This window comes from Ambystoma mexicanum, chromosome 4p (assembly GCF_040938575.1).
Source record: "Ambystoma mexicanum isolate Mex_15411 chromosome 4p, UKY_AmexF1_1, whole genome shotgun sequence".
In the NCBI taxonomy this organism is placed as follows: Eukaryota; Metazoa; Chordata; class Amphibia; order Caudata; family Ambystomatidae; genus Ambystoma; species Ambystoma mexicanum.
This window is the reverse complement of record NC_090927.1, coordinates 428,262,566-428,334,654: the sequence shown is the minus strand read 5'-3', so window position 1 is coordinate 428,334,654 and position 72,089 is coordinate 428,262,566.

Here is a 72,089-nt window from a genome sequence, read left to right as displayed (position 1 = left end):
TGGGAGTGACACCTCCCGCCTCCAGGACTCTTAATCAGCCGGTCTGGAAACAACGGTGGCAGCGGTTTTACCACCACTGTTGTTTCCAGACTGGCAGGGTCGTAATGAGGCCCATTATCTTCTCGGAGCTAGACATACAGTCACTGTCATCACGGATCACCGCAACCTACAATACTTAAAGTCCACTAAGGCGCAATCTTCACGCAAACTTCGTTGGGCCCTCTTCTTTGCAGAATACAACTTTCTCATTCCTTATAGACTAGGAGTTTGTAACGGGAAAGCGGACACCCTCTCCCGCATGAGCGAGGAAAAGGAAGCTTTCACTACACTGGACCCTGTGGCTATCATTCCTGAAGAGTGGATCCAAAATATAATTGTTGCATTACCTGTCTGGATGATCTACATTCCGACTTGCAATGCCAGATGAGTCAATTTGCCCAACAGAGTGGCTTCAAAAAGGAGTCAATACACCATTAAAGATGATCTACCCTACTTGCAAGGGCGACTACATTCCGGATAAGAAACTGCAAAACCAAATCATCGCCAACTATCATGATTCCTTGGTGGAAGGACATCCAGGAATAGCAAAAATTCAGGCTAAACTAAAGAAACACTATTGATGGCCCACTTGGAGAAAGGACATTCCCCACTTCATTGCGACCTGTGGTGTCTGCGCTCAACAGAAATCCCAAAAGCAAAATCCTGCTGGTCTACTAGGTCCATTGATGGTACCGCAGGCCTTGGTATACTCTGTCCATGGATTTTATTGCAGATCTCCATCCCTGCAATGGTTACCACACCATCTTAGTTATTGTGGATTTGTTCTCCAAAATGGCCCACTTCATTCCTTTGAAAGGACTCCCCACCGCTTCTGCTCACGCAACAGTGTTTCTGGAATAGATTGTGTGACTGCATGGGTTCCCATCGGTATTAATATCAGATCGTGGAACTCAATTTGTTTCAGCATTCTAGAGAAGGTGTTGTAAAATTTCCAAAATCGACCTTCAGCTATCCACAAGTCATCACCCTCAAACAGATGGCCAGACCGAACAAACCAACCAGACCCTAGAGCAGTATTTAAGATGCATGTTACAACAATCCAAAGACTCCTGGAAAGACATCCTCTGGTTGGCGGAGTACGCATATAACAATTACATTCACACCAGTACAGGGCAACGTCTGTTTGATACTGTTTATGGACAGCATCCACGAACATCTGTTTTCGATCCATTTGACACATTAGAAATGACAGCAATAGCAAACCTGCACAAAACCATCAGCCAGGTTTTCAAAGAAGCAGCAGAGCATCTGGCAAGAGCCAAGGAGAGACAGAAAAGGTTTACTGATCAACATCGAAGAAAATCTCCCAGTTACCAAATCAGAGATAAGCTCTGGTTGGCATCAAAAAACATCCCTCTGAAAGGTCCAACAGCTTTCCGCCCAGATACTTGGGACCCTTGTAGGTGAGGATAGGTCATTAGGACCCCCTCACATACATCGCCGACCCAGGTGGAGACTCATGACTCATCGACGGCCCCCTCGCCCTAAGGGCCCAGGAGGCGGGGTGCTGCGGATCGACACGTGAGGCTGCACGACTACAGGATAAGACATAACATAGACTCCATTTTGTATTAAGACAACTCCATTTTGTGTAAAAAGGCGCTAAAATCCAGTCCATGCAAAGTTGCTCACAAACTCGCACACAGAAAGATGCAGCCTGACCCCTGCTTGACTGCGCTCACAGGAGCATACAATTCCCCCCAGCCTCCACCTCATGGTAGATCCGCTGAAGGCCTGTTCTCACGAGCAACCAGACATGAATAAACAACAAAATAAACACTGTATCACATGGCCTTCCGTGGTACATCATTTGCCCCAGCCGTGACCGGGCTTGTTAGAAGGTAACTGAAACCAGCCCAATCCTGCATGCCCGGACCCTGTACCAAGCCCTCTAAATTGGACTGTGTGGCGCCCCTCACCCCCACCAACCCCTGAGGCATCTTGCATAATGAAATAAGCATTTGTGTAATATATGTCATGTTGACTAACGTTTGCTGCTATTCTGGAGACATGTGATTTAAGAGTAATATGTGATCACTCTGTACATGATGTAACAAAGCGCATTTGTAATGCACGATGATCAGCCGAGGCAGTAGAGCCAGATTGTACTGTGATGTAAGTATGCAGTGCTCTTTCTTACACACAACCCAACCTAATGCTACCTCATGTTCGTATGTCAACTACTGATGCAAAATACTGTGTTAAATGGCAAAACCCTCTCGAGCCTGTGTTCCCATATTAATGTAAACATATGTGTATAATACCAAAAGCTCCAAGTGTTGTCACCCACCCTTGCCAATAGTTGGGAAGCTGCCCTGTACAGGGAAACAGGCCCAGAGCTGCAAGGTCGTCTTCCCCCTGCCACCCTCCCAGGCCCGCCAGGGATAGCTGGTGTTCGAACAGCACAGCCTCGCCTCCCCTCCCAATCTTGCAGGACCCGCTTCAAGCATTCACCTCCGCCATGCCAAAAGGCCGCCACAAGCCTGACTCTATGAATTATGAGCTACCTGGTCCTAAATCCCACCATCTCCCGGGCACCGGTTACATGGCCCCCACGGCACATTGGTATCCCTGTTCACGCCAAGTTAATGGCCCTCGAAGGAGGGTGCCCACCCTTGTACTAACAGATCATAATACTGTCCTTCATTATAGCCACCAGGACAGGGCAATCGAATAACCCTTCCCCTCTGTACCCCCGACCCTGCACATGGACTCATGGGACTACCATACCTGAACCCAAATGTCACTACAACAGATGGATAGGGATACCCCCTATCACATATCCATGTCCCTGTCTCCTCCTTGAGCTAAGGTTAATGTGTCACAGAATGTATCAGATACCTGACATTGTAGAATGTGACAAATGATTGCGAATGTGTGGCCACAAGGGCAAGTGTTAGAGCAGCCACCAATCATCGATACAAGTTATCTCCGGCCAGCAGCTCCACCCCGAAGAGCCCAGCTGACCCGTCTCCCCCGCGTGGCACCGCACAGACGTCCGCCAATCCTGGAACAGCAACAGTATACATTGTATACCACCTAGCCCTCACCTAGCCCTCACCACCCAATCCCTAAGACTATGTACCCCCTATAGCTTGTGTCATGCGTGGCGTTAGTTCTGTAATAAATAGGACTGTCATTGCTATTGTCAGACAGAGCGCTCTCGGAGTTTGCAGAGTCCTTTGCATGCCCTATATTGATTATATAAAACCCTTTTGATCTCACCCGCACTTGGTCCTGGTCTCATTCCCCTCCTGGGGTGTGTCCTTTATTGCCTCTCACTAAGGGGAGGTGTATTTTTGGGGGACGCTCACATTCAGTGGTGACTCCATAGACGTGATATATTTTAATAATTGTCCACTTGGCACGAGACGGCCCTGGTCGCAGTGGAGACGCACGGTGTGCCCGCTCAACAGAGCCGGCCACCTACGGCAACTGGTACGCAGAGACGTGCGCATGCAGTTAGGGCGAGAGGGTACAGATCCCGTTTGAAAAAACCCTTAGTACCTCTCGCCAGAGCCGGGTGGGGCCATTGAGTGCGAGGCCGCACCACTTGGACGGACCAAGTCCGGAGAGTCTCGGATCAAGGCAGGCACGTGAGTATTAAGTGCGAATGATACTAAAAGGGAAAAAAATCGAGAGGACAAGGGGAAATAAGTTGGGGATTTTTAACTTCTAATACTTTCTCTTTCTTTGCATATGGCCATTAGGATATAAAAGTGAAAGAGGGAGAAGAGGACGCAATCCGAACTCTGCAAGGGGGTAGAAGGCGGCACCGCGTAGTGCTATCTCGACTAGTGCTGGGAATAAGTAAAACAGTCGAAAAATAAATTGAGGGTGTCTTAGTGAAGAGACATGGCAAATACATTAGAACTAGCTTTTCTTTCTCTTATTTTTCTTATATATAAACAAAAGAAGCTGTGTGAGGGTTAGAGGGGGTCACCGTAGAAGGCAAAGGGCCAGGCAGGGAGGGTAAATGCTATGTGTGTATGCTGAGGTATGATGAATGTCTGTTGTGTGTTGTGCGCATCGTGTGTTTATGGTTTTTTGCAATCAATTGTCTCTATATAATAATACTGATTTAAGTGATTTCCAGGTGGTATGGTCGATGTAAGTGTGACCTGGTAAGATTTGACAAAGCAATGTCTTTTGTTGAGTAAAAGTATAAGTTGATCATTAGAAACTGAAAGTGATTAGAGCCCCACGCACACAGCTACACACGCATAGTGATAGAAGAGGTTGACACAAAAGAATAGAATAACACCGGTCTAAAGATGGGGGCGGAGGCACCCTTAGCACACATTTGTAAAAGTTTACCGGGACATGCAGAAAGAATAACTAAGTACCATAACCAGTGGGTCACGGAACTGAAGGGGGAGGGTCTCCCCCAGGTTTGGCCACAAGGTGGGTCCTTTGATAGGAGCGTTCTGGACATGGTAGCCACCGGCATATTTCTAAAATACAAAGGAAAACATTTTCCTAACAGGTGAGAGATACTGGATCTGTGGTGATTATTCGAGGAAATACCCCCACCAAAGAAAATAGACACCACACTCGAACAAACTGCCCTCACTGCTACCTCATCAGCAAGAGCAGAAGGTGGTAAGGAGGACGGGGGAAAGAGGGAGTGGTGGAGGTGACCCGATTGTACCCACTCTTGAATAAGCCCCCACCCGCTGAAGGGTATAGTGCTCCCACATACATGCCCACCAGCACCCGTCCCCCACCGCACGACCAACAGCACCACCACCATATGATTGCCCTCGAACAAGTGGGGAGGCGAGTACGCCATCAGTAAATATATGTAAACTAACAGAAGAGTTAGATACACGACTCACAATAGCTAGAGAAGAGCTATCAAAGATACAAAGCATATGTGAACAAAGTGAGCCAGGCACGACAAGATCAGAGCGATTGTCCCAATCACACCCCCTAGATAAGTCAAATGAGGAGGGGTGGAAAAAGGAGAAATACTATTCAGGATACAGGAGGAGCCCACAAGGATAGCAGAACTGGGAGCACACAACCTTGGAGGGAGTGCAGGGGAGGAAGGAGTGGCAGACGAGGGGAGAGAAGAGTTATGGTGTGATATAGAAGAGGATGAGCAAGAAGCTGGGAGGTTAGGGATGGCCACAGGAGGTGATTCAGTGGAGTTTGGGGAGACACCATTATGAAGAACAATGGAACAATGGACAGGGAGATTAAGGAACAGGATGGGAAGGATGGCCCCGGTCTGAAAGAAAGGGACAAAGGTGAGTATTGGGAAAGGAAGCAAGGGACGCCTACAACTCCCACTGATAGACCGGGGGCGGGAAGACCAAATTACATACCCTGGACACAAACGGATAAGATTAATTTACTAAAATCATTGCCCCCGTTATCAGGAGGAGCCAGTGAGTGGATATATGCCTTCAAGAAGCAAACCGCGGGAGTACCACTAGCCATAGGAGATGTCAAGAGTTTACTTGTGTCAGCAGTAGGTGACCAATCAGACTGGGTGTGAGCAAAAGCAGGCTTCCCGGGAATAACATTGGACAGTGACAGACATGATGGCGCTGCTTTCAATACAGTGCGAGCGCGAGTTTGGGATGCGTTGAGGGAAACCTTCCCGGACACGCCAGATTTACAGTCAGTGATGCAATGCACCATGAATGATGGGGAAGAGGCTATGGATTACATTTTCAGAGTGCAGGAGATGTGGAGAGCTGAAACGGGTACGTCGTATGACCAATCAACATCCTTATTTTACTTCATAATAAAAAGGGGGCTCCCGAAAGAAGTCCAAAAAAGTGCTTGATAAAATAGCGGGAATCGAGGCGACGGGATGGCCAGAAATACAGAGCATAATAGTTCACCATTGCAAAAGAATCAAAGAAAGGGAGAAGGAGGTGATACAAAAAAGGCTGGCAGATGAAGCTAAACTAATACAAACAAAACTAGTGAAGTTTGCTGCAGCTGTAGCAGCACTCCCCCACGATAGGGATGCAGAGGAGGAGGAGGGACTGGTAGCGATACAGGGGAGGATGGCTGCAAATATGGGCAGACAAAATGCAAAGGCAGTGGAATGGACAGGAGGAATACGGAGGGCAGCAGTGGCAAGCGTGGCACCCCAGCAACAGGAGAGGTGGGTACAGGGGGCGTTGGGGAGGTGGACAGGGATATGGAGGTAATGGTGGAAATGGGGGACCAGGTCCCAGAGGAGGCCAAGGAAACTGTTGGAATTGTGGGAGGTGGGGACATTTCTCATGTGAGTGTAGAAGCAGACCGAACACAGTTTACCAAGATGATCAGTATTGCAGGCACCCCCATCCAGGGAGCCCCTACGGATTGCCCCAGGATGGAGGAAGAGAACAGCCAGAACACAGAGGGCAAGAGAAAAATAGGGAATGACCACATAATGCTCAACAACACCCACAAAGTAGCGAACACCTCCACTACACATAAAATAAACCCTTCACCACAACACCAAATGGCGCACCTGGCCCACATGGAGGAGTAGTGGTGGTGTCAGGTAATGTTTTCAGTCAAGGGGGAACGACGAGACACCCAGCATAGGACAGCCCACAGGGAGCTCTTGCGTGTCCAATCCTATCGACACCCTTCAATGCAAATGAGGAACCATTGATAGGGGTAGAGATAGGGAATAAGCAGTTCATCTTTATGGTAGATTCCAGACCCGAGAAATCATGTATACGTGAAGGTCGGTTACTGCTATCTAATCGTAAATTAGAGATGCAAGGGTTCTCTGGGGCGGTGGTCAAAGTTCCTTACACAGAAGATTTGGATGTGACAGTGGGGGGAAAAACAGTAAGAGGACCCCTATTGTATTATGAGCAATCCCCTGTCAACCTGCTGGGGAGGGATCTCCTCAGCAAGCTTAACATGACTATTTCTTTTACCAGGAAGGAGGGATTGTTTGCTCAACCCCAGGGATGTGCTCTATGCGTGTGATGTTAGTGATATATTCACGAGCAAAATGCCCAGAGGTGCGCGGCATACCGATGGACCCAGATATGTTCATCCATGGGTTAAAAACATTGGCACGGGTGGTTTCAGAGTTGAAAAAACTGGAGTGGAGGGTGCCAGCAGAATTTGTTTTTCGTCCAATAGCCCACCCAGAAATAGTGCCAGGGACAGTCATGTCGCTGGACATACATGCAGTACAAATCTCAGCCAAAAGTGTAGCTGTAATTGCAATGGACATACATGGTTGTGAGTGGAGTACAGTGTTATGCATAAACGCCTACTGTCAGATGAGGAACTTTTTCAGATTCAGAGAGTGATGGAGAAATCATAATGGAGATAGCGATCGCTTGTGAAATAATGATACAGCAAAGACAAGTGCCAGTACAGCTCATGGCAGTAGTGGGGGCCCCACCGACATTTTTTAATGACGACATGCAATCAGTACCCTGGCAGTTATGGACATCAGGACCCCATGACGTAGGGCTACTGCACGGGTTCACTCCAGTGAAAATTAACCTCAAGCCTGGAGCCATACTGCCCCGAGTAAAACAATACCCTCTGTCCCAGGAAGCGGAAGAAGGGATAAGAGAAACGATCAACGCACTATTGGCACAGGGGATAATAGTACCTTCAAACTCCCCATGTAACACATGCATTTACCCCATCAAAAAAGCAAAAGGAGGGACATGGAGGATGATCCAAGATCTACGCCCACTTAATGACATCATTCAGAAAGAGTTCCCTTTGGTCCCAAATCCTGCATCTATTTTATGCAGTATCCCAAAAGATGCATCTCACTTCACCGTGGTGGATTTGAAGAATGCATTCTTTTCCATACCACTCGCAGAAGAGTGTAGATACCTGACAACATTCACCCTAGGGGGGAGGAGGTACGAACACTGCAGATTGCATCAGGGTTACTGTGAGAGCCCCAGCATATTCAACAGAATATTGCATGAAGACCTCGGAAACATGACAGCAGACAGCACGATAATTCAGTACGTGGATGATCTACTGATCTGCAGTAAAACGTAGCCAAATGTAGAAAAGACTCCATTGCCCTCTTGACATTGCTGGCTCAAAAGGGGTACAAGGTAGACAGAGAAGAAATTGCAATACGGTCAATGTGAAGTACTGTACCTGGGGAAACTGATTTCGAAAGATGGCAAGAAAATAATACCAGATCGGGTGGCAGCCATTTCAGCTGTAGGAAGACCAAAAACAGTGAAGGATATGCAAAGCAAAAATTCCTAGGCATGTGCAACTACTGTTGTGCATGGATATTAGACTATGCTGCATACACACAGCCATTGCTTCAGGCACTCAAAGAAGCCCAGAAGGAAAATACAGAGATACAGTGGGACTCAGAATTATGTGATGCATTCACCTCACTCAAAGAACTCATTTCAAGTGCACCAGTGCTCGCGAACCCAGACCCAGAGGCGAGTTCTACCTGTTCTCGCACTGCAAGGGAACACTCATGACAGCAGTCCTAACACAAAAAACATCACTAGGTCACAAGCCTCTGGCATACTAAAGCGGGACACTAGACACAGTAATGCAGGGACACTTTGTGTGCGAACAGGCCCTTGCAGCCGCCACGTTCGCCATTGAGAAAAGCGCCACCATAGTGATGGGATGTGAAGTGACGCTATACGTGGAACATTCTTTGTTCGCCATACTAGAACGATCGAAAAGCACACTGACCACACAGAGAGCCACTGCATATGAGGTAATTCTATCAAGCGCCAACATACATATAGTAAGGTGTTAGGTAGTAAACCCCGCAGGATTCATTTCAGAACCATGCACTTTGGAGGATGTACAAGCACTTGACTGTGCAACATATCAAATAGAGGAACAGGGAGCAGCAATAGTGAGTGAAAACGCACTAGCTGAAGGTGAAATATTTTTCATAGACGGGTCAGCTTCCATAAACTCAGAAACAGGAGAAAAACATGTAGGGGTGGCTGTCGTGCGATTGGAAGAAGGTGAGTACGAAGTGCTAATACAGCAGCGCCTGCCCGCCCATTTCTCAGCACAATCAGCAGAGTTTATAGCATTGATTGAAGCGCTGCGTGCTGCAAGGGGGTGTGCAGTCACAATCTACACTGACTCAGCATACATGACCACAACAGTACATGGTGGACTTGCAAGGTGGGGGAGAAGGAGATTTAACAGGGCTGATGGGTCCCCGGTGCAACATGCAGAACTCTTGAAAGAGCTTATAGAAGCCTTGAAATACCCCACTGCAGTAGCAATAGTAAAATGCCAGGCCCATACTACCAACACTGATTTCGTCTCTTTGGGAAACACGGCAGCGGACGCTGCCGCAAAAGAAGCATCCTATTTTGTAAAAGAAAGGACAGGTCAGTACTTACTGAGGAAGGAAACAGTGGAGGACCTCCCAGATGGTTACAACACTATGCCCATATCACAAATTGTAGAGCTACAAGACGGAACAACAGAAGAAGAAAAAGAACTGTGGGAAAAGAGGGGATGCAGCCAGTCAACAACTGATTTATTGTGGTGACAAAACAACACAGGGAAGGTGGTCATGCCCACTTATTAGAAGTGGCCTTCCAGCAATTGCTTTTTCCCGCACACAATGCAAAGCAACACATTGCTGCAGAAATACAAGAACACTGGTTCGTACCTGGGTTGCAAGAACAACTTTCAAAATTGGCAATGGAATGTACAATGTGCCAGATATACAATTCAGGCATGACTCTAAGAACATTAAGAGGGACCATACCCAAGCCAGTAAGCCCATTCAGAGAGCTGCATATTGACTATGCAGACATGCAGACATGGGGGAAAGGTGCAATGGAGCTAGGTACGTGATAGTGGTAGTGTGCCCATTCTCAAGGTGGATGGAGGCTGGACCACGTGCACGTCCTGATGCCAAGTGCGCTGCAAAGTTTCTGGTGAGAGAGGTATTCCCCCACTGAGGAATTTGCGACGTAATTCGCTCAGACAACGGCACCCACTTTGTTAATGACCTCTTTAAGGAAGTGACATATATGTTGGGCATTAAGCACAAACTGTGCTCGATTTATCACCCTCCAAGCAACGGTGTGGTAGAAAGCTTTGCTTCACTCTTAAAAATAATTGGGTGCACTGTCTCCCCTTGGCCCTATTTGAGCTGAGAAATCAGCCCAGCAAGGACCACCATCTGTCACCCCATGAGATTGTGGCAGGAAGACGAATGCACACAGCAAACTCACCCCTTCGCAGACACTCCAACGCCCACAGGAGTGCAACCGTGCTGGGAGAGGAATTCAATGAGTATCTGACAAAACTCACTAAAGTAGCCTGCATGTTAGCAAGGCAGCTTGCACCACCATTCACAGGCGAGGGAGAAGGAGACACATCAAATACAGAAAAAGAAACCCCAACAGGGCAGCTAGAGCCCGGAGAAACGGTGTATGTCAGAAGTTTTGTACGTAGGTGGAATGCCCCAAGATTTCATGACCCATATGAGGTAATTTATTGTACGCCAACGGTGGTAAAAGTGAAGGGCCTGAGATATTGGATACATTTAACAGACATAAGGAAAGCTTATGACAGTGTGAACACAACTAACAGCACTGAAACAGATCAGATTCATGACCCAAAGGAGGGCAAAGGTGTGCACATGAAACTAAATGCTGATATACGATGACCAAAATTACCAGTAAAAAAAAAGAAAAAACAATTGTTGAAAAGAAAATCATAAATAAATGTAATATATATAGTTATTGTATGTGTGCCAATCATTAAGAAAAAACGTGTAAATAAGTGAAATAATGCTCTCTCCCTCTCTCTCTCTCTCTCTTTCTCTCTCTCTCTCTCTCTCTCTCGCTCTAGAAATGTAAGTTTTTTTTTTATGACAAAATGCTTAATACCCCTTTATGTTTCAATATGTAGGAGAATCCATGGCAATGAACAGGCAGCCTGCAACGACTAGAGATAGGTAACTTAGGAATGGACATGTACAATTCAATCTGTGTACTTATTCATACGAGTGTGGCTTGACTGTTTGTGCAATTATATTTTTCACACTAATGTTCGGGCTTGTCATTTACTGAGCCGTTGCATTTATCTCCATAGAGATAAATGAGGGGGAAGGTAATGGAACCATTATGGAGAATGCAACAAAACCATTTAAGGAGGGTAATTATTTGATATGGGATGGTTTCCAGCTGGTATGGGGGTACGGCCCTCACCCCGACCAGGCTAAGAATCAAAATGTTACCAGTAACAGCCCAACTATGCTCCCAAAACCCCAACTCAATGCAATTTCTTTTATTGTATATGATTTAAATGATCGCAATCCCTCTGCTATATCATGGCTATATGACACCACTGCTACCTTGCTCACTCCAGCAACCAATCAACCAACAGAAAATGTTTACATCACAGATAGAATGAAAGAAAATGCAGAAATGACTAATACCTTCATAACCCTTTATGTTGAGTTGGAAAAGTGGGGGGCGGGGGAAAGGGATACACTACTACGAGCAGCCAGGAATGTGAAAAAATTCCTTAAAAGCACTAGAAGAAGGAGAGAAGCGGGGAGGAAAAGGTATGATGAAAACTCCGGCCAAGGGCTGGATACAATAGAGGACCCCAGACACCCACACCAGTCTAATAAATGGTATGCAGACATGAGCTCCACAGCAAAGCAAACAACAAATGAGAGTTGTTATGTGTGCTCATTGATCCCCCATGCCTCAGGTACTCCTAAAGTTTTGCTGCCAGAAGAATTGCCTATCACAGATGCCCAATGTCTCCTTCATCTTAACCTGTGCAGAATTAATAACACCTTCCAGGCACACATGGTATCTTTTGAAATGATGCAAAATGAGAAAATATGCTACTCCAGAGCGAAAGGAGTGGTGTGCATGAAAGAACCTTTTTTCGTAGTACAAGGAACATTGTTTTCTGAAAACAAATGGAAGGATGACGTAATAACATGCAAGGTAGAAGCGCTGCGAGGATTGCCAAAATAAAAATTACAGTGGATCGAGAAAACATGCACCCCGGTCTGGGCCGAACATATCTCTAAGCTAACATGGGTGAGCGCAATCGAAAAACCATTCAAACTGCAAAAAGAACTAGACTATGAACTGTGCTTCCAAGGGGAAGGATAAATGGACATGGGAAGAAACAAAAACTGCAGTAAAACGCTCACGATTCCTGATATGAGGAAGGGAACGGCAGCACTCATGGACACTTACTGGGTGTGCGGCAAAAGAGCATACCTGCACCTCCCGTCCTCTTGGAGGGGCAAATGCTCTCTTGCAATGCTGCACTCTGCCCTAATGGTAATACCAGAGAGCCATATCGGAGAAGGGCGAACACCAGCAGCTCGAGACACGGAGAGTGCACGACCAACTGAAGAGCCACCACTGTATGCCCTGTCGAAGGACAACATCCAAGGGGTCTTATCCAGGAAACGAAGGTCGTCTAACTACATGTCCAAGGCTTCATCCGAGCTACTGGCACAAATCCCAGACCGGTACAGACTGTTCAGCTCTGCCAAAACTTTCTTTGCATCCCTTGTCCCAAGCATCCAGGCACGAGCAAATGCAAAGTGGCTCCAAATCACACGTTGGGAGCTGATCCAACTAGCCAACGACACTGAAGAAGGGTTCAACGTGATGAAGGTGGAATTAAGGGCTCTGAGGCTAATGACGATGCAGAACAGGTATGTCCTAGACATGTTGACGGCGATGGATGTAGGTGTTTGCCGAAAAATCGGGAGCGCCGCAGGCGCAGTCCCCAATGGAGCAATGATGATGGTGAAAGTGGGCAAAACGAGAGAAGTGGCACAACCGCAACAGGAGGCACACGTGCACACTGGAGCGGACTCCGAGCCAAAGTATAGAATGGTCCCAATGTACTATGATGGGGATATAGTGGATAGGTTATATCACACTACGATAAAAGAGCCTTTGGAACTAGAATGGTACACGGAGGTATGGGTAGACCTAGAAGGAACGGGGGACTGTATATATATGACCTGCACGCCAGATGAGTACGCTAGAAGGGGGAAAGCCTCCGGGGAGTCTGCAGAGCCTGGATGCCTATAAAAGGAACACCAGCATGGGAGGAAGCAGTGTTAGATGAGAAGGAACGTGAACGGTTGGGGGAGCTGCATTATTTGTTACTTAAGTAATGAACGGGGGGAGATGTAGGGGAGGATAGGTCATTAGGACCCCCCTCACATGCATCTCCGACCCAAGTGGAGACTCATGACTCGCTGGCGCCCCCTCGCCCTAAGGGCCCAGGAGGCGGGGGGGCTGCGGATCGACATGTGAGGATGCACGACTACAGGATAAGACATAACATAGACTCCATTTTGTATTAAGACAACTCCATTTTGTGTAAAAAGGTGTTAAAATCCAGTCCATGTGAAGTTGCTCACACACTCGCACAAACAGAAAAATGCAGCCTGACCCCTGCTTGACTGCGCTCACAGGAGCATACACTTCCCCCCAGCCTCTACCTCATGATAGTTCCACTGAAGACCTGTTCTCACGAGCAACCAGACACGAACAAACAACAAAATAAACACTGTATCACTTGGCCTTCCGTGGTACATCATTTGCCCCAGCTGTGACCGGGCTTGTTAGAAGGTAACTGAAACCAGCCCAATCCTGCATGCCCTGACCCTGTACCAGGCCCTCTAAGTTGGACTGTGTGGCGCCCCTCACCCCCACCAACCCCCGAGGCACCTTGCATAACAAAGTAAGCATTTGTGTAATATATGTCGTGTTGACTAATGTTTGCTGTTATTCTGGAGACATGTGATTTAAGAGTAATATGTGATCACTCCTGTACATGATGTAACAAAGCACATTTGTAATGCACGATGATCAGCCGAGGCAGTAGAGCCAGATTGTACTGTGATGTAAATATGCAGCGCTCTTTCTTACACACAACCCAACCTAATGCTATCTCATGTTCGTATGTTAACTACTGATGCGAAATACTGTGTAAAATGGCAAAACCCTCTCCTGCCTGTGTTCCCATATTAATGTAAACATATGTGTATAATACCAAAAGCTCCAAGTTTTGTCACCCACCCTGGCCAATAGTGCGGGAAGCTGCCCTGTACAGGGAAACAGGCCCAGAGCTGCAAGGTCGTCTCCCCCCTCGTCCCCCTCCCAGGCCCGCCAGGGATAGCTGGTGTTCGAACAGCACAGCCTCGCCTCCCCTTCCAATTTTGCTGGACCTGCTTCAAGCATTCACCTCCCCCATGCCAAAAGGCCGCCACAAGCCTGACTCTATGAATTACGAGCTACCTGGTCCTAAATCCCACCATCTCCTGGGCACCGGTTACATGCCCCCCACGGTCCATTGGTATCCCCGTTCACCCCAAGTTAATGGCCCTTGAAGGGGGGCGCCCACCCGTGTACTAACAGATCGTAATACTGTAATTCATTATAGCCACCAGGACAGGGCGATCGAATAACCCCTCCCCTCTGTACCCCCGACCCTGCACATTGACTCATGGGACTACCATACCTGAACCCAAATGTCACTACAACAGATGGATAGGGGTACCCCCTATCACATATCCCTGTCCCTGTCTCCTCCTTGAGCTAGAGTCAATGTGTCACAGGATTTATCAGATACCTGACATTGTAGAATGTGACAAATGATTGCGAATGTGTGGCCACAAGGGCAAGTTTTAGAGCAGCCACCAATCATCAATACAAGTTATGTCCGGCTGGCAGCTCCACCCCGAAGAGCCCAGCTGACCCGTCTACCCCCCGTGGCACCGCATGGACGTCCGCCAATCCTGGAACAGCAATAGTATACATTGTATACCACCTATCCCTCACCAGCCAATCCCTAAGACTATGTGCCCCTATAGCTTGTGTCATGCGTGACATTAGTTCTGTAATAAGTAGGACTGTGTTTGCTATTGTCAGACAGAGTGCTCTCGGAGTTTGCAGAGTCCTTTGCATGCCCTATATTGATTATATAAAACCCTTTTTATCTCACCCGCACTTGGCCCTGGTCCCATTCCCCTCCTGGGGTGTGTCCTTTATTGCCTCTCACTAAGGGGGGGGTGCGTTTTTGGGGGACACTCACATTCACCCTACACAATCAAAGCCATAATCAATCCTGCCGCCATGAAATTGGAGTTGCCATCCAACATGCGGATTCATCCAGTGTTTCACGTTTCACTTCTAAAACCAATGAAATCGGGTACATGTGTCGGCATTCCACCAGATCCTGAGATAATTGAGCGGGAGCCGGAGCACACAGTCAAAACTATCCTAAACTCTAAGGTGATCCGATCCAAATTATACTACCTCATAAACTGGAAAGGATATGGACCCCAAGACCGAACCTGGGAACCCAGCAAACATGTCCATGCTCTCCAATTGGTTAGGCAGTTACATCGTGACAACCCCACCAAACGAGGACCAGGAGGAGGACCACCTTTGAGCAGGGCCTTGAGGGGGAGTGCTGTCATGGCCACTTGCCCAGGATCACAGGAGCTGCACCATCAGGTTGTGGGAACAAGGGGTAGCATGGTTCATGCATGTCCCTTTGGGAGGGTTATACACAGGGGGCCCATTTGGACTCAGCCTTTGTTACCAGGCACATGGACAAACATAAGTACGACTCTTTATTATGGGCAGGAGTGCTTTTCAGGAACTTTCCATGTGTGTACAGTCAGTCTGGGTGTGGCTTTCCATCTTAAACTGTACGTGCAACTTCAAGGAGTGGCAAGCAGAACAGAACTAGCGGGCGTGGCCTTAAGAGCTCAGCTATAAAAGCCAACGCAACCCCAAGGCGCACACTTTGCGTTAATCTGCATTTGCCTGCAGCATAACGCTCACCGCCGCCTGGGATAAAGCAGGATTTACCTTTGGGAATCCAGTCTCCTGCCCATATGCTTACCTCCTGGAGTCAGCATTCACCTGCATTCTTCACCGCTGAGCCTGGCATCCATTATTCATTCTCCGGAACGCAGGACTTCAGCTCTGGGCACGGCAGCACGACATCTTCTTCATCCTCCGGAATGCTGGATTTCAGCTCTGGGAACTGCAGCACAACATCTTCTTCATCCTCTGGCACGCAGAACTTCAGCTCTGGCCACCGCAGTACAAAATGTTCTCCATCCACGAAGGCAGACCCTGTAAAAGGACAAAAGGAAAGGTTAGACATTACGAACTTTCAGTTTGAGGTCACGCTTGCTAAATTCTTCACGCTTACCCTTAAAAGCTCACTTACCTGCTTCCAGACCACCGCGGTATCCTCTGTTCCTTATCTGGAGCGGCCTTGTGCTCTGTAGCTCTGCTGGGCCACAATCACACCTATTTGGGAGAAAGATAGACATTATTACAGGGCTGACAACAGGCTTTGATTGATTGATTGTTTATTTGTATAGCGCCTATACACAATGTGTTTCAAAGCGCTTCAAGGAGGGAGGGAAACAAGGCAAAATGCAATTACATTCTTACTGGTCCTTGAAGCAAATCAGAATGTGAGAAATAACTATAATATCATAACAGATAGTACAAGTGCATGGAACAAATAATGGAGAGGTGAGGGAGGAAAAAAGGAGACAATACAAGCAGTAGCATTACTGTGCCTGACGGCAATTGTTGCAGTGCAAACATGACAAAAGGGGGGGAGGAGGGGAGGAAGTGGGGGAGGGGAGGGAATGGAAGGGGAGAGGAACAAACAAGTGACTATCTTGAGGGTCAATGAACAATCAAGGTAGTGCTAGGAGGAGGGGAGGAGAAGACATGAAGGAGGAGGGGGAGACAGACAAGCTCTTTATTAGTGGTCAAGGACAGTAATAAGAGTAAGTGCTTGTAAAAAAGGAGAAAAAAGGGGGGAGGAAGGGAGGATGGAAGCAGAAGGCAGGCGCTACTATTACTATGCCTGACAGCAATTGGGGTAGTGCCGGAGAAGAGACCAAAGGGGGAAGGAAGGAAGGGGTGAGAGGGAGAGGGAGAAGGAGGAGGCAGAGGCAAGGATTACAGAGCAGGAGGGAGAAAGGGGAAGGGAGAGGAAAAGGAAGATAAGCAGGAGGGGGAATCAGATGGATAAAGGGGGGCACAAAGATAAAACATGTGGCAGGGCGGCCCAACAACAAAGGATGCAGGGGCAAACAGAGGGACCACATGAAAGGAAGCAGGAGGCAGTGGGGGCAAACACAGATGGACATAGGGGCAAGGCGCCAACAAAAACAATGAGGAGTGGGCACAAAGATGGACAAGGGGGAGGGGGAGGGCACAAATGCAGGACTATATCTAGACTACAAGTGGGTAGGGGGACACAGAGAGACAACACAGGGCATAGGAGGTGGGGATAAAGAGAGAAACACATGGGGATTCTGAGTAGGGTGGGGGTACAAAGAGACAACATCGGGGAACATAGGAGGGTGGGTGTATAAAGAGAACACAACAGAGCATCAGCGGGGGTTGGGGGAACAAGAGGTCAACAAGGGGCATCATAGGGGTGGGGGTAACAAGAGGACGGCAAGGGGCATCATAGGAGGGGGGACAAGAGGACGACAAGGGGCATCATAGGAGGGGGGACAAGAGGACGACAAGGGGCATGAGCAGGGGGTGGGGGGAACAGGAGGAAGACACGGGGCATGAGCAGGGGGTGGGGGAACAGGAGGAAGACACAGGGCATGAGCGGGGGGTGGGGGAACAGGAGGAAGACACGGGGCATGAGTGGGGGTGGAGAGAACAGGAGGAAGACCGGGGCATGAGCGGGGGTGGAGGGAACAGGAGGAAGACACAGGGTATGAGCGGGGGGTGGGAGGAACAGGAGGAAGACACGGGGCGTGAGCGGGGGGTGGGGGGAACAGGAGGAAGACACGGGGCATGAGTAGTGGGTGGGGGGAACATGAGGAAGACACAGGGCATGAGCGGGGGTGGGGAGAACAGGAGGAAGACACAGGGCATGAGCAGGGTGTGGGGGAACAGGAGGAAGACACAGGGCATGAGCGGGTGCTGGGGGGAACAGGAAGAAGACACGGGGCATGAGCGGGGGATAGGGGGAACAGGAGGAAGACACGGGGCATGAGCGGGGTGTGGTGGGAACAGGAAGAATACACAGGGCATGAGCGGGGGTGGGGGAAACAGGAGGAAGACACAGGGCATGAGTGGGGGGTGGGGGAACAGTAGGAAGACACAGGGCATGAGCGGGGGGTGGGGGAAAAGGAGGAAGACACGGGGCATGATCGTGGGTTGGGGGAACAGGAGGAACACACCGGGCATGAGCGGGGGGTGGGGGAGCAGGGGGAAGACACGGGGCATGAGTGGGAGCTGGGGGAAACAGGAAGAAGACACGTGGCATGAGCGGGGGTAGGGGGAACAGGAGGATACACGGGGCATGAGCAGGGGGTGGGGGGAACAGGAGGAAGACACAGGGCATGAGCGGTGGGTGGGGGGAACAGGAGGAAGACACAGGGCATGAGCGGGGGGTGGGGGAACAGGAGGAAGACACAGGGCATGAGCGGGGGATGGGGGAAACAGGAGGTAGACACGGGGCATGAGCGGGAGGCTCACCACAGAACCGTCACTGAACCGGAAACGAACATGAGCCTTAAAATCGAGCTTTGGAGGCGGGCCGGCATTCGACTGCCGGCTCGCCTGATTGGTGCATATGTAGGACAGCTGCACCTATCATAGGCAGGCAGGCAGGGCTGCAGGGAGGCACTTCGAGCCACGAGGAAGGGGTCAGCCATGTTGGAAAGGCCTTAGATAACACAGGGCTCATTGTGAATAATGTAAACATGAACATACACAGGATGGAAGGCAGTGAGGGGCACACGTAGCAGCAGGCTACCTAATCCATCAAAGTCATTGGATGTTTCAGATGAAATATGGAGCACAATTTCTCCCAGCATAGCGTTCAGTGCATTTAAGCCACAATGGGTTTACCATCTATAGGGAGTCACGGAGTGGAATCACAAGGCCTCTTGGCCACACAATGTGAAGGGGAAGGGTCCTCCAGGGTCAAAGAAAGGCAGAAGAAGAATGAAACAGGAAACAAACAGGAGCCTTAAAATCGAGCCTTGGAGGCGGCCCGGCATTCGCCTGCCGGCTCCAAATGCTGTGAGAAAGACAATACAAATACTTCAAGACAATGAGAAAACTGAAATACACTTACCAGAAAGGCGTGGAATAGTCACAGCTGGACTGGACACCATGTATGAAGGACCAATAAAGGAACTCGGTCCTCATCCTAAATGCGCCCCTGCCAGAAGTAGCAGGACGAAGAGCTCATCATTAATAATCTACAGGTGAGCTTTAATGGGTCAATGTATGCTCGCAGAAACCATGCTATGGGAAGAGGGCTTTGAGAGGGAATTCACTCACAGGCCAGCAAACGTACATCGTTTCATATCTACACAGGAGCAGTGTTACAATTCATTGCAGCAGCCCACAGCCTATCTGCAGTAGGAGAAAGCAAACAGGGGGGGTTCTATTTCCTGAGAGGGCTGCAACCGTACCCCAACATCCCTGGAGAGACCAGGTGAGTGTAACACTACATTGGAGTTTAGAAGATGTTTCATCATATAATAATTGTGATGGCATATTTGAAGTGTTTTGCAATGAAGGTTATTTTTTTAAGTAGATAGATACCTGTTGGCATAGTCTAACTATATTGATTTTTAAAAGTACTATTGTAGTGTTATGGAATTAGTTAGATGCCTGTTTATGTATGCTAACTGTTAATTGGGCTACAGTGTAGTGATTACATGAATAGACCATTGAGTGCACGCAGACGTGAACGTGATACATAACCCAGACTTTCTTTAAATACTGTGCTGCCAATGTCAATCAATTCTTGATCTAAGGTTAGACCGTGTGATTTGTGAAAAGTGACAGCATATACAAGAGATAGAGAAAATGTTCTCTGCATATGTACATGTCTCTGAAAAGAAGGAAATATGCTTTTGTGTGGCCACATTATTTTACTTCTGCAAGTTTTTTCAAAGTGGATGTTGACACTTGACTAAACCTTGTTCTACGTCAAGGTTATGTTTTAAAATTACTCTGTAGTTTAGACACAAAGTCAAAATGGTCTCTTACACTTTTGTGTTGGAGATTCATTTTTCTAAGCTATTTAGTCATGCTGTTGCACATTAACACATATAAAGTGTCATGCCGTGCACTTCTATTTTGTCTGTAGAGCTCATATGCAGTATGGTTTGCATTTATTTTTTCAACATTGTATCATTGAATTTACTACAGCTTGCAAGTTTTGGCATTAAGGACATGCATTTTATATAGTGATGAGTTCATTGTTCCATCAAATCAGGAGCGGATGTGTTTCATCCATATAACTCATGGATTAGTCTACTATTTATGATGGATTTTTCATCTTTAGTAAGCAAGTCAGTTCTAATGCTTTTTTAGAAATGTTAGCAATGGTGAGGTCTGCAGAATGATGCATGTTTTGAGTTAGTTCTCTCTAATGAAAATGTTGCCAGAGATTTACATTTCCAATGCTGCCGGGTGTATTGCGGCATTGTTTGTGTCCTAATGTTCTGAAAATAGGTTGACCTTTTACTGGAGTTAACTGTAGGAGGTGTCCGAAAACAATAACACGTTTTTCTCCAAACAGTTCTTCGTAATTGGTTTCTAGGACTTCTTGCATTCTGAGATTCATTAAAGACAACATGAAATTGGAAACCATGCTTACTTCATCTATAAGAGCACTTTCATTTGTTTTAGAATGCTATGAACTTCAGCAGCAGCTTCTGCTGATTATTTGTAGCATTCTAATTTGTTTCGGTGTTCTACTGGAAGGAGCAGTAGTTACACCTCCTATGTTGTAGGCAGCTAAACTTGTGGGGGTTGTTACTACAGCCGGAAGGTTATTATTTGTTAAGTTTTGTAGAAATGTGCCGATTATTTTAGTGACGAGAACCAGCTTCAGCACTTACATACAGGAGCAGAGGTCTATATGTTTTACAGCTATATGTTTTAGTGTCATGTTTAACACCATGTTCAATTTCATGAGTAGCTTCTAGATAAATGGTCATTTGTTCATCATTTAGCTTTGATACGAGCACTGACAAGTCTTCCTCAGATTGTTTCTATTGATACATTGTATTTTGTACCTAGGTAATGGCTATTTCTGCTTCATTTAGTATGAGTGGTTCTCCAAGTCATTCTTGGCTTCCTGTAAGTGAAGGTTGGCAGCCCTCTGGAACATATTTATCTAGTTGAGCTTCAATGTCTTCTTCTTGTTGGTGTTCCTTGTCCAACATTTCTTGTATTGTTTGAAATTGTCATTTGTTATGCTGCTTTAATTGAATGCAGCTACAAATGAGTCTCATTACAAGTGTGGCGGTCTGGAAACAAGGTGCCGGTAAACTTGCCGGCACCCTTCTTTCAGGACTGCCACACTATGCGTCTGGCTGCCAGGGTCACTCTGGCCAACAAGCCTGACCCTGCTGGGCACAAGGGTGCCAGTAGCAAGACTCATCACCAAAGCACCAGTACTTCTGTGAACCCACTCCCATGGGGACTAACATTTTCCAGCATCTAGCTACCCAGTCTGCCAGGACTTGTAATGTCCCAGTGGCACCGGGAAGCTACGTGCAGGAAAAAGTGTTACAAGGTCGGTGGCAACCTACCACCGGCGGATTACCAGCAACCTCATAATGAGGCCCATAGTCACCTAATAATTCGTATTTTCTGTGAGGTTTAAAAAGTTGGAGCAGGACCATGTAATACAGTCTTCTATGTTGTGGAGATTTAAATAATAACTTTATATGATTAATTAGACTGGGTATGGTGAGTTTCACGAGGCTTCCTTCACAAGTTGAGACTGAATATTTGCCAGTTGTCTCATTTGGTGTTACATTGTTGTTGGTGTAGTTTTGGGCAATGTCGTACAGAGACATGTTTTCCAAAGCAGTACTTTTGACTGGGCAGTATGTGGCAATTAAATTGATTTTCAAAATGTCCTTGCTGTTGGGATCATTTGTGGCTATGGTTTCCATCTCTTGAAAAGATTTTAGCACTTTTTTTTTTAGAGTAAGCTGGACCAAGGTTCAGCCAGACAATGTATTCAGATTTGCCATATAAAGCTGCACCTGTTAAATGGTCTGCAGCTCCATAGCACCCGCATTCTCTATGGGAGGGCATTTTTATACCAACGCTGTACAATTTTTGTGATAGTTTTTGTTTTTTGTTGTTCTTGTTTATAAGCTTCTGCATTGAAATATGGTTCTGTGCTGCTTGTGTGAATCCATTTACCATCACAGAAGTTAGAAAAGATCTCTATATTGACACTGCACATGTTTAGAAGTACTTTCTGTAATTTATTGATTAGTTAGTGGATTCATTTTTTTGAAAATCGTCATAGACAATAATGGTCAAGGGTATGAAATGGTAGAAGACACCATTATGGCAAAAGAAACCCTTATAGAAAAAACGTCCCCAACAAACTTTCAATCAAATGCTCCTTTCACCACAACCAACCGTCCAGTGTACAAATGGACCTTCAGCTCAATATGTAAGGTACACCAACCATCCTTTAAATCTTTATGACTATATGTCTGTCACTATGTGAAACTAACAGACAAAAGTAAAATGAAAACTTTACAAACCATGGATTCCTGTCCAGTGCACAGCCACACTGGACTTCGAGGACATTCATTAGCCTGCATTTTAGGAACTGCTTGCAAAAGCACCATCCACCACATCATCACAAATAGCTAATTTTGAAAACACGTTTGCTGAAATACCAGACCAAGTGTGTGTCTGTTGTTGCAGAACGTTTCATAAAAAGAGCACACACATAGTAGATATAGCCTACTCAATAGAGGACAATATGGAATCCCAATGATTCCAATAAGTTTTATATCTAAAAGCAGACTTCGCAATAGTTTTCACGTACTGCAACACAAAGCTTGACAATAAACACATGCTATCACACGCTATCATTAATAACCTAGAAATATTCCCACTTCCAAAATCTCTCCAACAATTTAAGTTGTATTAGAGCATTATAATCCAAACAGTACCCCCATTTCAAGCTATAATACGCCTTCAACTGAAATCTGACAAATCACCTCCATCAGAGTTACTAAAGAGCATCTGCGGCAAAGTAGTATATTTGTCAGTAGATCTCAAAGAAAATGTAGAAACTCTAGGAGCATAATGACCAATATATTAATCTTTGATTGTACTAGTTAATGGTTTACCAACAAAAGACAAAACAATTTGGCAACAATTTGGCAACAGCTAGTTGACCTAAACAATGTAGACAAGCCCTACAATATCTAAAAGAAAACAATGAATACTACAAAGATATAAACATAGAGGAAAACGTAAGAGTAACCACCCAAATAATTCAAGGCTCACCAGCAACTGGCCAATTTGAATGTGTAGATCCTGCTACTGCAGCTAACATTTTATAAAAGTATACAATTCACCCACTACACTCCAAAGACACCATTGACAATGCATTAGAAACATATCAAATGGATCAAGCCAAAGGATCCCCGATGAGCATATTGGAAAACAGTGTAGACACACATTCTTTTCCTCTATTCTTTCCTTCAGGAAAAGGAGAAAGATATGATGAAATGTCCACACAAATGAGTGCATCAGAATATCCATCTTTAAGAATGTATTCTGAAGACCCCAGATTCCGACAAAATGTTGAACACAATTTCCACCTCCTCTTTAAAAGTGAACTAGCAACTTTATGTCACAGAGTTGCACACACATTAAACATAGGCTCAACCTTTGTAAAATATGTCTGCTACCCAACTGCTTCAAAAAATAAAAGACAAAGAAGAATTTTTGCTGCCAATTATCACAAGTCTCTTGGCAAATATGTGTGGTAACAAAGAATCCCAGTTCCAATGTCATGCTGATGTACGTTGTATGCCAAGGAACCTAGGCCAACTGACATGATTTGTTACTTTAAGTTGTTCAGAGTATGCATGGGATGACTTGCCCAACTTCTTATGCACTGTAAACCAAAATAAAGTTGAAATAGATATAAAAACACTTATTTTGGAGAACAGAATATCAATTCAGAGGAGCACCACACATCCACATGCTTTTGTGGATAAACAATGCTTCAAAATAATTCCCATTCCCGGGACCCGGACCCAGTACATCACCATTCACATTTGAGCCCCCACAGGGCTCAATGGGAATGGGGAGGATGCTAACAACGGGCCCGTAAATAATGGGCCTGTTGTTAGCATCCTGGTCTGCCAGCGGGTCCTGCTAAGGATGTCTGGTCTGACCAGGCGTCCTTAGCGGCATCTGCTGACAGACCTCGTAATGGGGTGGTAGAGTGATAATGGCGCCGCCAGCTCTGCCGGCACCGTTATCACTCTACTGCATTTCTTGTAATGAGGCCCATTGTGCTGTTTTCAGGAAAACAGTGGGTGTTGCAATGGGGGTGTTTAGATGGGAATAGGAAGTGTGAATAGTGCAATATAAGTTAGAGTGAAAGAAATGTTGATTCAAAAAGAGTAGTGTGGGGTAAAATATAGTGGAACTGTGCTGTTGTAACTACATACATATAACTAGTACATTAACGTACTTACTTTGTTGGATGTGAAGGGTATTCTCTTTTCGCTTCTTGTCTTCTGCAGTGTGCTTCATTCCTGTAATTGTAAAAGAAGGTTAGTGGGGATATGTGGTAAAGGTGAGTACCTTTAGTAAGTAAGGTTGGTATGAAAGTAGGAGGAGTTGTTGGGAAAAACAGTTCATGAAATTGCTGGATATTTGAAAATGTTTGTTTATAGAAGCATTTTCATTGAAGTTAAGAAATGTGTATGTGAATTTATAGAAGCTCTGTGTGTAACATTTTGTAAAAGAGAAGAAAAGTTGGTGGAAAAGATTTGTAGAACACTTTTAAATGGTACTTGCTGTGTGGAAGTTTAATATGTTCAATATGTTAGCCGGTCAGATAGCACAGTGAGTTAAGTGTTTGTTTTGCCATCTGTGAAGAGCCTGCCGATGCAGGTTCAAATCTTGGTATAGCCAAACTCAGCCTTTCATCCTTCCGTGGTTGATACATGAGCACCACGCACTGTGGGTAATAATAAGCATTGCTCAGATACCTGAGGGTTCGTAGCGCTATCTAAATGCAAATTATTTATTATTATTATTATGTTAGGAGTATATGCATACTTGTCAACATGATGCATTCTTATATGTAGGTGTTTATGTAGTGCTAGATTTTTTGTATGCCTTCTGGGACTAGTAGTTCCACTTTTCCAGTTATAAAAATTGGAGTACAAGTCCCAGATTGTAGAGTAAAAATTAGGACTGGATAAGCAGCTAACGATTGGAATGGGTTATGTTAGGAAGTACACATATACTGTCAATATATTAAACTGGCACACACTGAGTGCCAATTAAAAATGGTCTACAAATCTATTGTATCTGCTTTATCTTTCTTTTATGAAAAAGTGACACAGTGCTGCTATAAATGCACATATGCATTTTTTTACTTTCATCAAAATGCTTCTGAAAGAAATATTTTGAAATGTGCAGTGTTTTATATGTTTATTTGAGGTACATTGCGATTGTGACTGTAGTTGTTTATGTCACAGTTTCGAATTTTCAAGTCTAGTGCTGTTTTTTACTTTGCATTCTGGGACTTGTAGTTTGATTTTTACAATGGGAAAAGTGGAATTGGAAGTGACGGAATGCAAGGGAAAAAATGAAGACTTGACAAGCACCTATAGATTGGAATGGGTGATGTTGGGATGTATGCACGTACTGCCAACATATGAAACTGGCATGCACTAAGTGCCACTTACAAATGGTTTACACATCTTTTTTATCTGCTTTCCTTTCTTTCATGAAAAAGTGACACACTGCTGCTATAAATGCACACATGCATTTTTTAACTTTCATCAAAATGCATCTAAAGAGAAACATTTTGAAACACAGAGCATTCTAATAGTTTGTTGCTTCATGTGAGCAGGTGATGAATGCTGCAATGCATAGAATTTTCTAAAGTGGTTAAAAAAGAGAACATGATTTTTAAGAAGCTTATTACAGGATAAGAAGCAGGAACCCTCGAAATTACACGGCCTGCGTTAGCGGCCGTTTAAATAAGGTTAAGTTGCTAAATCCATAGGAAGACCTCTTTTTCGGCGGCTTATAACTTTGCTCCCCCTGGACGAATTCTCACCAAACGTAGCCCTAAAAGTATATGGCCCACTCTTATTTATTTAGCAAAGTTTGTTGAGGTTTCGTCAAGTGGGGGCAAAGTTATAGGGGGATCTCACTTTTTTTTCCCCATAGACTGAATGGAGAAAAACTTTGCTCACACCTACAGCCCAAACCGCTGGAGGGATTTTCAGCAAATTTGTGGCAGGAGCAGCAGCTTGCTCCCAAAAGCATGCTTTTGTAAATTTGGTGGAAACCCGTCCAGTAGTTTATTTTTAAAACAAACAAAAAGTAGGTCCAAACAAATGTGTGATATCTGGATTCGGTCCACGGACAGGGCTTCGATTGGCTTAGAAGGCAATGTGGATTCCGCGGACATCTGATGTGCCCACTGGTTGGATGGTGAAAAGCGTGAAGTGCATCTGATTTTTGGAAACACCCGCCAATTTGGATTCGAGGACAGCGGCCGGTGTCCGCGGACATCACGGAAAAACATATTAAAAAACACAACATTGCACTTGTCAAACTTATCAAATAATGGCTGGGGAGCTGAGGGGTGATGAGGATGGGATGGGATATGGTTGCAAGAAGCAAGAAACTTGTGTTTTTCACCATAAAGGTCTGCAAACATCCAGACTGTTCGTTAAAGGGACATTGTGGTTAAGTTGCACTAATAAAAACCTATGAAATTCACTGAGAAAACTTTGATAAATGTATGTTATGATTGAGTTGCACTAATAAACACCTATGAAATTCAATGAAAAACATTGTTAAAGGAACGTTATGGTTAAGATGCACTAATAAAAATCTATGAAATTCAATAAGAAAAGTTAGTTGAAGGGACGTTATGGTTACAAGTAAAATAGCATCCCCCTAGAAATTCACCAGTTATGGTAAGCTAAGCAACCATAACTCAAACCACCTCTGGCAACTACTAAGACTAACACCCAGGACATGAATGACGACATCACATATGTCATTGATGACATGACATCACATATTAAAATAATGTGGATGAACATTGCCTACAAGGGGTTGTGTTTAGAATGTTAGTAGCAAGATGTCAGGGATGACTGGGAGACCAATCATGATATGATTGGTTATTTATAATGCACTTAATACCCAGAGGAATCTAAGCGCCGACACTGGGATCAAACCTGTGCTGCTCCATGTCGTCTTGTTTCCAAGGCAAGCACATTGCCCCTGAGCTATCCTCTCCAGACTTAAAAATACTTAATGTACTTAATGTATTGAAGAATGTACTCATCTAAACAAAACATTATATTTGAGTGTTTTTGTTAATACAGGAACCTGATCATATACACTTAGGCAATGGCTGCAGCATGCACCTTAGAAGTACAATACTTTTAATCTGGTATTTTTAATTAATGCTACCTCATCAGAGAGTTGAGTAATGTTAAACATGGATTAAATTGCTAACAGTTCCAAACTTACCGCACACTTGTGTTAGTAGAAAAACAAACAGAATACATACAAATTAGAGGCAATACAGGACAACTAAATTAAGGAAGAAACAAACAACAGTACCAAAAAATGACAACATTACAGTCATCAATGTCATCATTGTGGTCAAAGGCTGCGCAACTGGGGGCACGGAGTTAAGGTGGCTTTAGCTGATTTCAGGTGTTTTGCTGTATTAAATTCTCACCTTAACGTCCCTGCAACTAAAGTTTTTTCCTTGGATTTCAAAGGTTTTGTTACAATATATTGCTCACATTAACGCCCCTGCAACTAAAGTTTTTTGGCAGAATAGAACAGATGTAAGTCAAGGGGAAGTCCCATCGCTGACAGCAATCATAGAAAGAGCTTTCTTTTAACAATCTAATGTCAAAAGGTCAGAGCATGTGGAATGTTGTTAAAGAAATACAGTAGCCAGTTACATCCACATGGCATGGCTGCCATGATCAAAAGCATAGGCAGCAATTAATATTGAAGGCAGCTAACACGACTATTTGCTTTAACTTTGCTGGAAGGAGTAATGGCTGGTTGACTGATGTGGTTTTTTGAGGCTGCACACACATTCTCCTCAACGGCGCTGTCTAATCACGTTTTATTCAATTTTTAGTATTTTAAAAATAGTAATGATTTATTGAAAATGTTATGCAAATTGAGTGTTTTATCTATGTTTATGTATTTGAATATGCATTGTATGATTTTTTAATGTGTTTATAATTTTATAGTTCTATGCCAAATAAAGTATTGACTGACTGGTTAAAGGATGAGCACAGCATCCTCGTGAGATGTTAAGTAATGGGAATGTACTGGATGGAGTGAGGCCAATGATCAAAGAACTCCCCAAGCACATGACTTTGAAGGAAAGCCTATAACTGATTGTAAGTCAGTACAAAGAGCAAAGACGAGTAGATATGAGATCAGATCACCAGTCTCTCGTGTGGAGGTGATCTACTATATTCGACCAGTTTACAAACTTGGGTCATGATTCTGAGCTTGGAAGGTAACTTGCAAGGATACCCGACATGCTCCATGCCTCATGTCAACGGGGCTCAAACTGATGCTCTGGCAAAAAACTCATTTGTCTTAAGTCCGGTTATTAATAGGATTGCTGCAACTCAATGGGCCGATCTGCATAACATAGCACAGCATGCTTGTGTTTATGGCACATAACAGCAAACTGTGTCCCTGCTTTCAAACAGGCAATATTGCATTCTGTGTCTTGTTGAACTACACTTATCTAAACAGGAATTCAAAATGCCACGTGTCAAAAATGTAACGCATGTTATTAGAGAGCTCTGTTTCAGCGTATTTTTAAGAAAGAAAAGTGTGAATGAATATTTAGGTGAGGAAAGTTGTCAAGTGATTTGTCTGCATGACTATATTTACATTATTCATGCTCAGCAGTCATGTTGCCTGCAGAATGGTGCTGTATAGCAGAAGAGAAAATGTCCAATTAAGTGGCTCATACGATGCAGCCAGTTACACAAATAATTTGACCTTTAGAGATCTTTCTGTGTAAAATATTCATATTTTTTAGTTGCAGCAGGGCACATTTTGCCTTTTGTCCTCATACAGTTGATAACAATGTGTGGTATTTAGTTGGATAATAGCGGCATCTCTTATTTACAAAGTTGCATCTGATTCACAGTTTATTTTTAATTATTTCTCAAGTTGACTAAGCTCTCTTATAAAGAAAAAAACATTTTGTGATGGAAAGTTCAAAGCATGTAGCTTCGATAACATTGACATTGATTGGTGCACCCTTTCATGAAATGCCCAGAAAATGTACTGAGGATGTCCTAATGCAGACCGGTCGGGCAAAAGGGCAGGAGGTTTCAATCTGATGCCCCCTCGTGAAAAAAAGGCTGAGGCAGAAGAGTCCTTACAATCTGTACTTTGAGGCAAGGAGGAGACGAGGAATGAGTAGCGGCAGGAGGAATTTTACAGAACAGAGGTGCGGTACCGTGGACACATAGAGGGTGAAAATATGATAATGTATGTATTTATTTATTTAATTGTACATAGTTCGTGGCAGAACTTTTAAGATCATACATACTAAGTCAAATAGTACAAATGCCTATTTAGTATAACAAGGCACTTAGAATACCAAACACTACAATAGTAAAATTGTCAATTTTCAATAAAATACCTACATTTCATATTCATGCATGCAATCATTAATCTAAAAAGACATTCCAACTGTTTCTTCTTTCAAGCTATACTAATGCTCCCTCTGGGCTGCTTTACTAAGTTGCCAACCCAGGCCTCATTTACTTAATAACAGCTGAATCCTTTGCCAAACCCTGAATAAAGCCAGGAGGACTTTTATGGATCCCTGGTTCAAACAAAACACCCAGAATTCGGCAGATGTGATAGAAGTTTAATCATGCACAAAGGGGCCAAGCAGCACCATGTAGAGAGGGCCTGTTACAGGGCACTCCATCAGAACATGTCTGGCTGTCTCCTCGTTAGATTCAGCTCGACACATTCTGCAAAATCTTGCTTTAGGTGCTATGTTGCGTTTCGGGCCACATACCGCCAAAGCTGATAACAACTGGCTTGTCCGAAGTCTTAGTCTTAAGCTATGGACAGCTGGTTCAGGGTAGAGCAATAAATACCTTTCTGGTTTCATGAAACGGTGGACCACTGCCGCCACACTACCATAGCCCTTGAATGTGACAAGGTGGTCAGAATTGCGCAGCCAGTCCCTTTTCCTCAACCTTCGAATAAAGGCCCCTTTTAACAATGAAAAGACAGAACATTGACTAAAATCTGGAAACCAGTCAATTGCAGAACATAGATCACTAAAGAGTTTCACTTGTGGAAGGGGGACTCTCCCAGCCAGGCCGGCGATCATCGCTCATACCCAATTTGTATAAAAGAAGGCAAATAGGAGCTGCCTTTGCCTTCAGCATCAGGGACCCCCTACGCGACAGAGGTTGTGCTCTCATTGACAAGAGACCTAACTCTAGTCGCACATACTCAATCGGAGTGGAGCTTGTAAGACCCAGTACTGTTTTCCAGAAACTGGATTCCATCCCCTCTAACCACCGCAGATCTCTCATGGCCAGGGCCTCTAGCCCATATAGAATTGTTGGGCAAAGCCATTGCTTGTAGAGTACCACAACACCCCTAAGAAAAAAGCCAGCATTGTTAGCTAAAAACTTTCTAGAGATACATGTAATTTGTCTCACTTTTCTGACCTTGGTCTCAATAATGTCAGTATATCCGGCTGTCAGTGAAATCTCAGTATTTGTATGTGTCAATGTGATCCACATTGCCCACAAAAGTCGTTATCTTTTTTCTGTTCAATTTTTTGGATGCAACCAACATTACTTTTGTTTTGGAGAAATTTATCGCAAGACGGTTTTCATTTGCATTTACCTCTGGTTCAGCCTTTACCACAGTCAATAGATGGTCAACTATAACTAAGTCGTCAGCATGAAGCATTCCACCAATAAGGATAGAACCGATCTTTGGAATACAGCCTGCTTTAGCCAACAACCTGCCCAATAAATCCAATATGTAGATGTTAAAATGCAAGGGGGCTAACAAATATCCCTATCTCACCCCCCCTGTTAATTTGCATCTCTTTAGGCAGCTGCCTAACATCACCATGCCGAATCTGGGCCAAGTTGTCTGTATGTAGGGCCACTATAAATTCAAGGAGTCAAACAGGGCACCCTCAAGTCTGCATCTTGCTCCAAACAATATTGCGGTCAACCTGGTCAGATGCGGACCTAAAATTGACAAATGCAATATAGACTGAGGTGCTAGTGTCGACCTTAACCTGGGTTATAATTGTGTCCAGCACCCGGATGTTATGAATGCTGCTGGACCCAGGATGGAAACCTGTCTGAAAAGGATGTAGAATGTTATCAGACTTAACCCAGGCCTGTAAATGCTCTAGGACGTACAAGTCAAACACCTTATCAGTAATATGAAGGAAGGATAACAACCAGTAGTTTTCGGGAACCAGGCAGTCCCCATGTTTATATACTGGAATCAAAATTGACTTCTTTCAGGAGTCCGGAAAAGTTCTGAACAAGCAAACTTTGTTGAGCAAAGGGCACAACACTCCAGCCCACAGACCAACATCCCCCTTTATAACAGCCACTGACAAACCGTTTGGGCCCAGGGCTCCGGAGTTTTTGAATTTCTTTAGATTGTCATAAATGTTTTTAATGCTAAACTTAATGGGCCACTGGGAAGACATCTTCCAATCCGGCTCAAAAACGTCAAGTTCATTAAACATGTTGTCTTCTATGAACTTAACCCAGACCCCCCCTTATTGGATTCAGGATTGACTGATCAGCGGGCTTTCTAGCAGATGACAGTATCCTCCACGTACTGCCCGCATTACTGCTCATCAATGCTTGTATCATCTTTTTCCAAATTCCAATCCTCCCCTCCACTTTCTGCCTCCTCATCCAATTTCTGTATTGTTTCTTTAACCTGGTGTATTCATGTTTCAAGAAAGAGGCGTAGATGCCAGAGTTGATTGAAGCTTGCAGCTGTCTCCCGAGAGCTCTTATGCCATGTTGATTTGGGGGCCATAGTGATGGATAAAAAAATGTGCAGACTTTGTGATTATTTTGCCCCTCTTATTTTTCTTTTTTTGTATACAGTTTATTATAAACTTTCACATTTATTTGAACCTTTACACAAAAAAAGAGGTAAGAGAGCGAAAAGAAAGAGGAAGCGGAAAGGGGAAAGGAATCTAGGAAAATACAATAAAGATAAGATAAAAAGTAGTAATAAAAGAGAAATGGGAGGGTTGGGAGTCCTAACAAGCAGATTGAACAGAAAGGTAGGGATGAATCCCAGCCTCCTGACCAGATCTTCAGTACAGCATTCTCTTATCCAAATCTCCACCTTCCACTGATGTAAATTCCCTCCCCTTCATTTATTACTAAGTTATCCTTCCTCCCCTGATCACTGTTTAGAGCCACTATTGAGACAAAATGTTTTTTCAAAATGTTGTCAGTGCAAACATTCATTTAAAATAATTTCCACAATAAAACCATTCCCACCAATCGTCCCCGTCCAGTAGTGGTGAGTTTTCAATCAAATCTCCCTAATATTTTGATCTCTGTGGTGTTAAAATCGTGCATTCCAATAGTAGATGTTGCAGGCTTTTTTCCCTTTGCAGACTCTGCAAAACAGGTCAGTGATCCCTTTTTGGCTTCTAGCAAAGAGGACTTCATTGGTGTGCCAAATATTTAATCTAAACCTAAGGAATAGATTTCAGTGTATTGGGATCGGACATTTTGTCAGGTATTTTGGGTCTAAATTCATACACTTATTATTATTTTTTGCTATGCCTCCAAATTTCAGAGCTACCATTCTTCTTTCTGTTTGGTTCCAATCAGCACACCACAATGTTTGCCTTGTCTTTCCCAGGTTTGTCTTTAATTGCAATTCACTAGAGTCAATGTTATTCAGTAGTTGTTTACAGGTTGTAAACCACACTCTCAGCACCTCGTCTAGCGAGAACCCAGGTTTTTCAATGAAAATTTCATATTGGGCATGGGATCTTCCATCATTATTTTCCTATAGAGGGTTAGCGAGTTTTACATTACCCTCACATGCACTGACAGAAGGCCCAGCTCCCATCTTATTGCTGCCATTGGTAGTGAGTTAGCTAGTCAGAGGATCTTTATCCAGTAAAGATCTTCAAGAATTTCCCAAATTTCCCAAGATGTGGTAAGGGCACTTTCAGCACCGTAGGTCAGCACTCGTCACTGTCTGTCGATAAAATCGGATGATCGGAAGTAGTGAGAATTTTCCATATCTCCTGTGAATTATGCCTGTGCTCTCATATTCTTGCTTCAGGCCTTCGTTTGTCACAATTGTTGAAGATAAGAGCCCCACTTCATTTCGTCTCACTTGAATTCCAGTCTCTTTGTGTTATGGGCAGCAAAAGGTCTTTCAGGCACTGCCACATTCTTCATTTTTGCCAAATGCGGTTCCGTTCCATACTATCAAAAGCCTGTTTTAGATCGATAAAGGCTAGGTGCATCCAACTCCCTTGACAAAACCACTCTCTTTCTTGTCAAAGTTTCCTGTGTTTATGGCCCAGTTATTCAGGCTTTTAAGCAGCATTGAGGCGATCAATTTCCCTAAAACATCCAACAAGACGATTGGGCGATAGTTAAGTGGGTCCAAATGCTCCCCTTTCATAAAGATTGGAACCACAATGGCACAGGATTTTCAAAGCTTTCATTTGAAAATCATATAACAGAAATCTGTCCAATGATCAGGGTCTGCCTTGAGCATGTAGTTCGTCAGGCCATCTGGACCAGGTGCTCGCAAGCTACTTGCATCTTTTATTAGTGCCAATAGTTCATCTCTTTCTACTTGCAGATTCCATGAGGACCAGTCCTTAACTTCAGCTGTAGTTTTAACAGAACCAGGGGCTCTGAATACCACCCAGACTTCCTCCACGATAGGACTGCATTGCAGCGCTTTCTCTGGCAAGCCCATTCTACCTACAATTTCCCAGAAATGTTTAGAGTTTTTGCACAATACTGCATGAAGCATTCATTCCCCATCATTCTGGATCAGGGTAGATTAATGGGATATCATACTGTTTCAATATTGTTGCTTTCGCTTCCTTATAGTTTCTGCTTTTATTACCTTTGGAAGGTCCCTCATGGATTTTAGATCTTTCCTAATCTCTCTTCTTTGTGACATTATTTGAGGGTCATAGCTATATTTCTGGTAGAAATAGAGTTTCCTTGTTGTCGATCTCTTCTCCATATAACTACTGAGGAGTGGAGTATAGTCCACCCCACATGGCTGAGCTTTAATGGATCTGGCAATATTGCTGCACAAAGTTGGTATGTCCTTTGTTGTAATCAGTATCCTGTTTCTTCCGGGTTCAACTTCAATCCTTCTAGTGGTTTCCCCATGGTTTTCAATTAGGGGTTTACTCCAACTTATCTCAATAATGCCATGGTCTCTCTGATCCATCTTCAACACTTCCAACAAGGTGATTTCATCTAAGATATTTAGGGAAGGAGTAATCCAAAGTGGCTGATTGATTTCCCAATCTCCATGGTCCAGCACCTGGGGTATCTCCAGGAATATTCCCATTTAACATGTGGATCTATTGTTCTTCCATTGCCTTCATCCAGGAGAAGGTCCTCCCTTTCCTGGATTTGCAGAGATCTTGATGGGGAATATTATCACTAAGCTAGTATTTCAAACAAGCAATGTTCAGGTCACCACATATAATTACTCTTAAGTTTGGATAGGTAGTTGTTCCTTGACCTATTAATTTAGTTACTTGGTTGACCAAGTTTTGCATCTCTCTATCTGCGGGGTTCCAATAGATGTTTATTAATAGTAACCACTTGTGGGTAGCTGCTTCTCTAGCCCCTAGGGGTTAACAGTATATGTTGAAAATACTGTCTTGAGGTATGCAGAGAAACCATCAATCAGTGGTTTCTCCCGCAGCCACGTCTCTTGTAAGCAGAAGATATCAGTTATCTCCCAGATCAGGCTTGTATTATTAAAAAGATGGTTAAAGCCCATAGAGTTTCATGATTGTATTTGTGTACTTCCCCTATGCTTATTAGCAGGGAGCTACTTCTCATACCTTGAGGCCAGACTTCCTGCAAGCCAGTCCCATGAGTATTTTTTAAAGGTTTGACCTCCTGGTTGTAACTGTTGTGGTTTTAGTTGTCCTTATTTCTGCCACTCTCCACATCAGAAAGTTGTTGTTTGTCCTGTCATATAGAGGGTCTTTGCACTTTTCCATTGGTCCATTCCTTCTTTCTTCTCGTTGTTTTATCCTCTACTCTTGAGGTTATATTGCTTGCCTTGCCCAGTTCTTGTATTCCAAAACCTAAGGATCTTATCTAGTGTGCCGTTTCCAAGATTTGATTGCACACGTTAGAAAGAAAGTGTATGCTATCACAATCCAATTTTTCTTCAGAGTGGAATTCAATGACTATTATATCCCATGATGAAATTGACATCAGCTTAGGTATATGGTTAAACAGTTTAAGAATATTATTTTGTTTAGAATGAGCCCGTTTTCTATACTTAGAATATGTTCCAAGATAAGCACCTTCCCCATAATGCTTCATCTTTCCTTATTTTGGCATGAACTTGATTTTTTACATTTGCAAACTGTTGTGTTTGTGTTTAGATCCGTGTATATTGAATATTGTATTAGGGACAGTTCTACAGTTCTCTTCCGTCGCATTCCATTTGAAACTTTCTTTTCTGGGGTTTTCGTCTGATAATATGTTTTGTTCGTGTTGATCATTTTTATGTTTTTTGATGGCTCTAGCTCTCCTCCCTTCCAAAGATAGAACACGTGGACTCATAGCTGGATCATGTAAATGATTTGATGATTGGTTTCCGTGAAGTCGCAGGTTTGATACTTTAGGCTCAGTAATTCTGTCGATACCTTTAACCACGCTATTGTCTGAATCGCTCTCAACATCATCATAGATGGATAATTCCATCAGGTAATGCTCCAACTCATCAGCTGGCAATGGACAGTCTGACTCCTCTCGGTCCTCCATACAGGATTCCTGACTAATGTCTGCCGGGAAATCGGTGTTACTTAGCAAGGCTATTCTAGCTTGATCTATTATTCTGGGTCTCGGCTTCAGGGGTTCCCATGCTTCCACTCTCAAATTTCTCAGGTAACTTCTCGACCCATTAGATTTCCCTTTCCTCTGCATTATTTTGTTTTTATATTTCTTCTTTTGTGGTATCGACTTTAGGGATGTTTTTTACTTCGGTTTGGCACCGAAGATTGAAAATGACTGTGCCGTCGAGGCAGGTTACTCTGCCACAGTGTGCTGTGGATCCTCCTTGATTTCTGTTTCCAGAGACAGAACTTCCTCTGGTGCCGCCTCCGGCAATTTCTTCACTGGTGTTAGGCTGGACAAGGCCCCTCTTGGCTCAGCTCCTTGGCTGTAATGAGGGCACTGCAATTGAACTTATAGATCCTTTACCCTATTATCCATTTCTATGTTCTCTCTATCGATTTCTGTGATAATTTGTAGATTTTGTGTGGTCAGATCAACCAGTAATGGTCTATCTTTAGTTTTACAGGCATCTGTCTATTTACACTGGGTCAGGGATATATTGTCCTTTCTTTGACTAGCATCCACTTAGATTGAATGGCCATCTTTTGTCTGGATTGTGGCTTTCAAAATATCTTTGGAGAGGTTCAATAATGTTTTTTTCCTCTCTTACCTCTCTCAGCAGGGCAAATAGTTTGTTTTGTGTTTGAGTTAAGACCCCTAAATTTCTCTCCTAGTTGTCCTTTATGGTGTTCATGAAAGCTTCTATGTAGATACATATTGAGTTTATCAAGGCTGTCAATGTAGATTGATCTTTAAGATTGTCATTTATATCCTCATAGAGTACCAAAACGGAACTAATGAGATAGTCATAGTAGACATAAGAACATCTTGTGAGATTGCAGTCTCCCTTTTACTGTGGTTAGACTCTTTTGAAGTGCCCAAATTCACTAGTCAGTCTCTGGGGTAGATATTCATTCCAACCTTCTGACAAACTATGTTCAGAGTGAGACAAAAGCAAGGATTCCTCAGCTTGGGGGTCCCATATCTGTTCTCCTACGTTATCCAGATGCCTTCTCAGTCCATCATTAGGGGAGAATAGTTTTCTTTCAAGCTGAGGCAGTGAATTGAGATTCATTTTTCTTTATTGCAAAGCATGTTCTGTCAGTAAAGGTTCATTTAGGCACCAGTGACCTTTTGTTGCTGCTTTGATTATGAGGAATGAAAATGGGGGTGAGTTCATGCCCCATTTCCAGTGGGCCCTTGCCCCCTAGGAGAGGAACAGTCTGGTCTGCTTTTGGTCAAGTTACTTCCTAAACCCTTCTATGGAGGAGGAAGAGTTCAGTTAGAGTCAGCGCCCAAAGCCCTGCCACAAAGGAGGATAATTGAATTACTTTGGAGGCCACTAAGTTGTGGGACTAAGTTAGTGGACAAGACTGGGGGCAGGGTATTAGGCACATACCTTGTAGGTGGCTGGGGTCCGTACTGGTCGGGTTAGCTATCCAGTTGTTTGCAGTCATGATTTGTTGTGAAAGACGAGATTGACTATGCGTGCGGGCCAATTCCATGCACACCAATGCTGCATCGCGTAGACTCATCACAACTCTAGCTTCTTTTGTCGTAAGGGCGTTTAGGTGCCCAGAAGCCCCAGGGAACACAGGCAACACACTCGGAGCAGCATGCAGCGCTCCCCATAGTCAGGGCTGTTTTCAAAGGCAAAACTCCACCTTCCAATGAACACAGAGAAAATACTTCTCCCCGCAGGACTCAAGCGGGCTGACAAACACATTCAACACACTCGGAGGACTCTGCGACGCTCCATGTAGTCAAGGCTGTTTTGAAAGGCTAAATCCCACATTCCAATGAACAAAGAGAAAATACTTCTCTCTGCAAGACTCAGCCATGCTGACAGACACAGGCAACACACTCAGAGCACTCTTTACCCTGGTGCTATTGGCAATCACCTCCAACCAGCGCTCAATCTCATTCGGAAAACACTGAGATAAGACAACCTCCACCTTATGGAGGTCATCCGGCAGCTTAACACAGGCCCTCGAGACATTCCCTTCAAACCATACCAGTCTGTTTCTCGCCTGATAGGCTGACAGGTTTGTTGAACCCATTAGTAACGGGTCCTGGTAGTCCAGAAACTATGCAGCACTCAACCCAGTGTGGTCACTCGCTTTTTGATTTTCAACCGATGACCTTCCAGTCAATTCCACCAGACCAACATTACAGGACACATAGGCCCTCATTACAACCCAGGCGTTAAGGGGTTAACGGCGCCGTAAAAGGTGGCGGCGCCATTAAACCCTTAACGCCTGTTTACGAGGTCCCTTTGCGGGACCCGACCTTAACGGCCGGCTTCACCAGCCGTTAAAGTAGGGTGCCGCAAAGGGACCTCGGTGCTAATTACGGTACCGCAATTTGCGGTACCGTACTTAGCGCCTTCCCCAGTCCCATTGAGCCCTATGGGGTGAAAATGGGAATGGGGAAGGGCCATGGTGAAATGGGCAAATACCGCCCCGCCAACCTTGGAATGGGGCGGTATTTCCCCATTCTACCCTGGCGGACTCATTACAACTCATTACAACACCAGCACCAACCATGGTGCTAATAGCGCCATGGTTTAGCGCTGGGGTTGTAATGAGGGCCAATGACTCCAGTTTGGTAGAGAGTGCTCTCTGTCTTGCGGTAAGCACACAACTTGTCAACAGTGGAGTGTGTGTTTTACTCCCTCCAGTGATTGACGGTGGGTATTGCACCCTCGTTTTAACATCTATTATTAGTCCTTCACTCTCTATACTATTCTCGTCATGGTTGCAGAAGCAGCACGAGGTGCAAGAGCCTATCCCCTTAACTAAATAAAGCCAAAACGGCAGGCTGAGAACAGAAATCCAGAGTGGGGGTAAATCCTGTGAATGTGTTAAAAAAGCCCAAAGTGTGGCAGTGCCAGGCAGCAGATTGATTGTAAGACCCCTGTGGAATGTGTCAACTATGTCCCCAAAAGCTTCCCACAAGCCTAGAATTTACAACCCGCATAAAGACAAAAACACATTGTCTGGCAAGGTGAGCAGCTATAAGAGGGGAGCTACTCCTATGCAGCCAGTCCCCTCTGCAGGAGATTGTGACGGGACAGATGGAAGAAAGGGTCGACATCCTTGGTGGGGCAATAACACCATGCCAGGGTCCAGGGCAAATCACAAAGTACTTTAAGTCCAAAAGTGCCAAGCCAGCCAGGGTTCCAGTAGAAGCAGCAACTGTGGCTGACAGAGTGAATTGGTCAACCAGAGTCTATCTCTGGGGGAAGCCTCCAACTCGACTTTTGGGGATATTGACAACAATTCCCTCCTCCGACTAAGCTGCCAGATGTGCTCTGCGGGTGGCACTCTGGAAGCTGGCGGGGACTTACTGCAGGTTATTTTCAACTCTACTGGAGTGGGGCATTCAAACAGTACCTCAGCTCCTCTGGGCTCCCGCCACCTTGTTTCTGAAGAAGATCAGCCTTGCCCTTGTCTGTCTCCTCATTCGCTTGCCCCTGCCAGCACTATTCTCCCCAAAATAGTTCAAGCCTCTTCACAGAGCCTTTCTGCTTTCCCCAATCTGTTTGATTCCCAACCCCTCGCTCTCTGGAAAATAGCAGGGAGGATTGGCGGGGCATGATCCATCTGGCGGGATGACTTGTCCTACATTGGGGACAAATGGTTCTGCTACGGGTGATCATTTAACGCATATCGAGGTGGGAGCATCATTGGATGTTTAGAAATTCGTGGTTAAAACCCTGCTCACATTATGTGGCAGGATACATGCAGAGGTACAGAAACAAGCTGATCATATGACAGCACTGCAGACATACCTGGAGACTTGCTTGGAATTCGCACACCATGATATGGCAGATCCAGGAGGTGTTGCACAGCCTGAGGCTCCAATTGCGCTATCCGTCTGCCCGATCACTTTTCCTTTCCCAAAGTATGGTCTCAAGCGGTATTATGCTGGACTTCTCGGCACACTCAGCGCTAAATTATACAAGTCGTAAGCTGTGAGGAATGCAGAAAAAATTAAAGAAAGCTGCTACCAAAAAAAAAACGCAGATCCTGCTGTGACTGTTAATACCCAGTGCCTGCTGCTAAATTCCACTATTGCTACAAAGACCAGCCAGTGAAAATTGGTGAAGCACCAGAAAAAAAGGGAGAGTCGGCAAAAAAAGCGGCACCTTGTGAGCAAGGGTACCTTGACAAGCCGGTTACTCAAAGACACAGAGGAGGAAACTCCTGCTTTGTTGAATTCTACAACCAGCAGGCCTGCCTTGATTGTAACCCCAAGCCAAGGAACCTAAAGATGTCACTATCCTACTGGTAAATGACTCTGGGGTTACACCAGGAGCAGACAAAGGTTGAAGCAGGGATTCAAAGCTCCTCCAAGCTGTAGCACCATCTACCGGGCCAGCATTAGCTCTCAGAAAATTCACTATCAGGAAACTTGGGGGAACAGCTAAATTCCAGCATATTAACAGAAGCGAACTTCTGAGAAACTTTGGTAAAATCCCAGCTTTGTGAATATGTAGCTCAGCTGACTTTGAGTAAATGGGACCAATAAAGGGCAGCAGAACAAGGGGCTCCTGGGTGCATTGTTGCCTACCTCTTAAATCATCCCTGATAAGAGTCCAAGTAGAATCACTGGAATTCCTGTGGATTGAATTGGACAAGTCAGTTATTCCTATTACGGCGCCGTTAAACTCTTAACACCAGGGTCGTAATGACACCCATTCTCTGGAATGCCAATGATCTTCGATGTTCCAGCGAGGAGATTGAGAATTAGGAGGAAGAGGATGTGGCTACCAATCTGGAGGAAGATTTGTGAGTCACTCAAGTAGCACCTGCAGAAAGTTGGTGTGTACCTTAACCTTGAGAAGTAACCACTGAAGTGCAAGGGAACAAGGGGCAGAGAGGGGAACATGGGGTTTTGGGGTGCTGCTGAAGGAAACTAAAAAACAGCAGATGTAGGAGATAGAGGTAGTTCCTCGGCAGATGGCTTAGAATGAGAAGATTGGGGCCATTGAACTATTGCCTGCCCATCACGAGGGGGGCTGCAAGGCTTAGGCGTTCCCTAACAGCATATGAAGTCAGGACTGAAGACATTCTCACTTATGACATCACCATCCATCTGGTCATGGGTGTGGGACTTCAACAGCATGCCAGAAGGTGAGACTATAAGGGGGAGGGGAACTTTGTAATATGCCACATCTGCCAGAAGACAATTATTCCGACTATCCCAAGTTAGAGCGAGTGGGGCACCTCCTCAATGCTCAAGCACTTTAGTATGTGGAACAATGAGGTGTTAAAGGACCGCACAACATGATACAGCTAGTGAAGGACTTTCCTGCAGTGCTGAAGGCGGCCACAAGGGAGTGTCCATTGATAGTGAGCACCATCCAGCCTGACTCAGGACCAGTCAAACCTTCTCCCCACCTCCACATTTTTGGCTCAGCACAGCCTTTTCCTTTTCTGGCTACATAAACTGACAGGGTCACATTACCAACACTTGCAGCACAGGCTTCTGTTGGTGGTATAAGATCGAATGTGTGGTGCCTGTGATTAATTGACATCTGGGAAAGGTGTGGAAGTCCTGGTTGTTTTGATTTGTATTAAACATTAAAATGATGTGGCTAATTCTATATCTGAAAGGGCAATCTGCTGATCAGATTCTCCTTCCACAAACTCTATACCAAAAGAATAGTGTGTAGCAGCAGTTTCCTGATTGGCAGTGCCTGCTCTATCATTGACACAGAGGAGGTTCAGGGGTCAAATCTGCCAATTTGATTGCTGCAATGACAGCCAGTTCTCTGCAGCACAGGGATTGCATTTGAGATATTCAGCCCAGTGCCAAACTATGATGATAATAAATAGCCCATGATGGTGGCAGGATAACCTGTAAGAACAAATCTATGCTTGGGTTAATGCATTGTGCATGGTCTTCCTTTTGATCATTGCAGCCACATTTAATTGATATTGCAAATGTGTCAGCCCTGTGATCCCAGTTTGGCTGTGGAACGTGTATGTGTATTTTTCCAGACAGGCCAGGCACTGCCCTATTGGCAGGAATGGAGCCGAGCGAGATTCCCTCTCTTTGTGCATTTGTAAGAGCAGGTACACATCCGCTCCCAGGAATAGCCACTCCACAAGACACTGGCCAAGGAACAGGAATAAAAGGGCACACACATTCACAAAGAACCAAGCCTCAAAATAGGGTGATGCATTTCTAAAGGCCTTTGTTTCTATAGAGAAAGGAAAGGGGTGGAGTTAGAGTAGTCAGATGAACTCTGTTTAAGGGAAGGAAACTTTCACCATTTTGAATCTCTCAGACTCTCTTTCTATTTCCTGTCGCCTCCACTTACTGTAGCACAAAGTATTTTGGGAGTGATGTCAGAAGGACAAAGTCTGCTCATTTAAAGAGCAGGGTTTCGGCTTCTAAAGCAGGGTAGCATTGGTCCAATTGGCTGTGGCCTTTTGCCTTTAAAATAAGGGGTCCCACACCACTTCTTGGAATAATTTTGAAGCATCTTTGGATAATTACTTGAGAAGATTTTGTTGGGCCCTGCTGGGGAGCAGTACTTTCCAGAGCCCTCCAGTTGTGAGGTGAAGGTCACATGCTCCAAGGCAGAGAAGAGCTCAGTCCTCTAACCATTCCCAAGGACGATTGTGGGTGATCGCATCCTGGAACAGGACCTGCCTCTCTGCCAGCTACAGTGGTACCCAGGACCTTGCTGGAACACTGCAGTTGTGGGTCAAGCTCACCCATGTTTGGTTGACAGAGAACAAGCGCTGATCGTGTCCATGAATCCCTGAAGTGACATGCTGCTGTAGCAAGGCCACTTCTCTACTAGCCACAGCGTTGAACAGGACCTCTCCGTGTTTGAGGACACCTGCAGTTGAGTTCCGGCCTCTTCCAAGTTTGGGAGCATCAGAAAGGACTCATTTTGTCCCTGAGCTCCTGGATGTGGACGTACAGCACCCTGAGCTCCAAGACAGCAGTATTCCTAGTGATTTTCACTGTTGAACTGCTTGGAGCATGTTTCATTACTGTTCAACACATTTGAACCAGCAGGACCCGCCATTGCTGCCTTTTGCTCTCTCCTGGTCTTCACACAGTACCAAGAAGTCTGGATTGGTGCTTCTGAACCATTGTCATTGAGACCCCTCCTATCATAACCCCAGAAGGACTACAAACCTGTTCACATTTCATACTAGTAGGGATGGAGCATAGGCATTCCACAGCTAAATGAACATGTACCGATAGCCACACTGACTGCTTGCTAAACCAGAAGGGCAGCGGATTATCATGGATACAAAGTTGGGATGTGTTGAGAACATAGGTAAAACAACATTGTTTCTGCATTGAGTCTGCTGAATTCTCATGGGGAGTCTAATGCATAAAGCAAGCTGGAAGTGGGGTGAAGTCTGTCCAATTTTTCCTCTGAAAGCTTGCCTTGTTGCCCCCTGAAATAGTATCATGAGTAGGATGTAGCATGAGAGAATGCGCGTGTGATGTCCGATAAACATTGCACTGGTGGAGGCCCACACTGAGATGCTGTTGTCTGACCTTTGGCTCTCTCTTCTTGTTCCAACCTTCTAAATGTCTCTTTTGTGCATCCTTACCCATGACTATCATGGCTTCTTGGAAATTCCAACCACCTGTGTTTTCCTAATCCCATATCCATGCTGTTTAAAAGTTGTCACTGTGCAAGGTTGCAGACCCCCAATCTGGCAAAACAAAGAATTAAGCAAATAAGAGAAATATTAATGATATATTGAGAATGTGAATGAAGGGGATAATGATGTGGGAGGGGCGGGTCCTGCAGGAAATTGTCTGGAAAAATATAATAAGGAAGCGGAAAAGAAAATGCTTTGAACACCTTGCCATTACGACATCCTCCCCACGCTCAGTGTTTCTTATTTTTCTTTAAATATCAGTGGACTTGGGCTAGGGTACACTACCTGCATTGGCAGTAGGCAATGCTGTTTGCCAAAACATTTGTCTATGCAGATGCACTGAAACTGCCGACTCTGGACTGTTCTTAGTGTCAATTTGGTCAATTGGGAAATGAAGAAATTATTATGACATGGAATAAAACCTGGTGTGCTCCAGAGTTTTCCAAAATGGCTAGTAAATACTGGAAATCTTGTCTCATCTGCCTCCATAATAATGTGAGGAAAGCTGTAGCAGACATCTAGGGTGCATACCACCCCACTTATGTTCCATTTGTAGGTCTTTAAATGTACTTCCTCAATCTTCCTAGCTGTTAAAACTGCCAATATCGACTTGTTATCTTGGAAGTGTTCATTGGGTGATTGGAGGCTTACCACTATGGAAGAGCACATGTTGTGACAGTTGTAAAATACTTGTGAGGGACTTTGTGCCAAGATGTGTAGTGCCGGTTGGAGTCAACAGCTATCACGGTAACTATTTTGCAATTAGACATTCACCTGTGAAAATACAGCAAAGAAAGCCAGCCTTGGCTCCAATGTGGAAGGGGTCGCTCCAAGCGTTAGGTAACCAGTTTTGCAGTCAACCTCCCGGAGCACTTGATCTATGTTCATGTGACCCAGTAAAAATGGGCTGCCACCAATGTCTTGAATAAAAAAGAAAATGTTTGTTCGGTATATGCTCCCTGTTTTGTGCTCTCTCCAGATTTCATATGTCGTCTGGGATGCTTCTTCCCAATTAATGCAGCCTCATGATCTCTCAAACATGGTCGTCGCCTCAGATGTGAAGAGCTGGCACTAGTATTCGCATTCTTTCATTGTACATTATCAGGCAGAGACTTGGGACATAAAAGGGGAATGCGAATGTTGGGTGGAAATGGAGTTAGGATTTCTCCCAAGGCCACCTAAGTGCTCCCAAGGTGTTGTTCCCTACCCGAGTGAAGCTCTGCTAAATTGGTTGTCAGGTGACAACTATTTATGAGTGCTGAATGCTGAGCAGCAGCTCCTAACACCACCCCCTACACCCAGTGACACACCAAAGAACAAACGTACAAATGAAAAGCTAACCCAGGCCTAGAATCATACCCTGAGCCACCCTATGCTTCTGACAGCATTCATTATTTGTATCCTGTTTTGCTCACTAAATTGGGACGAAAGGAAGTTTTGAAAGCTATGTATGTGTACATGGACCAAACCAACACTACAGTGGTGGTGTGAGAGCGTGCTGAGACTGGTAATGGGAGCAGAGCTGCTGATGTAGTGGCTCTATGTTGGGCGGCTGTACCAGGGAAGTTCAGCATAGAAGATCAGCTTGTAGTGTAGGAACGCACTATAATAACGATATAGATCTTCATTTTTGTTTATTAACCACGCTGAATCCTAGAAACGGTACAGAGGTGACAAGAGTTGTTCCAACACCACTCATCCCATATTTCAGTTTAATGATGACTTAGTTAATATCACTTACACGCTTATACAGTAGCTTATAACATCGACTTTTGAAGTGATAGAATGTATGAGAAACACAAGTGCATAGTCAGTCGCTTTGGTATGACATGGAGAACAAGCTAAATAAGCCTTGATTTCGGTACGTTTTTTTGAATGCCAATTTGTCCACATTAATATGCGTTGTTCCTCTGTCTGTGTTTTAGGTCATTGCTCTGAGACTTAGATGTGTATGCCTTTTGTGATATTTTGTGCCATGCTCAAAAGCATGAGCCACAGTGAGCTGGTGCATTGAGTGGAGAACAACACGTTGTCTATGGGCCGTGGAATCCGCAGTCCAATTCAATAGTCCAAAAGAGCTTGTGAAAATCTGAACAGTGGTGCAGGTTGGTGGTGCAAATGTGCCCATTACCTGCAATTGCGGGGGTTTTGGGATGCTTCCCCGAACACTTTTCCTGTTGCCAAGCATGCACATTATGTGTTTCATGGGTGGCCAAAGGGAGGAGGTGCCCAAATGGGAATTCAGCTTCCATCAAAAGACACTTTTCTTGCATATTCAGCAAGTGGCAAATTAGCTTGTTGATCATCCAACGTACAATAACACCACACTCCTGATTTCCTCCAAAGGCAGAGACAGGCCCTTGCCTCTCCCATCATCTTGGGCCTTCTTCGTGTACTTTGCTGTGGTTGCTCTGTGACTGAGGAGCCAGTGTTGTTTGTGTGCTTGAATGGAAAGTTGTACTATGCCTAACATCTGTTTATTAAATGATTTTTGGAAAAGTGTGTACACTGGTGCTCAAGGAGTGTCTGAAGCTTGCTGCCTTTGTATAGTGTTTACACTTCACAGTTGCAGGTGTTCACTATTGCCTTTGCACTCTTTTTCTGTCTCTTTGTTTACTTGTCTAAATGTATTATTTTTAAAGTAGAGATACCTGGATCATGATCTTGAATCTGGAGCACAATGTTTATCATGGAAATGAGAAGAGCATTTTCAGGTATCATCTCGTGTTCCTCATCCATGTATTGCTATCTTTATTGCTCAGCTGGTGTCATATTGTCTGTCACTTGCACCTCGGTTGGTGGCAGCTCAACTTTTCCCACTGCTCCAGAACTCTGGATTGACACGTGGTGCATGTCTAAAGGTACAGCATGCACAATTTAAATGGATTGCTCAAGCACCAGATTGTTTTGTGATAAAAACCACCATCCTGTGCAGAAGAAACCTGCGGCTATTGATTGCCCAGAAGATCAGAACAGTGACCTGTCTACTACCTGGTGTTTCCCAATACAAAAATCTGCCATCGTAGCAGATGGAAAGCATCCAACAGGCACATTCCTCACCTGACCCTTACACCATCTCTTACCCTGATTGGGTACCAAAGTATATTCAGACATGATAATGTTATTCAGACTTCACTACAATACATGTGCATGGGGTTCTCAGTGATTTGGCCTTCTCCTATGCCTAGAAAATGCACCAATGTTCCTTTATGCCTAGTAAAGGCAAATAGGTCTATCAGGACTTTTTCAACCACTTTGCCTTGTAAATACACATATTGTCAGTAGTCCTAACTAAACCATTTTAAATGAGCTCAGTGTGTTGGCTTTCTTAGCCGACAAGATGTATGTTTGGTTCTCAGTAATTTGGCCTCCCCTAGGTGATGTAAATGCACAAAGGTTCCTCATTGCTTTAGCCCACTTCCAGCATACTGAATGCACATCGCCTTTTCCTATGGGGTTTTCAGTGCATTGGCCTTCTATGATTAGGAAATGCACATGGGAATCTCATGGCTTTGGCCTTCTCTTCTGCCTTCACAGTGCACATGGGGTTCCCAGTACATTGGCCTTCCTCTATGTCTGCAAAATGTAAGGGTGATTTTCAGAGCTTTGGCCTCATGCTAAACCTAGTAAATGCACATGGGGGCATCAGTGCATCGGGCTTCCCTTAAACCCCATAATTGCACAAGGAGTTCTCCATGCATTTGCCTTTTGCTACCCCTCGTAAACGCATGTGGAATTCTCAATATTTTGTACTTCTTCTATGATTCATAAATACATGGGGCATTCTCCGTGCTGTGGAACTCTTCTCTGCCTACAAAATGCATGTGTGGATGTAAGTACTTTGCCCTTCTACGGCAATAAATGCATGTGAAGTTCTCTGTGATTTGGCTTTCCTATTTATCTAGTACATGTGTGTTGGTTTTTCAGTGATCTGCCTTCTCCAATGCATGCAAAAACAACATGGGGTTGTCAGTTCTGTGTCCTTCCACTATTCCTAGTAAATGCACTTGGATTCCCAGTGTCTCCGCCTTCCCCTATGCTTAATAAATGCTCAAAGGGATTTCAGTGTGTTTTACTTCCCTTCTTTTTTCAAATGCACACAAGGTTCTTAGTGTGTTGGCATTCTCCTCTACCTACAAAATCCATGTGGGCGTCTCAGTACTTTAGCCTTCTCATAAAGCGAATTACATGCTCATGGGGTTTAAAGTGGTTTGGTCTTATCCTAGAACAGCAAAATGCATGTGGTTTTCTCAGATCCTTGTCCTCTTAGGCCCAGAAAATGGACATGGGTTCTCAGTACTTTGGCATTTGTTTTCTGTCTGCACATGGTGTTCTTAGTTCGCTGACATTCTGCTCTGATTAAAAAATGCAGTTGGGCTTCCCATGGCTTGGCCATCGTGTACACCTAGTAAATGTACATGAGATCCGAGGTGATTTTGCCTTTCCCTCTGCCTACTTAAATTCACATTGGCTTTTGTAAGGGAGTTCTTCTTCTCCTGGTAGTTGGGTAAATGTTCTTTGGTAAAAAGGATGCCAGGTGGATTGACTCCCTTCCCCTGGATTGTACTTCCAACATACCTTTACACCAGTCAGCTTTCAGTACCAGGAGAATGCCTTCATTCTCCTTGTATTGATTCACTGCCTTCAATATAGATCACACATACATCGAGGGGAATGATTCCCTTCTCCTGACTTTCCTTGTTCAAAAGAACTTAAAGTTTCTTCCAATTTATAGAACCACAAGAATGACTCCCTTCTCCTGGTAATGGTTCACTCACTCCAATATAGTTCACCCCAAAGCCTGGGGGAATTACTCTATTCCCCTCGAATCTCTTGATTAAAAAGTCTTTCAGTTGTCTTCAACTTTCAGAACCAGGAGAATGACTCCATTATCTGGGTAGTATTGGCACAGTCGTAAGTCCTTCTCAAGGCCTCAGGGGACTCTTCCCTGCCACTGAGATAAGGAGGCTTTCCTCAGATGCTCAGTACTCTTGTCTTAGGATCCCAGATCCTTCTCTGGTGGTCAGTGGGCTTTCTTTTGCCACTGCAATTAGGAAGTGCTCCGCTGTTGTCCAATATATTTGTGTTTGGGTCCCAGACCCTTCTCTGGTGGTCAGTTTGCTTGTTGTGACCACTGCAACAAGGATGTTCTTCACTATTGCTCGATATAATTGTGCTCAGGTCTCAGACCCTTGACTAGTGGTCATTGGCCTTTCTGCAAGCAATGCGGTAAGTAAGTTCTCCTCTTATTCTCAATATACTTGTGTTCATGTCCCAGACCCTTCTTTGCTGATCAGTGTGTTTGCTGTGACCACTGCAACAAGGAAGTTCCCCTCTGCTGCTTGATGTGCCATTTCCACTAGTTTTACTATTACTACTGGGTTGGTGGAGAGCCTATCTTCTTTCATGATGTCTCATCGGGGTCTCTAGTACCTCTGGTTACTTTTGTTGGGACTTAGGTTTGACACCGGGGCTCCCTGGGACTGGGGCTCTACTTTCCAGCTCTTCGGGCTGCTTTTCTCGTTCTCTCAAGCAGCGGAGCGGCTCCTCACTCTCCTGGACTGTTCGGCTTCTTCTTTTTCCTTCGTTGCATTCAGGTCATCTCCAGCTGGTCCCACAGAGAACCCCCTCAGCACCTTGCCAGCAACAACCACTCTTCGGCTTCCTGTGTCAGCTGATAGGGTTTGAAATTCGCGTTCACACCTGTTGGCTATCCCGCCTGGGCTTGACGAAATCTTCAGTCCATCTTCTCTTTTTATACAATGTTGACAGTCACGCCCTAGCGGATTGTCAAATTTCTTTGTTGTTCTTGATGGATTAATGTTCATGCATCCTCAGGGCCACCTTGTACCAGTATGAGCACAGTGAGTAATTGTCATGTCTTCCTTGCTCTTCTTCTTCCTGGTACTTTCTGTTGTGGTGGTTTCTCCTATACTACAGAAATACATGGACCTTCTTTCAAGTAAGTTGTTTGGCATTCTTCCTTTGCTCTCCTTCCCCCAGAAGCTCACTGTCTGTAGGGCTATGGTTCTTTCTAGGCTGGACTATTGCAAAAGCCTCTTTCTAAATCTTCCTGCCTCTACTTTCCGCCCTTTGCAACTCATCCAGAACAAGACTGTGGGACTTGTCCTTGGCCTCAAGCCCATGAGTCGTATCACTCCAGCCCTGAAATCACTTTATTGGATCCCAGTGGCTGCAAGGATTAATTTCAATACCCTTTGCATTGTCGACAAGGCCTTCTAGGGCCTGGGTCCGCAATACCCTCAACTCTCTCTTCGGAAATACCTTCCTACTCGAGCTCTCTGCTCCTCCACCTCCAACTCCCTCAGGGACAGCCGCTTCTCTAAGTAATGAGTTGGCGGTAGATCTCTTGCTTCGGCTGGGGATTCCCTCTGGAACAGCCTCTACACCTCTCTGAAACTTGAGGAGGACCATCTTTGGTTCTGAAAGCAGCTCAAGACCTTCCTCTTTGCCTCTGCCTTCAATCTTCCTCCCCCCTGCGGATCTCTCTCTGCCTCGGCACTGGGCATCTGGCTACCCTCTGATTTCGAGCCCAGATCCCTGCCTATACTGCTGCACTCTTGCACTGTCTCCGGGCAACCCTGCACTTGGGTCTGTATCTGCAACCCTACAGTCCCCTTCTTGCACTTATTTGACAAGCGTTGTCTGCACCTTACTCTGGCACTTCAACCTTCTGGCAGCACTATTTGTTGTTGTTTTGATCACATGTTCAGCACTTTCCACTCCTCCTCTCCCCTTTGCACTTTCCCCTTTCCCTTCTTCCGTGCACTTGCACGTTCTCAATGTCACTGGGGCTAGTAAGATCATTGTTTTTGTCCTCCCTTGTTCCCCTCCCCTGCCTCGTCGCACTCTGAAACACTTGTGTATGGGCACAATACAAATAAAATATCATATCATATCATAGAGGGCGGGTTAGGTGAGGTTGAGGTGTGAAGTTGGCCAATGGGATATACCCTATCATGAGATATTTCTGCATGAACCATCCATAGAGGGCCTACTGGATAGCAGCCGCACTTCCCTAGCTCCCTTGCCTCAGGGGAAGAGTCCCCCTATGGTGAAATGACAATACCTTGCGATACGTTGGCCATGTTCTACACCTGCAAAATGCATGGGAGTTCGAGGATATTTGGCCTTCTCCAAATAAGTGCGCATGAGGTTCTCAGTGCATTGGACTTACCCTACTAATAGTAACTACACATGAGGTTCTACAAAGCAGAATGCGGAGACCCCTTTCAGTCAGGTTTTAAGAACAATATGGGCACTACTACAAAACATTCTGACTCTCAGCGCCCTAAAGGAAAAGGTCATGGCAAGAGGCACTCAACTCTACCTGGCATTTATAGATCTAAGCCAGGCTTTATCCTGTGGAAAAAACTACGAACGTGGAGATGCCAGGCAGAAATCCTGCAACCGATAATATTGCTACATAAGAACACTAGAATCCAGGTACGACTAAACAACCAAGGTCTATTGTCAGCACCAATACCAACAAATCGTGGAGTTAAACAGGGATGCCCTTTGCCTCCAGCTCTTTCCTTGTCTTATATGGGAGACTTCAAAGACTCAGAAAAAGATGTGCGATCCTTCCCTCCACAGCTATGCAAAAGTAAAATTTTGAGATCGCTCTATGCAGACGATATCATACTACTTGATCAAAAAGCTATTGGTCTCCAGAGACAATTGTAAAATTTTGGCCAATACATTGCCAATAACCATCTGGAAATCAACAAGAGCAAGACCAAAATATTAACCCTTGGTAACGTGAAGGAAGTTTGGAAAAACTCAAATGGCAAGTTGCCAAATGCCAAATGGCAAATTGCCAACCAAATTGCCAACCGAAGGCCATAGGCCGTAGGCCATGCACCCAAGACTCTAGGCCCTGGCCACAACCACCGCAGCATATCACACCCATAGATCACATCTATAGAATTGAATATCTATCTAATATTTGCAAATCTACAGTTTATGTACTGTTTGATTTGTTTAGTTCGTATGTGAAGTTTTGGCTACGTCATGTCATTAAGATTGTAGAGTTTGGTAACAAGCACTGCAGTATAACATATCCATGGAAGTAAACATTTTGCATTGTGGTGTACGGTTACATGTTTGCTTCAATGGTTGTGTTATGGAGCAGTATTCATAAGTTGTACTTATTATAATATACTTACTGTTTGGTTTGGTAACTCGAGCACACATAATTTTTGTCAATTTCTGTGATAAAAGAAAAGATCATGTTAGTGTTGGTAGTTTTTAAGGACTTATTACATTGCAAAATAGACATTTTGGCTTTTTTTCTACCCTAATATTTAGTAGTGTACAAACCAGTGTACTGTGCAATTTGCTCAGTTTCTGTGTTTGTTGTTGGGAAAAAAATCCATGTTGGATTAAAAAACCCCTTTTTTTTGTTTTGGTAGAGTACATTTATTTTTGTGTTTTCAGTGTTTACTTGCTGATTCTGGCTAATGTTGGCTTGTTGCAGATTGTTAGATACTTGTTGTTGAATTGTAACTGATTATACTTTTTATTTATATTCCCAAATTGTTAATCTATCTGTTTGGTTGTTGCAGAATCTTGGGGCAGTAATATACCTGTTGGCGTATTCTAACTGTTTGTTTCTTGTTATAATTTAGTGGTATTGATTTATATGTTTGGTTGTTGCAGAATCTTGGGGTAGTTAGATACCTGTTGGCGTATTCTAACTGTTTATAGTTTTCTAATTGCAGTTTTATTAATGTGTATGCACAGATTAGTTATTAAATTTTGGTTTTAGGAATATTAAATAAGCGTTTATAAGATTTGCTGGTAATCTTTGCTTTAAAGTAATGGTACTATCATTACATTCAAACCATCCACAATTCTTTTTTATATATGCGGTGTAGTGACCTGCATTGGTTGTGGTTCCTGCATGGTAGATTATACCTATGGTTGTGAAGGTTTTCTTACCAAGTGATACTTGACCATGTGTGAATCCAGTCTGCTTGCAGTTGTTTTTAGTGCCATTGCATTGTAACATAGAAGCATTAGCATTACGTATTTACTATGTGTTTGTATTAATAAGGTGGAGCGATTATCTGAATTGCAGGTAGTAAATAATCTACCATGGTTTTCATTTTGTACAAGTTACTGAAATGGAACGGATTCACAGTTAGGTATGGATACATACACAAAACGTTCATAATGGATTTGTTCATATTGCATATTGTTGCACAGAGTGCATGTATGTTTCCACATGTATGAAATCTCTAAGATTTCATTTATAGGTATGTTTTTGTTTTCCAGTACTTGTAGCAAGTACATTATACATTCTTGTGGATCTTCTTGAGAGTTTATAGTGAATTTCATCATTCCAGCACAGTAGTCCAATTCTTGCCTTATTCCATGAACACTATATCTGTTGTCAGGATTGTTTGTTGCGTTTCTATGAAGGACTAACATTTGCAAACACAATTGGTCTGTACTGTGTAAGTAAATGTTGTCAACAATTGGTGGCAATTGAAATAGAATATTGATTGCTACATTTGCGTAGCAACTTACACCAGTTATATTTGAAAATTTGAATGGACCATATAGTTCTGTGTCCAAGTCATTTTTTCGGAGTGTGTGTTGCTTCTTTGAAGAAGTACCTGAGTTACTTTGAGTAATAGGTTCTTCTTTGGTTGTGGTAATTGACGAAGTATTAGCTTCTTTTACTCTCTTTGGAGGATTTGCAGTGAGATACTGTTGCATTTCTGTTTGAATTAGTTTTCCTTTGCAACTTTTTCCTTTTTGTGGAACAGGATATGTTTTTAGATGGGAGTGTATAGAGAACGTAGTCTATTGTATTATAAAATGCAAGGAATATCAGTGTTTACTTTACTTGCATCAAAGTTGATTAGAAATAGACTGTCAAGTGTATGTAAGCATGATAGTGCTACGTAGCTCATTCCTTCTTTAGAGACTGTGTTTACAATATCTATCAATGCTTTATCTAGGGTAAGACCTTGTGATTTGTGAATATGACTGCGTATGCTAGAGTTAGAGAAAATTGTTCTCTGCGTACATACATGTCTTTGAAGAGAGGTAATCGAGTTGTTGAGCGCCCTATCCTTTTTACTTCTGAAAGTTTGTCAAAGAAAATATTGACAAACTGAATGTTGTTGTCATGTGGGTATGTTTGAAAGCCAACAACTGTACCCAGTGCTCCGTTAACTAGTCCTTGCTCCACGTCAAGGTTACGTTTAAGCATTACTCTACAGTTTAAAGATAATTTTAATATTTTCTCCAAACCAGCTGTGTTGGAGATAGACAGGGCAATTCATAGAAAATCGCACAAAAGTGGCGCACGCGACTGGCGCACAGCATGCCCGTGCGAATGTCTGCACCAGCCGCGTGCGCTAAAATCGATTTCCGCGCACAGCGCATTCATGGATTTTCGCATCCAAAACCAGTCGTGGCGCAGCGTGGCGCAGCGACCCTGCAGCAGCGCCAGTTACGCCCCCAAGAACGCCCTTGCGCAAGGAAAAGCCTTCAAGATTCCCAAATAATCGCAAAGGGCTCCGCTAACCCTGGACCAGTACACAGGGCTGGCAAACAGCAAACGCCAAGCGGGGAACGTGTATTACAGGGGTTCGTGGGAAGTATCACACGCGATTCCAGCAGGGTACGTGTATTTCAGGGGTGCGCGGGAAGTTCCAAACGCGATTTCAGCAGGGTACGTGTATTTCAGGGGTGCGAGGGAAGTTCCACACGCGATTGGTCCCGTGCGAGCAGGGTACGTGTATTTCAGGGGTGCGCGGGAAGTTCCACAAGCGATTGGCCCCGTGTGAGCAGGGTACGCATATTTCAGGGGTGCGCGGGAAGTTCCACACGCGATTTCAGCAGGGTAAGTGTATTTCAGGGGTGCGAGGGAAGTTCCACACGCGATTGGCCCCGTGCGAGCAGGGTACGTGTATTTCATGGGTGCGCAGGAAGTTCCACACGCGATTTCAGCAGGGTACGTGTATTTCAGGGGTGCGAGGGAAGTTCCACACGCGATTGGCCCCATGCGAGCAGGGTACGTGTATTTCAGGGGTGCGCGGGAAGTTCCACATGCGATTGGCCCCGTGCGAGCAGGGTACGCGTATTTCAGGGGTGCACGGGAAGTTCCACACGCGATTTCAGCAGGGTACGTGTATTTCTGGGGTACTGGGGAATACTACACGTGAATTGGCCGTGTGGGTCCTCACAGGTGTTCGCTCTACAACCTCCACGGCCCCTGCAGGCAGCCCACAACACGGGGGACTACCCTGCACCCCTGCTCATGTCCCGCACGCATGCCCCCCCGCCAACCCACATGTCACCTTGAACTACTGATCAAAAATGCATGTCTCCCACCACCCCCACCCCCCAGCCACCGGGGGCAGCCTCCACCAGGCCCCTACTCATGACTCCCACCACCCCCACCCCCCAGCAGTGCAGGGGCAGCCTCCAACAGGCCCCCACTCATGTCCCCTATTACCCCCACCCCCCAGCAGTGCAGGGGCAGCCTCCAACAGGCCCCCACTCATGTCTCCCACCACCCCCACCCTCCAGCAGTGCAGGGGCAGCCTCCACCAGGCCCCCACCCATGTCTACCACCACCCCCACCCCCCAGCCACCAGGGGCAGCCTCCACCAGGCCCCCACTCATGTCTCCCACCACCCCCACCCCCGAGCAGTGCAGGGGCAGCCTCCACCAGGCCCCCACTCCTGTCTCCCACCACCCCCACCCCTCAGCAGTGCAGGGGCAGCCTCCACAAGGCCCCCACCAATGTCTACCACCACCCCCACCCCCCAGCCACCAGGGGCAGCCTCCACCAGGCCCCACTCATGTCTCCCACAACCCCCACCCCCCAGCAGTGCAGGGGCAGCCTCCACCAGGCCCCCACTCATGTCTCCCACCACCCCCACCCCCAGCAGTGCAGGGGCAGTCTCCACCAGGCCCCCATCCATGTCTACCGCCACCCCACCCCCCAGCCACCAGGGGCAGCCTCCACCAGGCCCCCACCAATGTCTACCACCACCCCCACCTCCCAGCCACCAGGGGCAGAATCCACCAGGCCGTCACTCATGTCTACCACCACCCCCACCCCCCAGCCACCAGGGGCAGCCTCCACCAGGCCCCCACTCATGTCTACCACCACCCCCACCACCCAGCAGTGCAGGGGCAGCCACCACCAGGCCCCCACCCATGTTCACCACCACCCCACCCCCAGCCACCAGGGGCAGCCTCCACCAGGCCCCCACCCATGTCTACCACCACCCCCAGACACCAGGGGCAGATTCCACCAGTCCCCCACTCATGTCTACCACCACCCCCACCCCCCAGCCACCAGGGGCAGCCTCCACCAGGCCCCCACTCATGTCTCCCACCACCCCCACCCCCAGCAGTGCAGGGCCAGCTTCCAACAGGCCCCCACTCATGTCTCCCACCACCCCCACCCCCCAGCAGTGCAGGGGCAGCCTCCACCAGGCCCCCACCCATGTCTACCACCACACCCTTCCCCCAGCCACCAGGGGCAGCCTCCACCAGGCCCCCACTCATGTCTCCCACCACCCCCACCCCCCAGCCACCAGGGGCAGATTCCACCAGGCCCCCACTCATGTCTCCCACCACCCCCACCCCCAGCCACCAGGGGCAGATTCCACCAGGCCCCCACTCATGTCTCCCACCACCCCCACCCCCCAGCAACAAGGGGCAGATTCCACCAGGCCCCCACTCATGTCCCCCTGCAAACCCACCCCCAGCAGTGCAGGGGCAGCCTCCACCAAGCCCCCACTCATGTCTCCCACCATCCCACCCCCCAGCCACCAGGGGCAGATACCACCAGGCCCCCACTCATGTCTCCCACCACCCCCACCCTCCAGCAGTGCAGGGGCAGCCTCCACCAGGCCCCCACCCATGTCTACCACCACCCTCACCCCCCAGCCACCAGGGGCAGCCTCCACCAGGCCCCCACCCATGTCTACCACCACCCCCACCCCCCAGGCACCAGGGGCAGCCTCCACCAGGCCCCCACTCATGTCTCCCACCACCCCCACCCCCCAGCAGTGCAGGGGCAGCCTCCACCAGGCCCCCACTCATGTCTCCCACCACCCCCACCCCCCAGCCACCAGGGGCAGCTTCCACCAGGCCCCCACCCATGTCTACCACCACCCCCACCCCCCAGCCACCAGGGGCAGCCTCCACCAGGCCCCCACTCATGTCTCCCACCACCCCCAACCCTCAGCAGTGCAGGGGCAGCCTCCACCAGGCCCCCACCCATGTCTATCACCACCCCCACCCCCCAGCCACCAGGGGCAGCCTCCACCAGGCCCCACTCATGTCTCCCACAACCCCCACCCCCCAGCAGTGCAGGGGCAGCCTCCACCAGGCCCCCACTCATGTCTCCCACCACCCCCACCCCCCAGCAGTGCAGGGGCATCCTCCACCAGGCCCCCACCCATGTCTACCACCACCCCACCCCCCAGCCACCAGGGGCAGCCTCCACCAGGCCCCCACCAATGTCTACCACCACCCCCACCCCCCAGCCACCAGGGGCAGATTCCACCAGGCCGTCACTCATGTCTACCACCACCCCCACCCCCCAGCCACCAGGGGCAGCCTCCACCAGGCCCCCACTCATGTCTACCACCACCCCCACCACCCAGCAGTGCAGGGGTAGCCACCACCAGCCCCCCACCCATGTCCACCACCACCCCACCCCCCAGCCACCAGGGGCAGCCTCCACCAGGCCCCCACCCATGTCTACCACCACCCCCCAGCCACCAGGGGCAGATTCCACCAGGCCCCCACTCATGTCTACCACCACCCCCACCCCCCAGCCACCAGGGGCAGCCTCCACCAGGCCCCCACTCATGTCTCCCACCACCCCCACCCCCCCAGCAGTGCAGGGCCAGCTTCCAACAGGCCCCCACTCATGTCTCCCACCACCCCCACCCCCCAGCAACCAGGGGCAGATTACACCAGGCCCCCACTCATGTCTCCCACCACCCCCACCCCCCCAGCAGTGCAGGGGCAGCCACCACCAGGCCCCCACTCATGTCTCCCACCACCCCCACCCCCCAGCAACCAGGGGCAGATTACACCAGGCCCCCACTCATGTCCGCCTGCAAACCCACCCCCCAGCAGTGCAGGGGCAGCCTCCACCAGGCCCCCACTCATGTCTCCCACCACCCACACCCCCCAGCCACCAGGGGCAGATACCACCAGGCCCCCACTCATGTCTCCCACCACCCCCACCCTTCAGCAGTGCAGGGGAAGCCTCCACCAGGCCCCCACTCATGTCCCCTATTACCCCCACACCCCAGCAGTGCAGGGGCAGCCTCCAACAGGCCCCCACTCATGTCTCCCACCACCCCCACCCCCCAGCCACCAGGGGCAGCCTCCACCAGGCCCCCACTCATGTCTCCCACTACACCCACCCCCCAGCCACCAGGGGCAGATTCCACCAGGCCCCCAATCATGTCTCCCACCACCCCCACCCCCCAGCAACCAGGGGCAGATTCCACCAGGCCCCCACTCATGTCCGCCTGCAAACCCACCCCCCAGCAGTGCAGGGGCAGCCTCCACCAGGCCCTCACTCATGTGTCCCACCACCCCCACCCTCCAGCCACCAGGGGCAGATACCACCAGGCCCCCACTCATGTCTCCCACCACCCCCACCCCTCAGCAGTGCAGGGGCAGCCTCCAACAGGCCCCCACTCATGTTTCCCACCACCCCCACCCCCCAGCCACCAGGGGCAGCCTCCACCAGGCCCCCACCCATGTCTACCACCACCCCCACCCCGACCCCCCAGCCACCAGGGGCAGCCTCCACCAGGCCCCCACTCATGTCTCCCACCACCCCCACCCCCCAGCAGTGCAGGGGCAGCCTCCAACAGGCCCCCACTCATGTCCCCTATTACTCCCACCCCACAGCAGTGCAGGGGCAGCCTCCAACAGGCCCCCACTCATGTCTCCCACCACCCCCACCCCCCAGCAGTGCAGGGGCAGCCTCCACCAGGCCCCCACCCATGTCTACCACTACCCCGGCCCCGCAGCCACCAGGGGCAGCCTCCACCAGGCCCCCACTCATGTCTCCCACCACCCCCACCCCCCAGCAGTGCAGGGGCAGCCTCCACTCATGTCTCCCACCACCCCCACCCCCCAGCAGTGCAGGGGCAGTTTCCACCAGGCCCCCACCCATGTCTAACACCACCCCCACCCCCCAGCCACCAGGGGCAGCCTCCACCAGGCCCACACCCATGTCTACCACCACCCCCAACCCCCAGCCACCAGGGGCAGATTCCACCAGGGCCAACTCATGTCTACCACCACCACCACCCCCCAGCCACCAGGGGCAGCCACCACCAGGCCCCCACTCATGTCTCCCACCACCCCCACCCCCCAGCAGTGCAGGAACAGCCACCACCAGGCCCCCACCCATGTCCACTACCACCCCCACCCCCCAGCCACCAGGGGCAGCCTGCACCAGCCCCCCACTCATGTCTCCCACCACCCCCACCCACAGCAGTGCAGGGCCAGCCTCCGACAGGCCCCCACTCATGTCCCCTATTACCCCCACCCCCCAGCAGTGCAGGGGCAGCCTCCAACAGGCCCCCACCATGTCTCCCACCACCCCCACCCCCCAGCAGTGCAGCGGTAGCCTCCACCAGGCCCCCACCCATGTCTACCACCACCCCACCCCCCAGCCACCAGGGGCAGCCTCCACCAGGCCCCCACTCATGTCTCCCACCACCCCCACCCCCCAGCCACCAGGGGCAGATACCACCAGGCCCCACTCATGTCTCCCACCACCCCCACCCCCCAGCAGTGCAGGGGCAGCCTCCACCAGGCCCCCACCCATGTCTACCACCACCCCCACCCCCCAGCCACCAGGGGCAGCCTCCACCAGGCCCCCACCCATGTCTACCACCACCTCCACCCCCCAGCCACCAGGGGCAGCCTCCACCAGGCCCCCACTCATGTCTCCCACCACCTTCACCCCCCAGCAGTGCAGGGGCAGCCTCCACCAGGCCCCCACTCATGTCTCCCACCACCCCCACCCCCCAGCCACCAGGGGCAGCCTCCACCAGGCCCCCACCCATGTCTACCACCACCCCCACCCCCCAGCCACCAGGGGCAGCCTCCACCAGGCCCCCACTCATGTCTCCCACCACCCCCACCCCCCAGCAGTGCAGGGGCAGCCTCCAACAGGCCCCCACTCATGTCCCCTATCACCCCCACCCCCCAGCAGTACAGGGGCAGCCTCCAACAGGCCCCCACTCATGTCTCCCACCACCCCCACCCCCCTGCCACCAGGGGCAGCCTCCACCAGGCCCCCACTCATGTCCCCTAGTACCCCCACCCCCTAGCAGTGCAGGGGCAGCCTCCAACAGGCCCCCACTCATGTTTCCCACCACCCCCACCCCCCAGCCACCAGGGGCAGCCTCCACCAGGCCCCCACCCATGTCTACCACCACCCCCACCCCGACCCCCCAGCCACCAGGGGCAGCCTCCACCAGGCCCCCACTCATGTCTCCCACCACCCCCACCCCCCAGCAGTGCAGGGGCAGCCTCCAACAGGCCCCCACTCATGTCCCCTATTACTCCCACCCCACAGCAGTGCAGGGGCAGCCTCCAACAGGCCCCCACTCATGTCTCCCACCACCCCCACCCCCCAGCAGTGCAGGGGCAGCCTCCACCAGGCCCCCACCCATGTCTACCACTACCCCGGCCCCGCAGCCACCAGGGGCAGCCTCCACCAGGCCCCCACTCATGTCTCCCACCACCCCCACCCCCCAGCAGTGCAGGGGCAGCCTCCACTCATGTCTCCCACCACCCCCACCCCCCAGCAGTGCAGGGGCAGTTTCCAACAGGCCCCCACCCATGTCTAACACCACCCCCACCCCCCAGCCACCAGGGGCAGCCTCCACCAGGCCCACACCCATGTCTACCACCACCCCCAACCCCCAGCCACCAGGGGCAGATTCCACCAGGGCCAACTCATGTCTACCACCACCACCACCCCCCAGCCACCAGGGGCAGCCACCACCAGGCCCCCACTCATGTCTCCCACCACCCCCACCCCCCAGCAGTGCAGGAACAGCCACCACCAGGCCCCCACCCATGTCCACTACCACCCCCACCCCCCAGCCACCAGGGGCAGCCTCCACCAGGCCCCCACTCATGTCTCCCACCACCCCCACCCACAGCAGTGCAGGGCCAGCCTCCGACAGGCCCCCACTCATGTCCCCTATTACCCCCACCCCCCAGCAGTGCAGGGGCAGCCTCCAACAGGCCCCCACCATGTCTCCCACCACCCCCACCCCCCAGCAGTGCAGCGGTAGCCTCCACCAGGCCCCCACCCATGTCTACCACCACCCCACCCCCCAGCCACCAGGGGCAGCCTCCACCAGGCCCCCACTCATGTCTCCCACCACCCCCACCCCCCAGCCACCAGGGGCAGATACCACCAGGCCCCACTCATGTCTCCCACCACCCCCACCCCCCAGCAGTGCAGGGGCAGCCTCCACCAGGCCCCCACCCATGTCTACCACCACCCCCACCCCCCAGCCACCAGGGGCAGCCTCCACCAGGCCCCCACCCATGACTACCACCACCTCCACCCCCCAGCCACCAGGGGCAGCCTCCACCAGGCCCCCACTCATGTCTCCCACCACCTTCACCCCCCAGCAGTGCAGGGGCAGCCTCCACCAGGCCCCCACTCATGTCTCCCACCACCCCCACCCCCCAGCCACCAGGGGCAGCCTCCACCAGGCCCCCACCCATGTCTACCACCACCCCCACCCCCCAGCCACCAGGGGCAGCCTCCACCAGGCCCCCACTCATGTCTCCCACCACCCCCACCCCCCAGCAGTGCAGGGGCAGCCTCCAACAGGCCCCCACTCATGTCCCCTATCACCCCCACCCCCCAGCAGTACAGGGGCAGCCTCCAACAGGCCCCCACTCATGTCTCCCACCACCCCCACCCCCCTGCCACCAGGGGCAGCCTCCACCAGGCCCCCACCCATGTCTACCACCACCCCCACCCCCACCCCCAGCCACCAGGGGCAGCCTCCACCAGGCCCCTCTCATGTCTCCCACCACCCCCACCCCCCAGCAGTGCAGGGGCAGCCTCCAACAGGCCCCCACTCATGTCCCCTATTACCCCCACCCCCCAGCAGTGCAGGGGCAGCCTCTAACAGGCCCCCACTCATGTCTCCCACACCCCCACCCCCCAGCAGTGCAGGGGCAGCCTCCACCAGGCCCCCACCCATGTCTACCACCACCCCCACCCCCCAGCCACCAGGGGCAGCCTCCACCAGGCCTCCACTCATTTCTCCCACCACCCCCACCCCCCAGCAGTGCAGGGGCAGCCTCCACTAGGCCCCCACTCATGTCTCCCACCACCCCCACCCCCCAGCAGTGCAGGGGCAGCCTCCACCAGGCCCCCACCCATGTCTACCACCACCCCCACCCCCCAGCCCCCAGGGGCAGCCTCCACCAGGCCCACACCCATGTCTTCCACCACCCCACCCCCCCAGCCACCAGGGGCAGATTCCACCAGGGCCCCACTCATGTCCACCACCACCCCCACCCCCCAGCCACCAGGGGCAGCCTCCACCAGGCCCCCACTCATGTCTCCCGCCACCCCCACCCCCCAGCAGTGCAGGGGCAGCCACCACCAGGCCCCCACCCATGTCCACCACCACCCCCACCCCCCAGCCACCAGGGGCAGCCTCCACCAGGCCCCCACTCATGTCTCCCACCACCCCCACCCACCAGCAGTGCAGGGGCAGCCTCCAACAGGCCCCCACACATGTCCCCTATTACCCCCAGCCCCCAGCAGTGCAGGGGCAGCCTCCAACAGGCCCCCACTCATGTCTCCCACCACCCCCACCCCCAGAAGTGCAGGGGCAGCCTCCACCAGGCCCCCACCCATGTCTACCACCACCCCCACCCCCCAGCCACCAGGGGCAGCCTCCACCACAGCCTGGTGGAGGCTGCCCCTGGTGGCTGGGGGGTGGAGGTGGTGGTAGTCATGGGTGGGGGCCTGGTGGAGGCTGCCCCTGGTGGCTGGGGGGTGGGGGTGGTGGTAGACATGGGTGGGGGCCTGGTGGAGGCTGCCCCTGCACTGCTGGGGGGTGGGGGTGGTGGGAGACATGAGTGGGGCCTGGTGGTATCTGCCCCTGGTGGCTGGGGGGTGGGGGTGGTGGGAGACATGAGTGGGGGCCTGGTGGAGGCTGCCCCTGGTGGCTGGGGGGTGGGGTGGTGGTAGACATGGGTGGGGGCCTGGTGGAGGCTACCGCTGCACTGCTGGGGGGTGGGGGTGGTGGGAGACATGGTGGGGGCCTGTTGGAGGCTGCCCCTGCACTGCTGGGGGGTGGGGGTAATAGGGGACATGAGTGGGGGCCTGTCGGAGGCTGGCCCTGCACTGCTGTGGGTGGGGGTGGTGGGAGACATGAGTGGGGGCCTGGTGGAGGCTGCCCCTGGTGGCTGGGGGGTGGGGGTGGTAGTGGACATGGGTGGGGGCCTGGTGGTGGCTGTTCCTGCACTGCTGGGGGGTGGGGGTGGTGGGAGACATGAGTGGGGGCCTGGTGGTGGCTGCCCCTGGTGGCTGGGGGGTGGTGGTGGTGGTAGACATGAGTTGGCCCTGGTGGAATCTGCCCCTGGTGGCTGGGGGTTGGGGGTGGTGGTAGACATGGGTGTGGGCCTGGTGGAGGCTGCCCCTGGTGGCTGGGGGGTGGGGGTGGTGTTAGACATGGGTGGGGGCCTGTTGGAAACTGCCCCTGCACTGCTGGGGGGTGGGGGTGGTGGGAGACATGAGTGGAGGCTGCCCCTGCACTGCTGGGGGGTGGGGGTGGTGGGAGACATGAGTGGGGGCCTGGTGGAGGCTGCCCCTGGTGGCTGCGGGGCCGGGGTAGTGGTAGACATGGGTGGGGGCCTGGTGGAGGCTGCCCCTGCACTGCTGGGGGGTGGGGGTGGTGGGAGACATGAGTGGGGGCCTGTTGGAGGCTGCCCCTGCACTGCTGTGGGGTGGGAGTAATAGGGGACATGAGTGGGGGCCTGTTGGAGGCTGCCCCTGCACTGCTGGGGGGTGGGGGTGGTGGGAGACATGAGTGGGGGCCTGGTGGAGGCTGCCCCTGGTGGCTGGGGGGTCGGGGTGGGGGTGGTGGTAGACATGGGTGGGGGCCTGGTGGAGGCTGCCCCTGGTGGCTGGGGGGTGGGGGTGGTGGGAAACATGAGTGGGGGCCTGTTGGAGGCTGCCCCTGCACTGCCACCAGGGGCAGCCTCCACCAGGCCCCCACTCATGTCTCCCGCCACCCCCACCCCCCAGCAGTGCAGGGGCAGCCACCACCAGGCCCCCACCCATGTCCACCACCACCCCCACCCCCCAGCCACCAGGGGCAGCCTCCACCAGGCCCCCACTCATGTCTCCCACCACCCCCACCCCCCAGCAGTGCAGGGGCAGCCTCCAACAGGCCCCCACACATGTCCCCTATTACCCCCAGCCCCCAGCAGTGCAGGGGCAGCCTCCAACAGGCCCCCACTCATGTCTCCCACCACCCCCACCCCCAGAAGTGCAGGGGCAGCCTCCACCAGGCCCCCACCCATGTCTACCACCACCCCCACCCCCCAGCCACCAGGGGCAGCCTCCACCAGGCCCCCACTTATGTCTCCAACCACCCCCACCCCTCAGCCACCAGGGGCAGATTCCACCAGGCCCCCACTCATGTCTGTCACCACCCCCACCCCCCAGCAGTGCAGGGGCAGATTCCACCAGGCCCCCACTCATGTCCCCCTGCATCCCCACCCCCCAGCAGTGCAGGGGCAGCCTCCACCAGGCCCCCACTCATGTCTCCCACCACCCCCACCCCCCAGCCACCAGGGGCAGATACCACCAGGCCCCCTCTCATGTCTCCCACCACCCCCACCCCCCAGCAGTGCAGGGGCAGCCTCCACCAGGCCCCCACCCATGTCTACCACCACCCCACCCCCCAGTCACCAGGGGCAGCCTCCACCAGGCCCCCACCCATGTCTACCACCACTCCCACCCCCCAGCCACCAGGGGCAGCATCCACCAGTCCCCCACTCATGTCTGTCACCACCCCCACCCCCCAGCAGTGCAGGGGCAGCCTCCACCAGGCCCCCACTCATGTCCCCCACCACCCCACCCCCCAGCCACCAGGACAGCCTCCACCAGGCCCCCACCCATGTCTACCACCACCCCACCCCCCAGCCACCAGGGGCAGCCTCCACCAGGCCCCCACTCATGTCTACCACCACCCCCACCCCCCAGTAGTGCTGGGGCAGCCTCCAACAGGCCCCCACTCATGTCTCCCAACACCCCCACCCCCCAGCCACCAGGGGCAGCCACCACCAGGCCCCCACCCATGTCCACCACCACCCCCACCCCCCAGCCACCAGGGGCAGCCTCCACCAGGCCCCCACTCATGTCTCCCACCACCCCCCAGCAGTGCAGGGGCAGCCTCCACCAGGCCCCCACCCATGTCTCCCACCACCCCCACCCCCCAGCAGTGAAGGGGCAGCCTCCAACAGGCCCCCACTCATGTCCCCTATTACCCCCACCCCCCAGCAGTGCAGGGGCAGCCTCCACCAGGCCCCCACTCATGTCTCCCACCACCCCCACCCCCCAGCCACCAGGGGCAGCCTCCACCAGGCCCCCACCCATGACTCCCACCACCCCCACCCCCCAGCACCGTGGGGCACCTGCCAGCAGGCCCCCACTCATGTCCAACTCCTGTTCCCCTGCACCCCCACCCCCCAGCACCGTGGGGCACCTGCCAGCAGGCCGCCACTCATGTCCAACTCATGTTCCCCTGCACCCCCACCCCCCAGCACCCTGGGGCACCTGCCAGCAGGCCCCCACTCATGTCCAACTTATGTTCCCCTGCACCCCCACCCCCCAGCACCGTGGGGCACCTGCCAGCAGGCCCCCACTCATGTCCAACTCATGTTCCCCTGCACCCCCACCCCCCAGCACTGTGGGGCACCTGCCAGCAGGCCTCCACTCATGTCCAACTCATGTTCCCCAGCCAACATGTCAACACAATCTAGATCCCCGGTCCCCATGGTCAGCCTCCAAATGCAAAACACCCAGCTGAGTATTGCATCCACCCACTCAGAAATGGAAATAACATGATAGAACTGCAATTGCAAGTTTTGAAACGAACACATGGCCCTCACATACATTCAATGGGTGTCAGTGAATCTTCAAACCCGTATCATGATATGCATGAATCCAATGAGATGGTACTACACATTGAATTTTGATCTAAAAATATGTATTAAAGAAAACAAGAATTGAATCCAAAATAAACTAACAGAAATGGGAATGTAAAAAAAGTAAAAAGAAGCATGTCCATGAAAAAATGCAAAACAAAAATCAGAATCCAAAGGAATGGTGTCCAAAGTCACAGTCCAGAAAAGAAAATCCAATGTGAAATTATAATAGAAAGCCATTGCTCCATGGGTAAATGGTAAAAAGAAATGAAAATCCAACAGTGAACTATGTACAGGTGAACAAGCCAGGGTCCATGATCCCAACAAAAGAAATGAAACCTATCTAACAACACTACCTAATAAAAATAACTATATACAAAAATGTGGCCCATTGTCCAAAAGGTCCAAAGAAAAAACAAAAACAAAGGAAACCTAACACTAACTACATAACTATTTACATGGGCAGCGGGCTAGTCCAACGGCTCACTGGACGCTGTCATGGGCCAGGGCATCATCGAACTCCTGTTCAATGGCTTGGAGGTGGGCATGTTCCCAGGCCCCGACGTCTCGCAGGGATAAAGCAGTGTCCAGCTCCAATTCCCTGCCCGCCTCAGCGCCCTCCGCATGGAGTTCTCCGCCCTGACCATTGTGAGCCGGTCCTCCTCTGCCCACTGCCGCTCCGCACCTATCCGCTGGCCTAACCGCTCCCACACAGAAGCCACTCCCATTCCAGGGTTCTCCTGCCCTCCGGCCGATGCCTGCACCCCTGATGTTGATGGCCCCGAGCCATGATGCCTCCCACGTCGAGCCTGCCGCTGCCTCCGACGCAACTGCCTGTGCCAGCATGACGGCATCCAGGCTGATGGTATCCACCGACGCCGTCGTGCACGTGCCCTGCCCGATGATGCCGTCACATCCTCCATCTGCTGGGGTCCAGTTGCTGGTGTGTCCACCCCTGCTGGACCTCCGACTCCCGACTGTGGCAGGGATGGGATCCCCACCGAGCCGGCTGCATTGGTCGGGACAGGTCCACAGGAGGCCCTGGTGGCATCTGGGCCGGAAGACGGCATGGAGAACGACTAGTGCATAGTCTCCACAGAGGAGGAGAGGGTCGACAGATTGGCCGACACATGTAGGAAACCCCCGACCATGGCCGTTCCCAACTGGGCCACGTCGGCACGGTGCTCTCCGTGATGACGTGCATGCTCCTCCCAGGAAGCACGCACCTCATCACGAATTGCACCTGTGCGCAACGCGACATCAATCAGGACCGTCTCCATACGGCCAGGGGTCCCCTCGTACGCAGCTGGAGTGGAGTCAGATGACATGGACATCCCCCCTACCTGCGGACGGGCCTGGGATGGGGCATCCCTGCTGGTGCATGGTGGTGAAGTCACAGTGTCAGGGACAGTGACATGCACAGGCCCCTCCACGGCGACCTGTGCTGCCTCCTGCCCCTGCCCCTGGACTGCAACACTTACACCAGCAGGGATGCCCCCACCAGACCCCATGTGCGCCTCTGTAGCGGCCTCCTCCCCCTCTGTGGAAACTACCAACCTGGATGGCTCCACCCCGTCTTCCGCCGTTGCAAGCCCCTGTGGGGGCTCACCCACCCCTTCTGCTGCAGCCGTGGGGGCATCCCTGCGGCTTTGCTCCACAGAGCCGTCTCCGCCCTCTTCTTCACGTGGCGCTGTGTAGAGGGAGACATAGAACACAAGCATCAGGGTACTGTACAATGGTCCCCTAGACAGGAAGCAATAGCAGATGAGTGGCACTGTCAAAGATCACTTCCATCATGTCCCTCCACAACACATGGCTCAGTGCAGGGAAAACACATGCGGTAACAGGCATGGCGCATGCTATGGACATTAGCATACATGTCCAAGTTATTCTTTAAACATACACTGTTGTTTTGGAACTCACATGCATCATGTGCCATGCCTATCACATGCACACACTTCACCCTAGTTTCATCCATCTGGCCTCGTACACCACAGACACAGTGGATACAAGGATGACTAGGCTGCATCAGTGAACCGGAACATTGCCACAGACATGTGTCATGCATCCCAGGCATTCACAAGTCACAGACACGCTGGTCAGACACACAGACATGGACAGCATATATGTACATGGCATCAGCACCCATCCCTCACCCATGTCCAGGAACAGAGACTGGCATGCTTTCATGTGGCCATTCCGCATAGGGCAACCCATGTTGCATTTGAACACATGCACCAACCGTGTGGTTCACACATTACTGGTCTCACATGCATGACGTCCCTGCACACACACATGCATACATGGGCTATGTCACACATACACGCAAGTATCAGACAACCAGCACACTGCGACATGCCCTGTCTCACACAGCAATGTTTGGCCACTTACCGCTCAACTCCAGACGGGTCTGCCTCTCAAGGATCTGGCCGTGGAGCGCTGGCCCTACGCGTTCCAGGACCCTCATCTGGATGGTACTCATGCGGCCCCGGCCCCCCTCCACGAGGCACCGGGCCTTCAAGAGGGTCCTGGACCTGCAGTCATCCCAGCGCTTCTTGACATGTTGGTAGTCGCAGACTGCCACCCCCTCCGCGTTGATGGCAGTCACGATGTCCATCCAGATCCGAGTTCGTCCTTCCTTGTTGGCGCGCTTACTTCCGAAGAGGGCATCATACTGCCCCAGGACTTGCTCCACCAGGACACCAACTTCGGTGGCACTGAAGCTGGTGCCCCTCTGCCTCTCTGGCCGGGGGTTGCCAGTGGTGCCAGATGTAGCAGTGCCCGACATGGCAACCCCAGAGGCAGGAGTGGGTGGGCAACTGGGTCGTGGGGCTGGGCTGTGGAGCGATGGTATCCCAGTCGGGTGTCTTCTGTTCCAGCAGGGGTGGACACAGCAAATGGACCCCTGCAGATGGCTGATGTGCAGGCACAAAATGGCAGAGCACGGTGGCAGCAGGCAGGTAGGCAGGCAGCAGCAGATGGCTCGTGGGAGGCTGCTCGGGGCTCTGGGGGGCAGTAATTCAGCCTTTTGAGCTTACGCGTGGCCAGCTTGATATGGAGTGATTTGGCACGTGAAAATCCTGCACGTCTGCGTGTAAATCAAGGAAAGGCCCTTAGCGCGTATGCACGTCAGCACGCATATGCGATTTCATTGGACCAAAGGCCCTTAGCGCGTGAGCGTGTCTGTGACGTGAGGCGCACAGGTGTTTCCCTCATTACACGTGAAGACAGAGCACACGTGGATTTCCACCAATCGCGTGTGGAACTTCCTGCGCACCCCAGAAATACACGTACCCAGGCCAATCGCGTGTACGCTCACTTCCCTCCGATTACACGCGATGACACTCGGACGTGCGGTTTCATTTCATTGGCCCGAAGGCCACCATGCGCAGCTGTGACGTCACGCGCATGGCCGTAGAGAATGGCGCGTGTAAAAATGAAGAGATACACGTCCGAGTGTCAAAGCGCGTAATTGGTGGAAATGGCCTCATTGTGTATGCGCGTCTGTGACGTGTGTATAAAAGGTATGTGTAGGACGTCATTTCCTTGTACGTGCTTTTCGTGGAGAGCGAGTGGGTGAAATCTGTACTTCTTGTCGGTTCACATGCGATTTACTTCACGGCGTTTCCAGTTCGTACTCCCTGTTACCTCTGACAGTTTTTTCTCTTTTCCTCTTTTTCCTGGGCCTGTTTCCTCAAACAGCTTCCCTACTACTGTAGTCCTGTCTCCTCAGACAGCGTACAATTCTTCTTTTGGCGGGGGTTTTGGCAATGCGCACACACACATATTTTTCACGCTTTTTTTCCTGGCAGACGGTGAGTCGCGCACGTATCTAACATCTGTGCTTGCCCCGTGTGTCGTGTACCCCTTCAGAGTTCATTCTAGGATGCGTGTGACACGCATACGTTCATTCTTGTGTTCGTGGGTGCCACAGCATAGTGCAGGTTTTTTTTCCACGCACGTGGTCTAGGAGGGGTTGCGTGCACCTTACTTCCCTTTTTTGGGCTGCCTGTGCGTTGCGTGACCCGTCATCTTTCCCCAGGGGTGACATACAGCCTTGCTAGAGCACTAGGGTACCATTACCATCTGGTACCCAAGCCCTTTGACCCCCAATTGCCCAGGACAATAGTTCACATCAACTCCCATACGCACAATAACATCAGTGCCATGGCTGGGAGGCGAACAAGCCGTAAGGGTGGCAAAGGTGGCCGAGCCCCAAGTGGTGGCCATGGTGGATCCGGTAGGGGACGTGGCCGTGACTTGCAGGGTGCCGCTAGCCCCCCATGTGTGGAGGAGCAGTCAGGGACACCCATGCCCCCCCCCTGGTTGAGGTTACCGTGGCTGATACCATCCATGCTCAGCCCTTATTGGACCAGCCCACTGTGGAACCAGACCTGGCACAGGTCGACTCCATGGCTGACTTCCAGGTCAGCAGGTCTAGGCCACGTGTGCCGGTGAACGTTGGTGTCATCAGGCCACGTGGATAAGGGGCAGCTAGGTCATCTGCTGCCCCACGTAGGCAGGCTGGGGAGGCTGCAGGGGCAGCTGCGGCTCCATCCACCCCACCTCTCACACACCCAGCCAGGACAGTGTCGGTCCAAGTCCATCATGCTGACATTCCCCCTGACACCATCACACTTGAGATAATGCCTGCACCAACTCCCATGCTGAGTGTGCAATCCCACGCTCCTGCCCCTAGTGTCCATAGCGGCGCAGGATACTCCAGATCCCCACCACCTTCCAAGCGGAAGAGGAAGAGTGCTCGTCCAGTAGAGGCTGATGCCCCAGACACGGCAACACAGTCCGGCCCATCAAGGAAGCCCAGCTTCAATAAGGCCGAACTGAATGCACTTGTAGAGTATGTGTCCTCACATGACCGCAAAATGGTGATTGTTGCAGGATCCAAGACCACACCTGCACAACGTCAGGCACACTGGCAGACCATTGCGGACATCATAAGTGCCCTTGGAATCGTGAGGCGCACAGCTAATGATTGCTACAAGCGCTGGAATGACCTGAAGCGCAGGGCAAAGAATAAGCTGGCCTCAAGTCATGCCGCAACTCTAGTGACTGGAGGTGGGTCTCCAGCAGACGACATAGAACTCACTCCACATGAGCAGGTTGCAGGGACCTACGTCACGGAGGAACAGATCCAAGGCGTGGGAGTAGTGGCAGATTACGAGGCATTGTGCGGTGAGTGCACATGCATGTGTGTGTCATCCATGTGCATGTTGTGTGTGGGAGGGCTTCTGTTTGTGTGCCAGGGGAGGGTGTGTGTGCCTGAGTGGTTCGGCTCACCCATGTGCCTCTTCCTAAACATTCTTGGCACCAGCATTTGGGTATAGCAGCATCCCTTCGGCCAACATTAGACATCCAGCCCAACACCACGCAAGTTGCCCCTGGAGTGTCATCTTGCCACTACACTGTTGCTTATTTACCTCTGCTTATTCAGGCAGATTGTTTGCATACCACCACTTTTACTCGGGATTCTCAGTCCTATTGTCACATGTCTGACATGGCTATGGTACAGTGGACTGGCTCAGTTTCGTGGACATGATTAGTTTGGACATGTCCCTGTGCTATAGGACCATTTTTGACTGGCAGCTGCATGTTAAACATTAGAACCATTACAATGAAAATAATCAATCATATGAACAAACTGGACTGAATGAACAATTGGTGACCTCCTCTCCCTCTTCACTTCATGGCTAGGGTACATGCCATCTGTGTGATGGCATGTGTATTTGACCTGCCAATCACTGGCCAATGTGTGATGGCACTGCTAGGCAGCATGCAGCAAATGTGTTCATCTTCCATCTTGGTGTCATCAATGTGTGGCATCTGCCTCCCCATCACACGCAGTGATGGTGCATGCATGGGAGTGTTTTAGTCATGTGGGACATGTGTCAATCAAGTACTGTTTCTGTAGCCTCTCAGCCCTCATT